Source organism: Macrosteles quadrilineatus, unplaced genomic scaffold, assembly GCF_028750875.1.
Source record: "Macrosteles quadrilineatus isolate MER2022 unplaced genomic scaffold, UCM_ALF_1.0 Scaffold_4__1_contigs__length_99947679, whole genome shotgun sequence".
In the NCBI taxonomy this organism is placed as follows: Eukaryota; Metazoa; Arthropoda; class Insecta; order Hemiptera; family Cicadellidae; genus Macrosteles; species Macrosteles quadrilineatus.
Genome location: NW_026542597.1, coordinates 15,076,974 through 15,149,062, shown reverse-complemented (window position 1 = coordinate 15,149,062; position 72,089 = coordinate 15,076,974). Strand labels below are relative to the sequence as shown.

The 72,089-nt window shown below is 33.4% G+C and overlaps 2 protein-coding genes and 1 non-coding gene across 3 annotated transcripts; 1 reads left to right on the top strand and 2 right to left on the bottom strand.

Moving 5' to 3' along the window:
* Nucleotides 1–4,086: 4,086 nt before the first annotated feature.
* Trnar-ucg (transfer RNA arginine (anticodon UCG)) lies at nt 4,087–4,159 on the bottom strand. The gene has a single exon. It is a non-coding gene; the product is annotated as a tRNA-Arg (tRNA).
* A 32,040-nt stretch (nt 4,160–36,199) lies between these two features.
* LOC128992766 (uncharacterized) lies at nt 36,200–41,419 on the top strand. Its single transcript, XM_054416506.1, has 4 exons — nt 36,200–36,586; nt 37,046–37,160; nt 37,482–40,293; nt 40,444–41,419. Exons 1-4 carry the CDS (start codon nt 36,200–36,202, stop codon nt 41,417–41,419), a joined length of 4,290 nt encoding a protein of 1,429 aa, XP_054272481.1.
* A 17,762-nt stretch (nt 41,420–59,181) lies between these two features.
* Nucleotides 59,182–60,457, bottom strand: LOC128992765 (nuclear envelope integral membrane protein-like). Its single transcript, XM_054416505.1, has one exon. It carries the CDS (start codon nt 60,455–60,457, stop codon nt 59,324–59,326), a length of 1,134 nt encoding a protein of 377 aa, XP_054272480.1. The 3' UTR covers nt 59,182–59,323.
* Nucleotides 60,458–72,089: the final 11,632 nt, after the last annotated feature.

The window sequence follows — 72,089 nt, the reverse complement described above, 5'->3', positions numbered from 1 at the left end:
TGCGCGATTCCAACTCCACTCCAAACAGAACTCTTTATTCATGTTCAGATGCATCGGGCGCAAAGAATCTCCTACAGCTTTGTTCGGATGTTTCAGGGGTTTGTATAATTCATCCCCTTTTCATAATTTCTCATGGACGTAGCCCACCGCTTCCTCAAAGCGGGGAATCTTTGCAGTGAAACTTATTAATTAAGCTTTTACCTTAATGATTTAACTGAAATGTTTTTACCTTAATTTTTGTAAATATATACAATATACAATTTCATTATGTGTAACATTTAGATCCAAATTGAATAGATGTTTATTTTATAAAATGTTACTTATTTTAAAATTTAATTTCTCAAAGCCTGTATTTAAAATTATCTTCGTCAATGTAAAGCGTTATGTAATCAATTATAATATTAACAAGAAGTATACAGAAACATTTGTATACTTAACACAATAAAGGTTTTCTGTGTAAAATCCCTTTTTCAGCTGTCCTACTTATAACTTTTACGATTGAGGTGTCATTTCAAAGCTTATGATCCAGTGCAGTGACGAGTGGTAACTTAAAAGGTAATTTACTTTAGGGCTTCGCTCACCTAGAGTTTGATTAATTCGTAAAGTTTATTTTAAAATAACCAATGATGCTGGTAAACTTTCTTTATACCGCTTTAAAGTAACACAACAGTCAAATATGGGATAAAAAAATAGTATTTAGTTTTGTAGAACAGATTTTTCTGAACACATAGATACTAAATATAAAGGAAGAAAAATTTATTTATTACTAATCGTGAGGCTATCGCACGCCGTCAAATATTAAAATCTTTGTAAACATTTTTTATCATTTAGTTTTGTAAAACAGACTTTTCTGAACACGTAGATACCAAATAGTATGGGAAAATATTTTTTTAGTTTTACAGCGACTTTTATAAACTCTTACTTTAGGTACCCAAGGTCTTACCAGTGACAGGGGTCACTTTTGTCGTTTTCCGAAAGTCAAGCTGATTTTAGTCAGGTACACTTATTCTTCCTCGATTATAATCCGATTTCAATACATATTGGTGTGTGTGTTTCTCATAATTATAAGGAACAAAAATAGGAATTAGTTACCATGACAACCAAAAACCTTAAAAAAATATTTCATTTTTATATAAATTATAAAATATTTTATACATTTTTAAAATTATACAAAAAATATTTTTGCTCAAAAACTTTTTTTACTTATTATATTTGGCTAATGTAATAAAACTTATTAAAAAAATGCAAGTTCATAGGATGTAATTGTAAAAGCTATGTTTACCTAAAAACTGCCATTTTAACATAGGCGAGATAAGGACTGCTGTGTTACCTTTTATGGGAATTGTAATTCAACAGCTGACTGCTGAATTGAACGTTTAAAACACGATCGGAATTATGCAAATGTAAAGAAGAAACAAAACATGTGGAAATGGAATTTTCCTACAGTTACCTAACAATGTACATGTTCTCTCACTGATTTGAGAAAGCAAAGTGGCCAATTCGCTCATCAGTGAGACAATGTTTACATTGTCTCACTCTAATTACTTTGTCTCACTCCAGATTTTCAACGTGAAGGCACGAAATAGTGAGCGCGTAACATGCAGGGATGCAGGAAACGTCGTATGCGCGCGAAATACGTTGGCAGCACTGGCTGTAAATCAGCTGGTCAGCTGTTGTACTGTTGCATTTGCCACTTCACATTAAATGTTATATTAAAAGTTCACTTCTGTGTAAAAATAGGTTATGTTTCTTCACCAATTTATTTATTTTATGGTAACTGTTGGAAAAGTATAATGTGCAACTCGAGTTCAAAGTACAATTGCCTCACTCGAGAAACCATTCCTCACTCGCCTACGGCTCGTGAGTAAGGATTTCTCTCGAGTGAGTCAATTGCTCACTTTTCTCACTAGTTGCACAAATAACTATTATATGAACTAATTTTTAATAGTTGTGTTCTAAATTGAGGTAGGAAAATAACTCTTTTTGGTGTAGGTACCTATATTATTGGGTTCACTTAATAACTGTCTAAGGCAAATATGGTCTTTGAAAAGTAAAAGAGTAAACGAGTTTTGCATTATTCATTTTGCCTGGGAAAAAAGTTTTCAACCCTTTTAAAATGCGCAATTTGTATCCCTCATCTCTTATTAAATCGTTTAGGTTTGGGTTATCTTATTTTAATATTTAACAGTTCTAAAAATTACTAAGTTACCTAATATAATTTTCATCATGAGAGGAGAAAACACTACAGCTTCGGAATTCAAAGTAATTCACATAAATTAGTTCAACAAAGCGTGGAAATGCAATTAAACTGTATCACAGCTATCAACAAGAACGTTGACTTGTTTTTCTATTGCATTGGTTCTATCAATTACGTCACAGGAGTTAGATAACAGCAAATGAAAGAGTAAAACTTAATATTCAAACTAATTTCCGAAGCAAACCAACAATATTTTTGATAAAACTAACGTTTTTTTTACCTAAAAAGTATTATGTATTATATTGTGTTTAAGTTCACCAGTTTGTGGTAAAACTCATGTCCTCTCAACAATATTAATTTATGATCATGTCAAGTCTGTGTTTTGCGTTTTAACTATGGAAAAACATCACCTGTGTCATTCCATTGTGTACTTGCGTTTAGTATGCAGGGTGTCCCGTAAGTAAGTACAAACAATTTAGGAATAGTTGTACTGGGTCAAAATATAAGGAAAATTAGAAATGACATGTATTCCAAAAATACCTCGTTAGGGAGTTCCGCATTTTTTGCTTTAATCTTATCTCGAATATATATTTTTTATAAATTTAAAACATATATTTCAAATTCCAGCCTAAAGTGTTCCATAGCTAAGTTTTTATTTTATGTCTGACAGTAAAGTGCTTACTCCAACTACTTTATTTTTTATGCAGATTTTATGAATTTCTTTCAATTTTCAAAATTTTTCCAATATGTGCGACAACTTTGATTTTCTTATGGAAGACTCTGTATTTTATGAATTTCCTAGAAAGTAAATGCAATTTAAAAACGTTTTTATTCTTGGAGTTTTATTTGGAGTTTGAAGCTACTCGTTTAGGAGTTAGAGCGTGTTCACAACTAAGAAAAAATTACTAACTGTGTACATTCTGCGTCATGTAGCTCCTAAACGAGTAAGTTTAGGGCGAAAATGCAAAAAGTAAATAAGTCTTAAAATTCTATTAAAATTCTTATAAGACCATGAAATACATAAAAAACATTTATTCAACTGTTCAAAAATGGCTGCCATTTCCCAGAAGATAGATGCAATTAGTTGTAACACCCTGTAACTCTATAGTGAGTAGCTGAAAAGAAAAATGTCAAAATTAAAAACGTTTTTTTAATTGCATTTTACTTTCTAAAAAAATCATAAAATACAAGGTCTTCAGAAAAATTAAAGTTGGTGAACAAACTGAAAAAATGGCGGGAAATTTTGAAAATTGACATAACTAAATAATAGCAACATAAAAATTGAGGGGGTCCCCCGAGCATAGTTTACTGTCAGGCGTAAAATAAAAAAGTATGCTATTAGAAACTTTAGAATGGACAACCCTGTATATTTTTTTATCTCAAAAGCTATCTAAGAATTATTTATAAACTTTGGTATAAAACTTCATCGGGCCATAATCTATTTCTGGAAAATTAATCATTAAACATGTTAGGCCTATTTAGTTTCAATATGGCAGCCATTTTAATTTTATAACCTAACTTACTAATAAACAGCTGATTTAATATTTTTTTCTCGCTCGAGTTTTTGCATGCTTGATATCTTATTACACTGATTTTTAACACATCATCGATATATTTTAAAACTGTATTCATGTAGTTTTAATACAGACGTGTGTTTTCATTTTCAAGAAATTATTACTAACAAATAAAATGTTGTTTTAATTTAATACTCTCGTTAGATCTAATGGACTGTCTGCCCAACCAAATGGGCTATTTTAATGTATAATGAATAGTAGGAAAACAAACCTTTTCTTCACCAGTTTATACCTTTCTTACTTTCACGTGTTAACCTCTAAAATAAGTAATATTTTGTTTACTATCAGAAAGAATATTGTAAAATAAAAGTTATCCGACCGTGACAGGATTCGAACCTGCAATCTTCGGATCCGAAGTCCGACGCCTTATCCGTTAGGCCACACGGTCGTTGTGATAAACCAGAGTTCCTTAACACCAGGATTCAGAATAAAAATTACTTCCATATAATCACGAAAATACTATGGTTTTCACCTGTCATACAGTTTATGCGAATTTCGTTATATATTGTTACACAAATCACTGATCTAATAATTTTATTGTGCTACAATATTATCAATAATATAAAATACATATTTCAAAACAAATCTCAATATATATCTCAGGAATAAATACACCGTGTCTTTATTGTATACATAGTTAACAATAAAAACATGGAACGATTGATTAACTATTTTTACTATAGTAAACATTTCAATAAGTATAAGAAACTTAAGCTAAAGACTAGTAGGAGAGACATTTTGATTAAGTGATGTAATTCTGTTGTATGTTATTTTAATTTTAACGGGTATCCATACAAAATATCCTATTGAGATATACATATCGAAAATTTACTTTAAATGTATAAATAAAATAATTTAAATTATATAATGTTTTTTTTACAAAAATCCAATAAATACTTTTAGTTTAGTTTATTTTATGTCATAGTATATTATTTAAAGATTGTTATATATATTCCCACGAGATAGAAAATGTATACATCTATCTTTTGATATTTCATTTATTGATATATCTATAATGATCCTTCAAATAACATAAAATATGGTTTTGTTTTCCATAAACACAATTCATGCCCTCTTCTAAATTTACATAAAATTTACCTTTCAAACCTTTTGTAGATTCTACTATGGAACTTTATAAACAGTTTTATACCGATGATTACCAACGGAACGAGAACTTAAATTAGTTCCAGTTAACTTATTAGAATTTAATTTTTAGATACAGTAATATTGATATAAGTTATCTTTTTAATGAAACATTCCATTAACTTGTACGTGCACAATATTATAATCCCACAAATATTATGATACCACTCCAGCATTTAGAGAGGATTCAATAAAAAAAAATGGATTAATGTCCTTATTCATAATTCCATTTACTTTATGAACACAAACGCACCAAGTTGCGGGTCAAATGAGTTTATGATGTTTAAGTACGATTACTTCAAACAAGTACCTACTAACATTTTTTTGTTTAGCTATCTTATCAGGCTACTTAAAGTATAATACTGTAGCGAGAATAAAACCCTTTATTTATTTCGTTCTGAATGTTACTCCCATAAAATATTATTTCTGCGAGCAATTTAATTTTTGTTCTACTCTAACATCTACCTAGATAAAAAGAACAGTTTATATTCAGAGAACTGCTTTAATACTTTCATTATTTAAATCCTAGGAACCATGAGTAAATTGGAATATCGTTTTGAACAAAGAGAACTTGTATTTTATGCGCAGACATTTTGCAGATTGTCAGTCAAGTCTACGACCAGCTCATTAGGCTCTTACGGTGACACACTATCGATCTTTTCCCCGAACAAGACCCCGAACCGAGCAGGGAGAAGGGAGAAGGGAGGTCGAAGGGAGGATGTTCGATAGTGTGTCACGGGTCCGTACACCGATCAAGACGCCGAACAAGACATCAGGCCGAGCAGGGAGACGAGCGCTCTGGAGGCGGTTTTTTGGCGAAAGATCAAAGAAAAGATCGGTCCGATGTACGGTCCGATGTACGATAGTGTGTCACGGTACATTTTTGCCCCGTACATCGTCGCGAGCGCCGCACCGAGCGGCCGCCTGCGCTAGCATTGATAGTTCTGATTTAATATGGCAATTAAACTCTTTAATTGGTAAAATAAATAAATGTTGGGTAATATGTTGCCGTTAGATATTATAATCATTTTATATGTAATGTTTGTGGTTTGTTTGGTCAAAGTTGAAAGTGTAGAAACCGTTAAATCAATTATATCAATAATATTAAGGTTGAATTAAATAATTGATGTTGACTTAAATTCTTTCAAAAATAATATAAACATTAATATTATTAAAGGCAATTAAAATGATCATTCTGTAACGTTATTTCAATGAATAAAACCAATAGAAATCAATAGATATAACTAAGCATCCTTTCTAGAATATTTTATTTTTGCGACAAGTTTTCAAAATGCGACTTTTAACAATAATTTTTACGTTATAGAAACTTTTTGGCTTTGGTCTGATGTGCATTTTTTAGACTGGGACCAGTCGGGTAGTTTCGGGGTAATTTTGAACCAGTTGAAGGGTAAAAAGTCTGGTCTGAAGGGTAAAACCAATGATGTTTAACTTGAATTTAGTAATTGATGTTATACTTTAATTCTTTCAAAATTAATATAAACATAAATATTATTAAAGGCAATCAAAATTATTATTCTGTAACATGTTATTTCATGTTTTATTACTGTTTTAGTATTACTGCCTCTGCGCTCTCACTCGCACACACTCTCTATCTCTCTCCAAACTTCCTTTTGCCGCGCTCGGTAGAATTCGTCTGGTCTTGGTCATGTTCGGGGAAATGTTCGGAGTAAAATTTTGCTGATATTTATCTCCCTTCTCCCTTCTCCCTGCTCGGTTCGGGGTCTTGATCGGGGAAAAGATCGATAGTGTGTCACCGCCTTATTTCAACTTTCCAAAGACCGCGAAATTACAAGTAATTACCACCATTGTGCTTCCCGCCAATTCCGAGCAATCATCGTCCACGGACCTTTTTAGGTCTTTGTTTTCAATTTAAAAAAAGGCTCGAATCACCACTTATTGTTGCTGATGGTAAGTGAGAAGTAAATTACTTTGTTTTAATGAAATCTGTGTGAAAGAAAATATTTAAATAAAACTTAAATGTATAGCATTATAGTAGTATTTTCACAACTCAAGCTACTCAATAGAAGAAGAAGAAGAAGAAGAAAAAGTGTTTATTGAAATAAAATATCAATACAGTGTTTTTACATAAACACAAAGAGCAATGGTCAAAGACCGTCTGTTTTGTGGTTGACATACTGATTTTACAATATTTTAAAACACTTTAAAAGAGTCCATAAATCACAAACTATAATTCATTAAATAAACTGATTTCTAGTAAAAAATACACAAATAGCACTACATAGTAAAAAGGGATCAATTAACAAAGTAATCAAAAATACAATTGAAATATAGCTTACTGAGAACCTGAATTTATTCTACAAACAGCAATGAAATATAAGTAACAATAAAAAAAACAAGCCTTTTTTTGATAAATACTTAACAAACAATATTTTATACATTTTTTAAATTAAATTAAATTTCAAGCTACTCAATAATAACTGGGCTAACAAAATAGAACCAATATTTAATGCAAAAGTGCCTAAAAAAAATAGCAAACAAAATAAAAGCTCTCTCTTTGAGTCAGCAACTTCCAGCTGACTATAAATGCAGTGTCAGTGTAAAACTGAGTATGGAAATGTCATGTTTTTTAACGGACATCAGCTGTTTTCTAAGCCAGGGCCACCAAGGACAGCTGATTCCAGTTCCGGAATCGTGTAATCATTCAATGTTTGTAATATACAATAACAACAACTCGTTGGATTTTCACTAAAATATTCACCTAAAAATTGTCAGATTTATTTTCTAATTAAATAACATTAATTTTTATTAGAAACTAGGTTTGCTGTTACAGGTAAGGTTATTTTTTGTTTGTTTTAGAACAGTTTATTTAATCCCCTAAAGAATAATATGTATATAATAGTGTTTTTTGTCTATGGGGTCATCAAAACGAAATAGTAAATCTGTCCTGGGATTAAGTCTTAACATGACACATACGTAAACAGTTTATTTGGGAAATTCAGTATAGCTTTTTCGTCATACTGCAGCAAAAACGGCCGTTTTTAATGCATGTGTTGCTGGTCTAAAGTAGCATTTTTACTCTCTAGGGAGTAAAAATAATTTTTAGTCCCTAGGGGTAAAAATCAGCTGTTGTAAACAGTTGTAAATTTCGATTGTGGCAATCATATCGATTGATTTATTAGGTAAGGCGTTAGCCTATTGTTGTCGATCGCTCGAGATATCGATGGTAAAATGTACTTTAACACAATCGTAATAGACGAAATGACTAAATCACCTACTAAACAGTTGCTTAATTGTACCAGCAGAATTGAATACAAGCTAGAAGTTGTTTTGAGAGGTTATCTTTACATACAATTATTTAGTGTTCTAGCTTAATGTTAATTAATGATGCAATATGACGAAAATTATAGTTTACCACACGGGCAAAAATTGTGTTTTTAGTGAGAGTCACTTTAGGCCCTAGCGATTAAATATACTATTATGAGTGTCGGGGTCTAGAATCCCGTACTTAGAAAAATACCACATCAATATAACCGAAACATTGTCTAAACCTTCGTTATGGAAGTGTCCGCAACAATCATTCAAACAAAATAAAATCCAAAAATTAATTCCAAACCAGTTAAATTAAAACCGAGCATGCAAACGCACACAATGCCGCCAGAGATCGTTACAAACCGTGACGACAATGTCCTACAGATGCAGTGCTGCACCCATCACCCCCTCCCAGCTGACACCCCGATGACGTCATACCCTCCCCTACACAACAGGTGACAGTGTACCGATCACCTGTCATTCGGTTGTGTCCTATTGTCGTGTTCTGTTGCATTATTTGTTTCTGCTTCTTTTAGCAAGGTAAATGTACCAAGTTATTAGGTGATTTGTATTTTATAAGGATATGTGTACAGAGTGACAAGTGTAGTGATTCATAGAAGTACTTTTAGAGGTTAACTGTAAGAAATGAGCATGTGATCCTTAGTTCACATCAATAAAGAAGGATTTTCATTTTCAGTAGTAATAATTGTTAGTAATATTTATTTAACGGTAGCTGAGTAGGTATGCTCGTTTCGTGATCAAAATATTGTCGGTTCAACCATGCAAAAGTCTGCGTTTATTTATTTGGTCGGAAACTTAATACATTTAATTGTAAATCACATCTAGCAAATGGAAATTCGCTTAGTCTGCAGGTTTGCTGCTGCGGGGGTATATTCAAGTTTTCTTCGCTTAGATTCGCGCTAAAATTCGCACCACGGAGTAACGGCGTCGTTTTTTTTTATTAGTTATGGTTTAATGTTATTTTATCACATATTGGAATAGTCCAAAAGTCGTTACAATCAAGTCAATTGTGTTCCTCTGATCTAAAACGTGCAAAAATAAGAGCATCGAAATTGCAATTGATACCAACCTCTGTCGAAGTGGATTTTGCCCACGAATTGTGACAAATTAAAGCGTCAATTGAATTTGGAAAGTTACTTATTTCAGCTCTTTTAGAGTCACTGTAGTAAAATCTTTACCGTCTGTTTCAGATTGGAGAAATAGAGCTGGACTCGTAAGTAAGAATTTAGTGAATGTTTCAAGGGACCATAAAATAAACAGGACTGGAAGTAAAGAAAATAATTGTTAGTACTGTAACTAATGGTAGGGTAGATGAGTGGTTATAGTTCTCGCCTGGCAATCAAAAAGTTGCCAGTTTAAGGCTGAGGGAAGTCAGTACCTTTTTGATAAAACTGGACTCAGCTGTTCCTGATCATTGGTCTTTATGATCCTAACTGAAGGACCAGCTGATCATAGTCAGCAAAGCTACAAAGATCATCTCACACCATTCTACACTAATCCTTCACTCTTATTTGGGTTGAAATTCGCACCTAGGTGGCGTCCCCATTCCAATTAGTAGAAATTTTTTGTGTAAATCGACAAAAATACAAATAACCTTTATTCGAAACATCTATAACAACAATAATGAAAAATGAATTTTTATAAGTCTGAACTTTAGGTGCTCTTGTCTGCAGAAAATCCTAGTTTTTGTAATAAACCACTAACTTACTAAATTCATTATCATACATAAATGCAAATATTAGGATATTAGGGGATTACATAGTTCCTTGTTCATTACAGTAATTTAATAACATTGAATAATTCTAAATATAACGCGTAAGATGGTGTCTGAAGTGATTTCACTGGAATTGTTGTCATAATAATCCCTTACATGCAAAAACTCCTATGATACAAGGGATAAAAGAGTGAAGTATAAACATTTCTTCATAAATAAAATTAAAACACTATGATATTTATGTAACATTAACAAAACAACCAACTATTAATTGTACACAGCTTTCAGGCTTGTTCTGCATAACACTGGGAAGATTAAGCACGCTACCTAAGCAAAGTTCTTGTCTAAGTAATGTGAAGTGCAGACATTCCAAGAAGTAGCTTTAGTAATAAATGGACTGCACTACTTCTAAAACTAAATATATTACAGGGGGTTACTTTATTGGACTGAACTGTATAAGATGTAATGTTCTGTGTAAAGTTATTTATTATCATTACCTTGAATTAGAAATAGTTTGTTAAAAATGTTGTCACGGCTCTGCCATTAGAATGGTTAAATACGTAACAATTTGAATATAGGAAAATATGTAAAATAATGTAAAAAATGTAAAATTTTACAAAAATAAATTATTTCATGATTTTTAGTGACTGTATAATTTTTTATATATTAATTACTTGAGGTTTTTTGATAAGCAAAACTGTTTGGAACAATCAAAAGTTCCACAGAACAATCATTATTTTAAAACTGCTTGAGTCACCTGTTCAGGTTACATAATCAATCGGTATGAAAATAAACATTTTTAGATAATCCTTAAGAAAGAAAGAGTTGTCCATTAAATTAGACCTAATGAAAAACTAATTGTATTTTCTTGATACATTGAAATGTCAGACATCATCGTTTCCTGCAATCGGTGTACTTCTACATTACTACATTATAAATACCCCCTCGCAGCAATCCTGCAGACTAAGCGAATTTCCATTAACCTGATTGGATTTACACTAAAATGCCTTCATAAAAATAGCACATTTGTTTCCTATTTAAATAGAATTAGTTTAACGAGTACTTAGGTTTGCTGCAAAAGGGAGGGTAAAAAAGATTTTTTTTTTTTTATAAAATGATAATAGTTTAGTAAGAAATAAAAGTATTTTCCAAAATCAATCAAAAAATGTTCATAAACAAGCAAACTACAACAGTTGACTTATTCTCCATAAGAATAACATGGGAATTTTAAAATTACAATTTTTTTGAATTTTCTCTGTAACAATTAGGCGCACAATAACGCTTCAATATACTAAATTATTTGTTTTTTTAAGCTCTACAAAATGGTTTAAAAAGAAATTGTGAAATTTTGTGTTTTTAGGGTCAAAAATGGGAAAACCCTATTTTTACCCCATAAAACCCCCCATAAACCCCCGTTCCCATAGTCTGACCATGCTGGTTCGCGAACTCATTCAAGTTTATCCCGCCTTACACCTTCAAACAAAATTTTATCAAAATCGGACAAAAATTACTCAAGTTATCGTGCGGATGGACACACACACATATATATATATATATATAGATATATAAAAATTTGAACGAATGGTGTTTTTGGCCTCTGGTGACATCAAAATGAAAAAGTAAATCGGTCCTGGGCTTAGGTCTTACCATGAGACCTACGGCAATAGCTACTTCCCTATAGGGAAATTCGCTAAAAGAAATACAGTAACGTCTCAAGCCTGTTGGAACAATATATTTGTTATTCCTCAGCTACCAGCACTAAAAAATCTCTCAAAAGTGGAAAATTGGTCGATAACACGTATAGTACCTTTGGAAAATATTATATGAAAGATTGGTTCAGCTAAAAGTGGTGTAAGTCATGTAGGGGGTTTTGTTTGCTCAAGATATAGCCTAGTCGAAATTGCAAATCATCTTCCTCTAGGACTTTCCGAAGCAGGCATAATAGTATTGATATTTTATAGTAACTGGGTAGAGAATATTAATAAGCATTCCACATCTGCAAATGAAATATGTATATGAAAGATTGGTTCAGCTAAAAGTGGTGCAAGCCATGTAGGTGGTTTTGTTTTCAAACAAAATCTTGATCAAGATCAAGATATAGCCTAGTCGAAATTGCAAATCATCTTCCTCTAGGACTTTCCGAAGCAGGCATAATAGTATTGATGTGATATAGTAACTGGGTAGAGAATATCAATAAACATTCCACATCTGCAAATGCATGTTTAGTAATTAAAATATTTAACACTTTTAAGACAATTGACGATTATGCACTGTCACACTTCTTAGGTCGTGTAAGGAATAATTGCATTTAATTTATATTTAGACCTATTTTACGAATGCTTTGGTTTTCACAATACACCTTTATTTGTCAATATCATACAGCTATTCACTGAAACATATATGTTTTTTAAGTCAGAATATTCAATACTAAAAACAGAATTACTGAATACACAAATCAGATCAAACTTTAAAATAAATTTTTTATAGTAACCAAAACAAAATGCATGGCAAGAAATAGTTTATTGATCAATATGAAGCAACTGTTTCATGAAGAATTGTCTCTAGCTTCATTTAAATGGTTTCAACTAACAGCTGTAGGAATGTTATCATTATTTATTGCCTTCTCTGCACAAATGTAAACAATCTGCACAAATGTAAACAAAATAAATGTTGAATATTTAAGGTTTTCAGAATTTTTCACCGAAACAAATATTATACTTAAACATAATATATAAGGTACCTAATAGAAACTCTCCTGGTTATTTTGGTGGTGGAACCATACTGATCGGTAAAAGAATCACAGAGAAATTGGTGAACATACATAGAAAAAAAAAAACATCGCCACAAACAAATTGAGAACCTCCTCCTTTTGTTGGTAGTGGGGAAGTCGGTTAAAAATATGTAAAATACATATGAATATTCATCCAAACCAATGTTAAGTTAGAAAATAGGCTCATGTGGCAAGTCCAAGGTCGTTCATGTCGAGGGTTCGCTTCCCGTGAGTCGGACATAAATTTATTAGATCAATTAATTTGCGTAATGATCGGTTCATCCCTTATTTTGCCTTACACGTTCCACGTATAGGTTTTAAGGCGATGACCTGAAAATCCGTACATTATGATGTACGGGGAAAACAAGGTTAGGTGCAACCCATACATGATGTTGTACGGTCAAAAACAAGTATACGTACAACCCGTACCTGATGATAAACGGGCAAAAACAAAATTGAGTACATGATGATGTACAGGCAAAACAGGAATAGATGTATCCCATTCATGATGATGCACGGGCAAAAACAAGTTTACGTACAACCCGTACCTGAAGATAAACGGGCAAAAACAAAATTAAGTACATGATGATGTACAGGCAAAACAGGAATAGGTGTATCCCATTCATGATTATGTACGGGCAAAAACAAGGTTACATGCAACATATGATGATGTACAGTAAAAACAAGGTTAGGTCCATCACGGGCAAAACAAGTTTACGTACAACCCGTACATCATAATGTACGGTAAAAAACAAGGTTACGTACAACCCATACATGATGATGTACAGTAAAAAACAAGGTTAGGTCCATCCCGTACATGATGATGTACGAAAAAAACAAGGTTACACGCAACCTGTACATGATGATGTAGGTAAAAAAAACAAGGTTACATGCAACCCGTACATGATGATGTACAGTAAAAAATAAGGTTAGGTCCATCCCGTACATGATGATATACAGACAAAAACAAGGTTACATGCAACCCGTACATGATGATGTACAGTAAAAAAAGGTTAGGTCCATCCCGTACATGATGATGTACGGGCAAAAACAAGGTTACGTGCAACCCGTACATGATGATGTAAGGGCAAAAAACAAGGTTACGTGAAATCGTAAACGAGACCAACCTTTAACATAAAAAAATGCGGTCTAGTGTATAGTTTAAGGGTTTAAAACTAACTCAGATATTATGGTCACCAAAGCGAGAACTGTCCAAACAACGTTTAAACTGTGCAGTTGACATTCCAAACCACAGTTTAAGGTTGCTAAACTATTGTAGCCAAACAATTCCAAGTCTGGAGACTGGAGGTAATGGGGTTGACAGTATTCTCCCTGAGTTAAACTTTGTGATGTGTTTATTTTTTATTTATCTTTTATTGATACTGCTGGAATGTGCGATGCTGTAGCTTTTGAAAGTTATAATCTGCTAACTTCCTTCATGAGGCTTAAGTACAGTAGTTTACTGCTTTGATCGAAATATAATTGAATTAGTTTTGGAACTTTGAAAAGTTAATTCGTAAATTATAGTGGCCATTTCAGTTTCGTGTGTAAAGATATGTGTGTAAAAATTGACCACGTTGCTTTAGTATTTGTAAATAAAAGTGTAGTAGGGTGTTTAAGGCTAGACTGGCTAGACTATTAACGACAACAACCAATGTGCTAATTGCAAACATCATCGTAATGAATTTTAAACTATTCCTATCTGGGATCTTATCATATACAAATGTCGCTACAATAATAATTACAAAGAGAAAATGGTATATACTGTAATGTCTGATTTGTAGGTTAGAAAAGCTAGACAACGCCGTTCTGTTGTTTATGTACTACTCAATACAGAGGTATGAGCCTTGTAGATGTGTATTGTTATAGACTTTTTCCTGGCGTTGCAGCTTATACAGTACTGAATCTAATAGTATATCCCACAACCTCCCAAAAATATTATAACATTTTTCAACCTAAAAATATTTTAAATAATAAAAAAACGTCCCACAAACTAGAGGAACGTGTGTGAGTAGACAAGAAAAAAATATTTCACATTCCAGAACATCACGCCACTTATAAACCATACCAAAGGGTTTTCGTAAAAGTTTACGTCTTGTCTTATTTTTGTTATAAAAATCTAATTTACTATTTTTCCTCCATGGAGCAGTAGCAAACGAAAGTCTAATCATTATTCATAAGTATATCAAATTCTGCACCACAAGCCGTGGATAAAGTTCACTTGACCCATATGAAGAAGCTCAAGCTCAAAACGTGAGGTGAGCTTCAAACTGGTTATGAGACGCTCCTTAGGTAAAACGACAGTTTGGGGAAAGGACTGATCTCAAAAATGGCTCGTCGTGACTGGAATCAATATTGACAACTCGAGAGAAGTCATGTCTACTTACCGGGTCTTACATATTACGTGATCGAAGTATCTATTGGATATGTTATTTAGGAGTTTCATGTGTATTGCACAACCTTCGATTAAAAAGCAAAAATTGTCGATCGTATTTACGTAATTTTAAACATCAAAAATAATTTTCGATGCACCGAATCTTATAAGTTTAAGGTTGGTGAGGATTTAAAAAACTTTCAATCGATGATAAAATTGATCTTATAGTTTGTAAGAAGAGGTTAGTATGTCAAATAGTTGACTAGCATAAGGAACAAAGATCCTATATATTAATAGGCAAGCGTGTTTCTTTATACTTTTTTCTCACATCGTGTGCATCACAGGGAAAATTGACGCATCCTGTTAGAAATATATTTTCCTGTAGATGTGCAGAATGCCTTTATAAATTAAAATAGGCAAAAAATAAGCAATGAAAATTAATTAAAAATTAAAAAAAATTACATGGGCCTTATGGTCTTCCTGGTGACGAAATAACAAAAAAATATAAACAGAAAATCAAAAGAAAATTGAATAAATTCCAATCACATTTTTTACTTACAGCGAGGAGTGAACATAGAGACGCCTGCACATTACTTATTTTTGGCCGAGTTTTTGACCACTGGACGACATCTAAATAAATACTCGAATAAAAACAATTTGTGTAGGAGAAATGTTGTAAAAGAAACGTTATTTGGGAAGGAATCTGTTCTGTTTTAGTAGTAGACTACCAACAAATCTAGAAGTTTCGTGTTCATTGCTATTGAGTAGATATGATTCATTAATCCATGAAATGGAAACCAAGGATGTTAATTTTAACAAAAAAACTAAACTAACAAGAAGTTTTAATTTAGCTTAGAGAAGAAAATTACCAAGTGGTTTAATGGTTAAGATATATAATTATTAGTTTGTTAGATTGTGAATACATCTGATAGTTTGTATAATATAAAGACAAGAGGGGGTGATTATGGAGGCACATGTTCAAATTCCGCCAATCATAAAACATGAGAAATTGCCATAAAATAAATCCAGAGGTTTCAATCATATTTTAATCTGTTGGTTTTTTTTCAGTATCTATATAGACTGTAATTTTCCTATATAATAAATTTTTCAATATTTATATTTTTTTTAATATAAAAAAAATTGTAAAAGCAGTATTAACTTTCACGAGTACATAATGGGGTTGGATTAGTTTAAAACGAACAATAAAATATGATTAAATAATACAGATTTATGATTAAATAACAATTAATTACCTCATTAGTGAGTATTTCAATAGTGTAATAACTTAAATTCTGTTTCAATCTGTTTACAATGAGACGTAAATTAATTTGATAAAATCAGCAAAACCAATTTATACTAACATACAATACAGGGAATGTGAATTAGAGTGCAATCGATAGTGTAAACAATCTTCCACCCTTAGTCTGAGCTTTTACTGTTATTGATTTTACACCTAAACCATTTTATTGACTCCTTAAACTCTCTGAAACAATTTGAAATATTTTAATTTTTGCAAAATTAATTCGCTCAAAGAGCAAATGAAGTTCGAAAGCACAGTATTATCTTGATAACGAACATTATAGTTGAAACATTTTAAATGCAAGAAAATATTCTTTTCTGCATAGTATTGTATAAAAGACATCCAACTTATTATTTGTATTATTTGTTAAAAAATGCATGTAAACAACAAAACAGTTCCATTAAATTAGTTCTAATGACCATTGCAATGAACATCCATTGGATATATAATTTAATTTTTCAACACTTATTCGGAATTTGTGTTGTAGTTAATAAAAAAATATTTGTAACAGGACTCGAGAATATACAGTAGCAAAAATAGATTGACAATGTGCTATGATAACTGCATTATAATAATTGTGTATGTGTGAGTATTCTATATTTTCAACTTAACCATGGTGATACAGAAATAATATTTTTCCTACAGTCACCCGACAAAGTGGGCTTCCTTGCACAGATTATACAACGGAAAGCCTTACTTTGGCGCACACCAATATTCAAACCAAACAACACATAACAGTGTGCTTTTATTATGCACGTAATCCGTGTACGCTTGAAAATAAGTTGGCAACACTGAAATATATTACGACTACGATCAGCTGGTTTAGCGTTTGGCATTTCGTTAAACGTTTGGATTTAACCTAACCTAAAAACGTTTTGTTGTGTTTGAAAGACTAATTATTTATACTAGTGTAACACGAGTGCAACCTGCCTTTGCCCAATAGTTACACAAATAACTATAGACGAATTTTGCAGCCTGGATATACTATGTCGCAGACATTTAACAATAACAATAACTATTTTCATCGCTAGTAATGCGTACATCGGACATAGCTGGAAATAAGTGTGTGCTTCAACTATCTGTAAATTGAACTTGCATGAAAATATGTTATTACCCTAGTTTGTTATCTCGAGTAATGTTACTATTGCTAAGTACAATTGAGATATTCTAGAAGCGGATTAACTCAAACTCCTATGAGATGAAGAGACACTCTGAAGTCTAAGAACGCCCTCAGGCAGATGGGGAATGTAGGAGAGCGAAGGAATTAATTTACCGAACACAACAATCCTTTCGCCGCAAGATAATGTTGAAGCGCAATTGATGGGGAAATCGCTTAAACTATTATTTACGAACAAAATTATAATATTGTCGATGACTATAATTGTTAAAGGATTAGTAACTTACCTAAGTGAAAATTAGTAAAACATGGTGTGGGTTTCTATTGGACAGAGTAGTTTTTTACTAGAATACACAGAAAGTGTCTATCTTCTGAGAGATAATTTTTCTCTAAACTTATGAAATTATGGTTTATGGGTTTTGAAAAGATAAAAACGACATGGCAGGATCTTACGTGGGTGTATGATGGGAAAAATGTCTTTATGGAATTTCAGTTTGTAGCTCATAAAATGTTTATCACGCATATTTTAATATTCTACTATAATATTCTACCTGAAAATAAAATTAATTAAAATACTAACATACCTAATTCGTTATACTGTAATACGTTATTCTGGAATTACGGCCATACGAATATAGGTATTTTAAGCCAATACAATACTAAAGCCTCTATTACTTTCGTATCGCGTTGATTTATTAGTAATGTTTATTACTACATCAAACTAATACCAAATTCAAATTACTTACAATGCATCAGTTTAATGATGTACAATTAAGTTACTATGAAACTGTAAAGACAGTTTTCTGATTAATTTAAAAAAAGTTAATCTTTGGAAGAGTTATACTTGTATACTGTAGTTTCCACTAGGGCAAAGTATTAGATTAAGAAAGTCTGTCAGGAACGATACTGTAGTAATCTGTTGGAAGTACCGTTATTTTATCAACTTTCTTACAAGTCTCAACTTTCTCCCTTTTACAGTATACTAAATTCTTTTACGTAAATATAAAGCGAACTTACAACAGTGCTCAGCTTATTCTTTTAAATGCACAGTGGAGTCTTTGTACCATAACCTAATAATTTAAATGTTTCTGCAGATTTTCTTTTTTCTAAGCGCCACTCATCCTTTACTCATATTTAGGTTAAAATACGCACATAGTGGCGTCCGCATCTTAAATAATTAATATAATTAATTGATTGATTGAGTCCATCAAGTTTAAAGCGTAGTAGTATTTGGTGAATATGTTTTGAATACAAATTTATGCATCTCTCTAAGCTAACTAGGGCAGTAGACCATACATAAAAGGTTAATGATAAAGGTCATACACCACACGTTGCCTATACACTTATAAGAGCAATCGATATGCAACGAAAATATCCTTCAAAACTTTTATAGAATAATGTTTTCGATCCTTTGTATGAGGTTGTTTACAGATCCTTAGATCTCTTATCTGAAAACAATTCCATCTATCTATACTATTCTCCACGTACAGTTCATAGTTTGGAAGGATAGGTATATAGTTAAATAGTTAGTTAAATTAGTGTAAATCAAAGCTGGCTAGGCAGGTGTTCTGATCTGGGTAAAGATCTCCGTCCCTCTGGTCCCCAGAAATCTTCCTAATTTTATTGGTAGCAGATTCAGCACGCTTAAACTAAGCTTGGTCCAGACACAGCTATTCCAACCCTATTAGCATTACCCTGTTTATTCCCTCCTGATTTCCCGAATTCCCACCAATATCCCACGCTCCCATCATCATCATTAACCTAATCCCCCCTCACTCCATCTTCAATGCCCCCCGGCTACATGTGCTTTCAATTTATTAATGTTTAACATTATTTGAAACCTTTATAAAAATGCCTACCCCACCCTTAACTTTATTTTTCGATTGTATTTGGTACTGACTATTCAACGATCGAGTGCATATGCAGCTAACCCGTAAGACTCGAAATAAAAACTATGGATATTAAGACTATTAGATGTTTTCTTACTGCTTGTATTTTTCTCATCAAACAAATCTGGTACTGAGGGATGTTATATTAAATGCATTCCTGCATAGACTACGTTTGTAAAATTAGTAAATCTTAAAACAAATTGAGTAAATGTGCTCGATTTCGAGCATCAGCTTCATACTAAAGCGCGGATTGACGCACAATCAGATATAGTCGTCTTTACATAACCTGTATCTGAGAATACCAATATTTGTGAGGCTTCTGCGGAATTGTGTCTATCAAGGTTTTATCGACTGAGTAAAGAAAGTTATTTTAAGGTAAATGATGTTTACCCATGACCCTTTTTTAAACTAGCCGTTTCAGTTCAGTTCTTAGAATTGAAAAGTAGGCTATCCCATAACAGTATTGTTTACTTTCATAACAGCATAGTTTCACTCATAACAACACGAGTAACGGACCAATGAGGTTCAAGGATTGAGAGAGAGGAAGTAAAATTGTAATGATTCGAACTTCAACTAATCAGCAGTTCAGGCCAATATAATTGTTGCGTGGTTCAATTAGTGTATGGTACTGTGTTTCGTTGCATCACTGTCAGTGGCAAATGAGAGGTTATAAACGAAAACACAACCTCTCTTAAAAGTTATGAGTAGTGATTTTTAGTAATTAAAACACTGTCGTAGGTAAATAAGTGAACACAACTCGCGTAAATAGTGTAAACGACACGAGTAGAAAATTTAAGGTACAAGCTTTGGCGAGTGCCTTAAAAACTTCTACAATCGTTGCGTAAACTTCTATTTCAGGAAATGGATCAATTTTCTATGATTGTTTTTTGCGTGTTGTTTCATACGATGCAAAAGGTGTTACTCCGAAACAATTATGCTGCAAAAAGAATTAGTCATCATGGGACTTCTCTAACAAATTTTACCACTCAAGCTCTCCTCCGAAAGAAAGTGCACGGCCATATTCCAAAAAATACTGTAGCCCAGGCACTGCTCCGAAAACGTGTGAACGTCCGGCGGTCCGGCCGCTGCTCCGAAATTCACTGCTTCAAAAGGTATTGTTTTTAAAGACCTCGAAGGTTTCAACATTTTGTTCCATAGAGACGTCTTTTAGAGTTACGCTTGTAGATTACTGGATATCGTTTTAAAATGGTAGATTTACAGTACAATATACAATATTGACTGTAATAAAATATAAGTTTTATATTAAAGGTATAATACATAACAAAATTTAGGTATATAGATGTTGCATTGGTACGCTTTAGCATTTTAAAAACTACTAAAGCGTTACAAACTATGTTTAACACTACACTTTTGTGATCCTTAATTCTTTTAAACTCCGAAAAGCATACAAACAAAAGCGAAAACATAATACTGCGATGCAAACACAAAATGTATTTCACTAAGGGAATGTTGACGCGCTAGAACATCAGAGAGGACGTTTTTAATTTTCTCGTCCTACGTCATCATAATCGAGCAAACAAATGTGTACTGTAACACAGCCAGAATTACGCAATTTGCAAATTTAATACTTTTTTGTGTGAAACTCATTTGCAAACTAAATGAGTTGCTCATTACATTGGTTTGACACCTGTAGTTTTCACGTAGAATTAATTATATCTGTAAAAATAGACGTAATTTTTATAAATAACATACCTTTTGCAGCTACAATAATTTAAAACAATTAAATAATAATGGCATAAACCATTGTGGGTCGAGGCATATATTATAAAATACCCCCTACCCAGCAAGCCTGCAGACTAAGAAAATTCCGTTCAACTGATTGGATTTTCAATTATATATCTATTTAAAAAATATTAAGTTTAACAAGTATCTAGGTTTGCTGCTATATACAACTACTGCTATATATAGGTAATTAAAGTGTTTTTAGTAAACAAATTTACATGGAAGTGTTATCCAAATATATCCATAAACAAGCAAACTACAACAGTTCCCTTATCTTTTCAATTTTCTCCGTAACCAATGACCGTAAAAACACTTCAATATACTAAACTATTTGTTTTTAAGCTCTTCAACATAGTTTGGAGAAAAAAGGGGATATTTTATGTTTGATGGTAGCAAAATTAGAAAACCAAATTTTACCCTATAAATACCCCCATAAAACCCGTTCCCATGGTCTGTTAATGCTGGTTCGTGAACTCATACAAGTTTATCCCGCCCTACACCTTTAAGCCAAATTTCATCAAAATAGGGGAAAAAATATTCAAGTAATTGCGTTTATGGACGTATGATATATATACATGTATAACAATTTGAAAGAATTGTGTGTTTGCACTCAAGGGTCATAAAATGAAAAAGCTTATTGGTGGTCTAGGTCTAACAATGCCATTCGTTAAAATCACACTGTGTTATATAATTGGCAAAAACTGAACACTCTAATGGAATTGTACACGTCAGCATGCTAACATAAACACGCTACCTTGTGAATTATTTATGTGCAAATGCATTGGTCAACTCAGTTTAAATGAGAGCACTGTAGCAAATGTAAAACTACACAAATTAACTTGCCTTTCGTCTCGTTCACATAATACTTTTTTATATACTTTTCGATGAAATGGTGACTATACAAAGTAGGTATTTTAAGCCAAGTATGAATGGAGATGAGTGTAGGATGAGTGGCGCGATCTTGTAGTCTTGTTTTGTTAGTGGCTAAGGCCGACATATTCCTAAGACACAACTGTTAATTAATAGCCCATACAGCTAATGGCAACTAAGGGACCTACCTATAGTGGAATCCGAACTACGTTTTTGCCTTGGTATATACGAATTGGTCTAATTATCAGGATAGTACTGCGGATAGTCGTAGTACTCACTCGTGCGGACGTTAATCCACACCAGAGAGTATCGCATCCACAGTGCATGCCTATAAATATCCACAATTCGTGACCTAGTAGCTGGACTACACAAATTAACTTGCCTTTCGTCTTGTTCACATACTACTTTTTTTATATAGGTACTTTTCGATGAAATGGTGACTATACAAAGTAGGTATTTTTGAGCCAAGTACGAATGGAAATGAGTGTAGGATGAGTGGCGCGATCTTGTAGTCTTGTTAGTGACTAAGGCCGACATATTCCTAAGACACAACTGTTAATTCATAGCCCATACAGCTAAAAGCAACTAAGGGTACAGTTTATGGAATCTGAACTACATTTTTGCCTTGGTATATACGAATTGGTCTAATTATCAGGATAGTACTGCGGATAGTCGTAGTACTCACTCGTGCGGACGTTAATCCACACCAGAGAGTATCGCATCCACAGTGCAAGCCTATAAATATCCACAATTCGTGACCTAGTAGCTGGATTACAGGACGACGCCATCCGCCCCAGTGTTTTGGATATTTCAACAAACAACAGAATAATATGTGTAAGTAATTACTGCTTGGTGATTCACTAAAAACCCGCCTCAGCCAACTGTGTGTATGAAAAAGTAAATAGCTTAAAAAAATGAATCCTAACTTAATTGCATGAGACCAATCGGGAGAATTCTAAATAATTAATTTATTGTAACACCCAGCCGTGGAATGCAAAAAATAAGTTTTCCTTAAAAATTGAATATTCACAATAATAATTTGTATTCTAACATGAGATAGCAATTTTTTTTAAACGTCTAATCTCATCAAATTGCATCTGATCAGATGTATAAACATCCAATCCCAGCTGTTGCAATGCTTTTACCGTGATTGAAGTCTTTAAGAGCTTTCAGTCTAGAGAAATCGTGCTTTGTTCTTATCATCTGGTGTATATTTCAGACCTTCAACAGAAATTCATAAAACCAGAGACCAAAAACGTTTGGATTAAAATGCATATACAGAACTGATTGTTCTCTTTTTAAAACCAGCCTTTTCTACAGATGTCTTTTTCACTTTCCCAAAAATCTAACTTACCGGACAAACAATTAAACTATACAAACAGCTGATACACTACGGATACAGCCATATTGTTCATAGACATAACCTACGTTTATTATTAAAATAGATTACCTACGAGAGTTTCACCAAAAAGATACATTATACTGTATACAGGGTGATCAACTCAAGGAGGCCACCATTGGGATATCGGAAACGGTAAGAATTAGAGAAAACTTTAAATGGGGAACATTCCTTTATTTTTTGTAGCAGTTAAAAATATGATTTTATTTTTTCGAAATTCAGCCGCTATTTTCCAAAATGGCGGCCAACTTTGAAATTTCTTATAGAACACCCTATATTTTATCATGTTTTCGAGTAGAACAGGCAATTTAAAAACTTTTTTATTCTTGACATTTTTTCGATAAACCCACTCATTTAGGAGTTACAGCCTATGGAAAAATGACTTCCGGTGTACATTTTACATCATGTAGCTCTAAACAAGTAGGTTTATAGCGAAAATGCGAAAAGTAAATGATTCAAATAAGTCTTAAAATTGCATCCACATTCCAAAGAGACCAAAAAATTCGTTCAAAACTATTAATTTTATTATTTAAAAAATGGCGGCCATTTTCCAAAATGGCGGCAAATTTGAAAAGTGGAAAACTGTGTATTTTTTGGTCTTTTGGAATGTGGATGTAATTTTAAGAGTTATTTTACTCATTTACTTTTCGCATTTTCGCTATAAACTATAAACCTACTTGTTTAGGAGCTACATGATGTAAAATGTACACCGGAAGTCATTTTTCCATAGGCTGTAACTCCTAAACGAGTGGGTTTATCGAAAAAATTTTAAAAATAAAAAAGTTTTTAAATTGCCTGTTCTATCCGAAAACATGATAAAATATAGGGTGTTCCATAAAAAATTTCAAAGTTGGCCGCCATTTTGGAAAATGGCGGCTGAATTTCGAAAAAATAAAATCATAATTTTAACTGCCACAAAAAATAAAGGAATGTTCCCCATTTAAAGTTTTCTCTAATTCTTACCGTTTCCGATATCCCAATGGTGGCCTCCTTGAGTTGATCACCCTGTATAGTAATGAAGTAAACAATTAGATCACGGCTAAACTTTCTTTTGAAATTAGTAAATTGTTTAAAGAGTAACCTCATAAAAATTAATATAAAAATAATTAGTCGTTAAAGTATGAATACAATGAATTGAAGTGCACTGAGTTTACATTAGTTTGGTAACATTGGGTAATTTTTCAACGAATTCTATTGTAATTAATAAAGCAATTACTTTTAAAGATTTTGAAAACATGCAATCAAGACATTTTTAAGAAAGGTAAACTGAAAATTTCATGTATTCTCAAGTTTACATATGTATAGTCTTTCAAAACACTACTGTGAAATAATAATAAGTTTATATAATTTTTAATGACGTACGTAATAAGTTTTGCATAGTTTTGACGTTATATGTATGACTCCAATCTACTAACAAAAAGTAGACTAAGAGTACAAAAAGTTGTTGTTCCTCCAATCCAACTTCATTTCTATCTCTTGAAATCTTGTAAAAAGGAACTACAGTAATGTGTTAATTGTTCAATTATGAGCATTCACAGATAGGAAAATTGACAATACTGAATTTTGAACGGGTCCTCAACACTATAAGTGGTATCATTGGCGCGCTGTCAGCGTGTAAGTGTTCTTCATACACTTGGACCTGTCAGTTGTGCTGTGAACTGTCTATAGATAAGGTCACCAGGTTATGTGGTTCGTGGACTTTTAAAATGAAAACCATTTTATTAATTTTATTTCATTTTAGCAAATTTCCCTATAGGGAAGTAGCTATTACAGTAGGTGGCACGGTAAGACCTAGGCCCGGGACCGATTTACTTTTTCATTTTTATGTCCCTATAGGCCAAACATGCTATTCGTTCAAACGAGTTCGATCAACTGAGTTCGCGAACTAGCATGATCGGACCATGGGAACGGGGTTCTACGGGGGGTTTTATTGGGTTTCTCATTTTTGACCCTCAAAACACAAAATTTTCCAATTTCTCTCTAGACCTTTTTAAAGATCTTTAAAAAAAAATAAAAATAATTTAGTATCAAAGTGTTTTTGTACATTTATTAGTAAAGGAGAAAATTCAAAAAATTTAAATTTAAAATTCCCACGTTATTCTTATGGAGAATATTGTAAAATGTTGTAGTTTGCTTGTTTATTGATATCTTTTGATCAAACTTGGCAAATTTATTTATTTTATACTAAGCTATTGACCTTTTACTAAAAACCCCACTTTATTAGTTTCCTTGTGGCAACAAACCTAGGTTGTTAAGACTAATGTTATATTTAAATAGATTTAATTGAAAATCAATTCAGACAAATGGAAATTCGCTTAGTCGGCAGGTTTGCTGCGGCGGGGGTGTTTTAAGATTATACAATCACTAGAAAATCAGTGTGAACCTGGCCTTGGTGTGTAGAACCATTGTCGACTGAAAATGTGTAAGTTATCTTCTAATACGGATAAGGAGGTCAAGTTAGTTCATTTGTGTACTGGATCTTTACGTTTACATGTGAAAGTCAATTTAAAACAAACCTAATGCTTTTTTCGTTCACTTTAGACACTGAAGCTCTCTATGTATATATATTTTGGTTAGTATGTAATTATCAACGCTCTAGAATAAAAAAAATGGTTTTACTGTTTTATAACGTCAAGCTCCCTTTCAGATAGCAATAAACTATTAATAGACCTTATACATTTCTAAATTGGCTAAAAATAAAGTATATTTTGTTAGTAAATAACACAGAATCGTAAAAAAATCATACAAACAACGATATTCTTCTTTTACGAAGAATTTAAAGTGGATGTTTTACTTTTGAGCAAAAGCGTTGCTCTTGGCAACTGTATAATTAACATTATCCGTGTAACATGTTAATATAAATTTCAAAGCAGCTAACTTGTTTTTGCCGAGCAATGGCGTTTTTAAACTTCTGACCTGCAAACAAGTTTAAAGCAAAAAAAGTTCTTCAATGCATATATTGACAAGTTTATAGAATGTTTTGACATCGATGATGGAGCACCTACTCGTTGAAACTTATTGATAGGAATTGTTTTGGTTATTGTTCAATTTATGGTTTTATTTAAAGTTTTAAAGTTAATTTTGTTAAGGTTAGAGTTGATTACAAACTAAATTATTATAAACTATTAATTTTCCTATAATGTTCACATATAAAGGAAATTCGCTGATATTTTACTGGAAATACCCTTTTGAATCCGTAAAAGGTTTACATATTTTAAATTTAGACTTATAGCTGTAATATTTAAAACTTTTATTTAATAGTGGTACTTTGTTTGAAATTATTGTTGGTTATGGTGAGTTAATGTTGTTCAAATGTTTATTGCGGTACTTTCCATCACGTTGGTAAAGAAAATTACCATCATGATGGAAAATGTCCGTAATAGTGGTTGTTTTTCCAACCTTTTTTTTATCTGTTTAGGTTACGAATGTGACTTTTTTCTTTAGCTATTTTGTAGTTTTAGGCACTATTACACCTTTTATATTAGAGTTTAACAATGTTAAAATTGTTTGATCAAATTCAACTAGTCATAATTTTAATGTTACGCTACTCAAAACTTAAACGGGTGAAATTCCTGGCTGTGAAGATTGTTTCGATACCTGTAACTTCAATGTTGCATTTTAATGTTTATTGCCTTCCATACATTCTATGTTAAAGCAATTATTATCCGTTTTAGCAATCATTGGCCAATCTTGTCCTGTGTATACACAACAGTTTCACTCCTGGGAAGGACCCTAATGACCGAGTGAGACAAGATTAATCAATCCTGAGCGATACAACAACTCGCACTCTTGGGACCAGTAGACAGAAACTTTGGTCTACAGAATTCTTTTAATTTCTCCCCCTATCATATTTTATGGAGAAAGTATTGATTTCGTCAAAATTTCCTCCTGAACAGAAAACGTGGTTTTCAAAGATCATACAACATATGATCTATAGTGGGACACTTGGGGTTTGTAGTTGTAGTGCGGGCTTTTTATAATAGTGGATTTGATATTTTTTATGTCATAACAATATTTGAAGTTCTCCATTTACTGTTTCCCCAAAATATAATAGTTTCTGAGATACCAATGGCGGAATAGTTCAGTTGTCGACCTTGTATGTCGATCTTACAAGACGATTAAAAAAGACTTGTTAGATACATCAATTTTGACCAGTCAAAACAGTAATTATCAGATGTAATCAGAGAATACAATCAAAATGGCGTTTGTTCATGAATATAGTCTGTATAATAGAACAAGTCTCCTGAACCTCTATCATTGGTTAGTCCCAAGGTAGACGGAGGGTCAGTAAAGAAGATCCATCATACAGACTACAGTCAAATTCGATACTTCAGAACGAATTGAAGTTTGTCTCAGGAATACATACTCTAATATTGTTCGAGGAACTCCATTCCAATTTCTCATGTTTCGTTGAGCCTGCAAATGACAATGGTGAGACTGGTCAAAATCGGAAGATAATGCAACTCTGTTTATAAATGCATCCTTGTAAAGAGTTAAAGTACAAGTGCATATAGCAGTGCTTGGACTGTAAGGTTTTATTTTATCCTTTTACAGATGTATGGTTTTATCTTGTTTACAGATGACTAACTATTTCATGGCTGCTGAAATTCTTAGCAATAATTTTTTTCTAGGGCACTAGGCTCAAGCCCGGGGTAGTTTTTCACCCCGTTCTAAGTCGCGACCTAGGGGTTATTTGGACGGATTTTAACCCGGAACCTCAGGGTCCGATGTCCCACGCTCTACCAATAGTCCAACTCACACCCCTAACAATACTAATTTTACACTAGGTGATATATTTTAACATGTCATATCAGTAGACCTTTAGGAAGAAGACAAAGGTTTGAGCTCAACGTTGTTCCTTATTTGAATAATATAGCAATTTATTGCGAGCGCTTGTGTTTCATATGCAGTACACGTGATGGGCTCCATTAAGTCATCAACTGGTTCTCTCTTTGTAAAACCCCAAAACTGAACTGGGATGTTTCACGGATAAAATAGCATACTTCGGTGCGGAGCTAAATTGTTCTCTTTGCTTATCAGGTACGAAAATATAGTATTTTGTCCCTATTACCTGTTCTGTGTTAATATATGTTCATCACTTATTTTTATTCAATACCTCCAAGACCTTATGTTAATATTATAACCGCAGATTTATTATATTGAATCTGGTCGTCCAGTGGTCGAAAACTCGACCAAAAATATGCAACGTACTATATAGACTTCTCCATTTTCACCCACGCTGTAAATTAAACATGTGATTGGAATTTCTTCTATTTGTTTTGATTTTCTCTTTATATTCGTCCCCAGCATAGCAACCCCTAAGGACCATGTATTTTTTTATTTTAATTTTTGTGTGTGCTTTTTTTAGCATATTTTAATTTATAAAGGGATTCTGCACATCTACAAGAAATTATCTTACAATATGCGTAGATTTTCTCTGCAACGCACACGAGCTGAGAAAAAAAAGTTTTCAAGAACCATGCTTTCCTAATATAGTATATGAGAACCTGAATATAATAAGTCGTATTGCCATAATTGAAATAGCAAGACACTGTATGAGGTCTTGTGTATTTATGTTTTGCTAGTTTCTATACAATTGGTTCGTTTTATTGCAATGCGATACAATATAAGTAGTTACAAGCCACTGGGACATTGGTTTGTAACTAATTGTAACATTGCGAACAATACTGTTGAACTATTCCCATCTGGGACCAAACAGTGCTATAGTACAGTATTGCCAATCATCACAAAGCAAGCAGTAGTGAATGTAAACTACCACTTCACTGTTGTAGGTTAAACCGCGTAGTTCCGATAGCCTCGTCTACAAAGTTCGGTGGTTCAAGTCATATTAATAAGGAACCAAGCAAGACAGATCTCAATCCATTTTATTTTATACACCCTTTACAAATGTTAATCTATATTTGACTGGATGTACCTTAAAGTAAAATTAGATTTTGTCACATGGAACACAACTTGCAACAATTAATTACAGTACTAGGTTAGACTCCGTCATGAAACGCTGCACTCGTAGGAGGGTAGAGAAACAGTGAAATTGTACTCACAAACTCAAAGTCGTTAATATTTAAAAAAAAGTTGCTTAGAAAAATAGTAATAATCTTTACACGTGATGAATACTATTGACATTTTTCAACAATCACTTAGTTTCTTTTGCAAGCATTGTTGGCAGAAGTTTTACAAAAATTAGGGATATATCCTGCACATTGACGATTGTAGGCGGTTTTACATGACAAGAGTGTAATACCTTAAATAGAATTGATACCCATAAAATATATACATTTATGGAAATACAAAAATACTTAGATTACGTACCCTAACATGTAACATCCGGTAAGTTGACATGACTTCTCTAGTTGTCAATGTGGATTCTCGTCACTGCGAATCAATTTGAGCCGCCCTCCTCCCTTCCCAGAACTGTCGTTTTACCTAAGAGCGTCTCAAAACCTCATTGCAATAGTTTGTAGCTCACCTCACATACTGAGCTTGAGCTTTATTTATACAACTGGGTCAAGTGAGCTTAGTTCAGCGTGTGATACAGGGTTGGTAATCCCTTCTGAAGAAGTTATCTCTTGCCACCATCATTGCGTTTAGGAATTATAATTAACGATGTTTATGAAAGTGTTTGATGAATGCAAAAATGCAAAAGTTCAAAAACTAATGTCGTGGGCGTGATGGTAGTTCTAAAACTAGCCCTTATACAACTAATATCGATAATTGAAAATTTTGAACTTTTTCAGGATAAAAGAAAATTATGAAGTGATTATTTCATCTAACAACTCAGGAATAGCTAATGATAAGAATCTTACCTCTTAATACATAATACCTTTCTACTCGAAACATAACAATTAAAATGGTAGTCGTCCCCGTTTTGAAATGTGGCCCAAAGCTGTTAACCCACATATTATTATCAAAACACAAAAATTCTTTCCTTGAATTTTCAGTACATTGGACATTTTACAAAAATATCCATGCATTTTAAACATAAGAACACGGTTTTTATCTCCAGATTCATTTTTCTAATTTATTATTTATGAGATTCAAATCATCAGAAAATTGTGCACTAATTCAAAGGAGCAATTAATTGTAAATTAGTTCAATTAGTTCATTGTATTTCAGTCTGTACCATTCAGTATATATTATATTTGAATAAGAAAAACTATTGTTAAAAAAAACTAGCAAAAATTCTTTTTACACACTACTACACGGTTGAAATTATGAGTTTGCAGTTCAATCGATATTGTAAACAATTCTCCACTCTTTTATTAGCTTTCGCCGCTACTGCTATTGATTTTACACCTTACAAACTCGATATAATCTGTGGAACATTCCAATTCAGATATTTCTTATGCCTTATATATCTTTCGGTGTGTGTTGTCTCACGGAGTGACAACGGATTCGATTCCCGGCATACACAAACATTAAGCGTTGTTGGAAAACGTTTTCTCAAAATCGATTGAGTTTACACAAGAAATGCCAATACAAATATCAGTAAACCATTAGTAACAATCAGTAAAGTAACATAAGATATATGACTGTTTGATCACTAAATAACCAGTAGATATGACAACCTAAACGTGGATAAAATCTGGGAAGCAAATCCGCGTTTTTTTGTGGTTTACCAGTGAGGGAGCGAGCCGGTAAAGGTAGAGCGCAGGACTTCGGCCACAGTCCGGGTTTAAAATCCCGCCAAATCACCAATGGATTTTATCTAAGTGATAATGCCGCCAACCTAGATCTAGTCTGAATGAGAAAAACAATCCCAGGCAATCCCTATCGTCATATGGAAAAAACCACAAAATCTGCAAATATCGTACTTTCATGCAAGTTTAGTTTTATTCTTTTAAATCACGCAATAATTGTAAATGAATCAATTAAATACCTGCCTAAGTAGTTTTATATTTCTGCAGGGAGCGTAATTTAATTTTTACCAACACAAAATGGTATAAAAATAAATCAAACAATAACCAAAGCAATTCCTATCAATAACTTTCAACGAGTAGGTGCTCCATCATCGATGTCAAAACATTCTATAAACTTGTCAATATATGCATTGAAGAACTTTTTGTGCTTTAAACTTGTTCGCGGGTCAAAAACTTACAAACTTTATCGCTCAGCAAACAAAAGCTAGCAGCTTTGATATTTATATTAATATGTTGAGCGTAACTTTAACTATACAGCAACTAAGATCTACTCTGTTACTTAGAGTAGAACGTCCTTAGTCTATTTTTAGGCGGAATTACTAATTTAAGAGATTTACAATTTTCATGTATATTTTAGAAAAAAATGTTCTTTATAACTTTTAATTATGGTAGTGATTCGACTCAATAAGCAATACAGGTCTTCTCGGTCTTCTCCAAATGAAGACTTATCGAGCTATTGCATCATGTATTCGTAGTGCTTGTTATTTTTGAGAGAACTATTTTTCCATTCCAAATTCATGTTTGTTTGTATAACTTCTGTAGAAACAAATGATGCAATCAGTATACGCTTTCTTTTTGCTGTTTTCCAGTCTTCTATTGGAAACTAGCATTTATATCCATCTCATAAGTTTTTGACAAAACAATTACTTAAATGATAATTTAAATACCTTTTATGATACTCATCATATTTGATAATTATTTTTATTAGAGGTCTATGCATACAATTGTGAATGGTAACAAAATAATAATCTCATTACGTTTGTTTTTGTTTGTGTTTCTTCTCCATCGTTAAATTTTGAGCACATAATTCATTCTTGTTAATATTTTACAAACCCATGATACTATTCTTATTAAAACTGCACTTATATGTGACAAGTCAAGGGTTCGACAGGAATTCCTATTGACTGATTTAAGTATTTAAGTGTTTCCCAGTTATTTGTACACCAGGCCTTATTGTTATGTACAGATGTATGTAAATAAAGAATAATTACGACTTTTCAAGCCGTTTCAAACATATCTAAGCTGTCAGTTTAGTCATGTATATGTTGTGTGTGTACCCATAGTGAATATTGGACTTCATAGTGCACGAGCCTCACCTGGTGACCTTATCTATAAACAGTCCAAAACACAACTGACAGGTCCAATTGTGTATAAACAACACTTACACGGTGACAGCGAGCGTCACTGACACAACTCGTGGTGGTGTGAAATAAATATCATGTTGTTAGATAATAATGTATGTCAATAAACGTACTCTGAACTTTACATATTTCATTGTAATGAGCTCCACAGACTATGAAAAGGTAAAAATATAATTAAATTAATTTAATGTAACCATTACTTAAGTTATCATTAAAACATTTATTTAAGGTACCTAGTTATACGACATGATGAACCAGATAATTTGGATTCATATTTTTCTCACTTAATTAACTAAAGCAAACCACTATATTCACCCTTCCATCTGATTTTTCCGTTAGCGAACTATTTTAACCCCAATTTTATGAAAAGGATCGTCTGAAATATACACCAGATGACAAGAACAAAGCACGATTTCTCTGGACTGAAAGCTCTTAAAGACTTCAATCACGGTAAAAGCATATAAACAGCTGGGATTGGACGTTTATACATCTGATCAGTTGTACGTTAAGTGCTGATTTAATAAGATTTCACGTGTTTTAAAAGAACAAAATTTGTCTAAATTTCAGAGTAGGTTATTATACTGAACTCAGACCTTTCGGACCGTTTATACTTTTCCAAAGTCCATAATCTTGCGTGTCTTTAAACGAATGAATCTTCCTAGAATGTGATCTTCAGTACGAAAATGTTTTTCTCTGCATTCATGAATTTTCTTTTAATTTACGTACAAACTACATTTTAAGTCATTCCACTGAATCTATATAATTAATACGCTACATGAAACTTTGTCGGTTGAACTCCTCCGCCATTTCTTAACCGATTTTATCCGTTGACGTCTCATTGGAAAGAGCGTGTCGCGTAGATTTGCAAACTGGCCTTACATTTTTGAAAAAGTCCCTTGGGCTCTGCCCAAGTGACTTTGAAAGGTCCCATGTTATCCTTATGAAGAACATATTGTTTACATTTTGATCAGCTGTATAAATTGCTATTATTTATTATTCAATCCAATGAAACACATTGAGTACATTTATTTACTATTTGATTTTGTGTTAGCATAACCCCCAAGACGGATCGTGTTAGTATGGTTTTATCTCAAATTTGTGTATTTATCGTTGTTTTGTGTAGCTATGACGGATAGTGTTAGCATGATTGTAACTTAAATTTGTGCATTTATCGTTGTTTTGTGTAGCTATAATTTGTTTATTTCCAAAACGACTTTTCGTTCTCAATTGGCCCTCTATCAATGACCTGTGTTGCCTGTACAGCGAGGCATTGTGGGAAGGAGAAAACCGGCCGGAACGCTTTAGGTTTATCAATGACGAAGATAAACATACCAGTAATCTTTGAGTTGACTCTTTTAAACTCATTGTAAATATGACTGTTATTTGTTTTGAAATAACTCCTGTAACACTTCGCAATTGCTCGAATTCGAGCAACATGTACACTTGTAGTTTATTATTAATCGATGTCAGTGCTTTTAACTGCCCTTACAGCAATATTGTAAATACAAAATAAATAACAATTCAGTATTATCATCAAATGTTTTTTAAAATTTTCCGTAGTTACTCAACCAATGTAAAAATTCAACGTTTCTTGTAAAGTAAGAATATAATAGAAACGCATTCGGTGTTTCAAAAATCCAATAATAATTTCCAAACCAAAAAACTCTGAATTGATAAGCTGTGTAAATATACGTTTAGCAGCTCTGTTATTTCAATGTGTGCGTCCAATGCATTAGGACATAAATAATTCACACGAAGATAGCGTGTTTATGTTAGCATGCTGACATGTCAAATACCCATTAGTTTATTTCATTTATTCCATACTACAAAGCAGTAGGATTTTTAACGATTCATCTTTCAATTATAGTATGATTCAACATATACATCTTTAATACTTTCCAAATAGTGCTTCCTAACGTTGTTGTGACAATATGACACTTGGTAACTATTTTGGCTACAGAGCAAATTTTATCGGTATAGGAGTAGGCTCGTCTGCCAACGTTAAAAAAAATTAACCGCTACCATAATAGATATATAATCATGATTATTTTTTTGTTTTTATTTTCATAATTTTGTTATTTGAAATATTTTGCAATTGGGGATGAACATTGTTGAACTGGTTACTATTTTAGTAAACCACTTTTGGTGTATTCTCTATGATGCAATTTGAAATGCTGTAAACAATATTAACAGTTATTTAGTGTTAAATATTTAGTAATTCAACTAAGGACATTTAATAAAATATTTATTTAATAACATATGAACTATATACAGTCAAATATAAACAATTAATCAAGTAGTATTAACATTCAAGTCAAGTTTTTAGTTCAGTTATTGAAAGGATACAACAGCTGATATGATGACATCACTGTCCAAAGTTCACTACAGCACTTCGTACTAGTCAGTTCAGTTTAGACTCACCTCTCTCACAGTACACAGTGCTTACCTTTTGGTTTAGTCCATATTAAATATTTTAATCTCTCTTTCTCTCTTACCGCTCCAAGTGCATTATTTCATCATTTCTCATTTAAATATGGATTCCAAATTTATAGTACCAAGTGTCAAGCTAGGATCCAAGAAGATATTTTTATTTAAAGTAGATGTGTTGTAAATTTTCGTGTACAGTCCAGAATATTCATGAGTAGTGAATTGCTTTCTTTTTATTAATGAAGAAGAGTTTTAATTTAAATCAGTGAAGAATTACATACTACACAACAATAGTCATTTCTCAACATCATCTTTCATCTGTGGTCCTTCGATTCTCGTCACTCTGGCCAGAGCCATCGCTTCTCTGCTCATCTTGTTCCTGTTCTACCAAAACCCTAATGGATCTTCAGTTTTAGGATCTAAAGGTATTTCTCACAATTTTAGCTCTTAATACCATATTTAACATGGTCCTTCGAGCCGGAAGTTTCCCAGCCTATGGAAAATAATCTACTGTGACTATTAAGTTTTGTATTTATTTGAACTGAATAAATTAATTGAATAAATCTGTCATCAACATTAAGTATCATTAACAAGAGGATTAAATATTTTTGATCACATTATTATCAATTTATTAAATTGTTGCAGTAATTTGTGAAATAACACATAAAGTTTTGTTGTCCCAGACAGAAAATTTTGTTCTCAGACTGTACTGTCTACAACTCCTGTATTTTCATGCATAGTTTGTCTATTCTCTATTGTGCATTATCGGGCTGCATCCTGTCTGCCCCCCTCTCTCCCCCCTGTAATGTGAAACAAGTTTCTCTCTTGTTGCTGAATATTCAGAAAATCATGGAAGTCATACCAACTTCACAGCTGATCAACACTAGCGCTGCTGATGGATAGAAATGAAAACTTAAATGTCATTATGCAAGACTTTGTTTATGTTTTCATAACCTCAATTGTTTGCTTACACTTTTAAATTAAAGTGACAGAAGAATGTTTATTAATACGGATTGAACATTTAATTACAGTTTGTGTTTGAAATAACATGTTTTATTGAATTTCAAATTTATTATCTGGAAATAATTGCAGGTAGATATTTTCTGGGACTTAAACTTTTTATAGGCCTATACTATGGCTGAATATTTCTCTCTGATTTCAAGTTGACTAATATTAATATTTAATACAATGAATCCTGGCTGTCTTTAAATAAGTTTTGCTCATTATAAACTTATTTTAATCTGCATTTATTTTTATTTTGGAATTTTATTGAATTTAAGACTTATTCAAAATGAGGTTCTCAACTTTTGTGAAGCAATCTGAGCTTGTGCTAGCCAGGCTTAAGTCAATTGAAGCAAAAGTGCTTGCTATCGAAAAGGAACCTATCACTCCTCAACTTATAACAAAGCTCACTCTTTTGGATTCCACCGCTACAGCCAAAAATAATGATTTTGACAAATTAGTGAATAAGTTGTTCGGCACTGTGCCTTTACCTGAGGAATTAGATGAAAGTGAAAATATCACTACAATTTCAACATTACAAGATGAAATAAGTGATCTCTATGTGTCTATTCACTCTTTGTGTGTGAACTTGATACCTTCCCCAAGCTCTAACCAGTCGAGCCAGCCAAACCTGGATGATTCCAATGCAGCTATCAGCCAAGTAGCTACAACTAAGGTTAGTGTACAGCTTCCTAAACTTCAACTTGGTACCTTCTCAGGTCAACATGAAAAGTGGATGGCGTTCAAAAATTTGTTTGAAAATACTATTCATAAAAATGATAGTATTTCTGGTGTTGAAAAAATGAGTTATTTGTTAAGCTGTCTTGAGGGAGAGGCACTTTCAGTTGTTAAAAACATCCCTATGACTAATGCTAATTATTTTATTGCATGGGAATCTCTACTTAAAAGGTATCAGAATACAAGATTACTAATCTCTCTTCATGTCAACAATGTGTTAGACTTACCAGTTCTTCACAATCCCTCAGTGAAGCAACTTAGAAGGTTTTTGTCTGTTTTAAATGAAAACATTGAAGCACTTAAAGCTCTAGATGAAGAAATTTCTCAGGAAAATTTAATTTTGACCTCTCACTTGTTAAGAAAATTTGATTCTGATTTTCGCCATCATTTTGAACAGAGTCGAAGTGATAACTCTGTAACTCCTAAGTTAGATGAGTTAACCAAGTACATTGAGTCTCACTGTGTAAATCTTGAAGCAGCTAATCTTACTAATGTGGGATCATCTCTTAAGGGTACCTTAGGCCACCACACTCAAGTAAAACCCCCTCAGCGCTCAAATAAATCGGCGCTTATTGCAACTCCTCGCACTGTTTGTACATTTTGCGCAGGTGCAGATCACAAAATCTATCAATGCAAAGGTTTTCTTAAATTGACTTCACAAGAAATGTATAATTTTGTTAAAGGCAAAAATTTGTGCACCAACTGTCTTGGCGATAAGCATAAGGTAAAGGAATGCAATTCATGGCGTACATGTTCTACGTGTAAAAGAAAACATCACTCTCTTTTGCATTTTATGGATTCTGAAAATAATCCCTCTCCTAATGTGTCTAAAGGTAACACAGACAAACGAGCTCCAAGTTCTGACTCAAATAAAAATGAATCTGGTTTTGTTGGTTTGACAAATACAGAGAACACAGTTCTTCTTGCCACTGCTTTAATTGTGGTAAAATCAAGCGAAGGTAAGACCCTAGTTTGTAGGGGAGTTTTAGATTCTGCTGCTCAGTCTACCTTCATTACTCAAAGATGTGCTCAGTCTTTAGGGATTAAGCGCTCTCATGCTAATAAAACGCTTATTAATGGCATCTCGTCTGCTCAGGTGAAAACAAAAGGGTTAACTCATGTCACTCTCCAGTCCCTTAGTGGATATGTATTGGCAAGCTCTCACCCTGTCTTCATTTTGGATAATATCACTCCAGATTTACCTCGAGCTAAGATCACTCCTGAAGTTCGCTCACAGATGCAACATTTAATGTTAGCCGATCCTACTTTTGATAAACCCGCTCCTATTGATGTTCTAATTGGAGCTGACCTTTTTGCCTCCTCTGTGAAAGGCCAGTTTTTGTCACTTGGTGAGAATATGCCTGTAGCAATTGACACCATTTTTGGATATGCGCTCTTAGGATCGACCCCTGTCGCCTCAACTTGCAAAAATTCATTTCATGGATTAGTCACACTCTTAACCACCAATAGTTTGGATCTTCACACCTCTATCCAACAGTTTTGGGCTGTAGAGGAACCCCCTCTTACAAGCAAGCAATCCTTAGCCGAAGAAAAATGTGAAAAACATTTTGTATCTACGCACTCTCGCACTCGTGAAGGAAGATATATTGTCTCTTTGCCTTTCTCAGACGATCCGTCAACATTAGGCAACTCGAGCAAAATGGCAAAATCCCTATTCTGGTCTCTGGAGAATAAATTTCGTTCTAATCCTGATTTCAAGGAAACTTATGTTGATTTTATGAGAGATTACTTGTCTTCGGGACATATGACACTCTGTCAGTCACCACGTCTTAAAAATAATCCTCATTACTACCTTCCACATCATGGAATTTTTAAAGATGGAAAATTAAGGGTAGTATTCAACGCATCAGCACCTACATCAACATCTCTGTCTCTCAACAGTATTCTTCATCAAGGACCAAAACTCCACAACAACATATGTGACATCATTCTCAACTTTCGCCGACATGCGGTTGTTTTTTCATGCGACATCAAGCAGATGTTTCGACAAGTCCTTGTAAAGGAATCTGATCAGATATTTCAACTTATTTTCTGGAGAGAGAATGATAAAATGCCTCTTCAAATCTATCAGCTAGCGACTGTCACTTATGGGCTCACATCATCGCCCTACTTGGCAAATCGTGTCATTCAACAACTCATTATTGATGAAGGAAAAAATCATCCTCTAGCCGCAACTGCTCTAAAGGATCAGATTTATGTCGATGACGCCCTATTGGGTAGTAATTGCGTAGAAAACGCTCTTTTGTTGAAAAATGATGTGGTTCAGTTACTCAAAAAAGAAGGTTTCGAGTTAAGAAAATGGTCTTCGAATAATCCATTACTCTTACAGTCGATCCCTGAAGATCACAAAGAAAAACCTATTGGTTTTCGAGCTCCCGAACAACCAGTTCATAGTGTTTTAGGACTTAAATGGATTCCTAATGAAGATGTTTTTTCTTATTCTGTAGGAACTCAAAATATTAAGGAAACTCCTACAAAAAGAATTGTTTTAAGTGTGATATCACAGATCTATGACCCGTCAGGATGGTTAACTCCTGTAACCTTCTGGTCCAAATCCTTCATGCAATACTTATGGACACTTGGTCTCGATTGGGATGAACCCCTAGACGACAGCGTTATATCAGTTTGGAACAAGTTCGCCAATGAACTTCCATATATTGAAATGCTCAAGATACCTCGCTACGTGGGACTTTCTTCAGCTAAAGATATTCAGCTACATGCTTTTTCTGATGCAAGTGAAGCAGGATATTGTAGTTGTGTTTACCTGAGAGTTGTAAATTCACAAGGAATTATATCGACTTATCTTCTGATAGCGAAGTCAAGAGTCGCACCTCTGAAGCGTATTTCCATACCTCGCTTGGAGCTCTGCGGAGCACACCTGATGTCTAAGCTCCTAAATTACTGTATACAACTTCTCTCACCTCACTGCAAGATTAGTTCATACACAGCTTGGTGCGATTCCACAATCGTGCTTTCATGGATTGGCATGCCCTCTTATCGACTCAAGGTTTATGTGTCAAATCGAGTTGCAGAAATACAGGAAAATATCCCACCTTCATTTTGGCAACATATTTCATCACTAGAAAATCCAGCGGATGTTGGGTCAAGGGGTACCGCCCCACAAGATTTGATTAACCACACACTTTGGTGGAATGGACCTGTCTGGTTGTGTAAATCTGAAGAAAATTGGCCAAAGTCTGTCTGTAAATCTTTACCTGAAGAGTCTATCCCTGAAACTAAGATTCTCACAGTTAACACTCTCTCTGCTGTTCCGGATGAACCATTTTCTCTCCTCACTCGCTTCTCATCTTGGACAACACTACTTCATGTTTCCGCATACCTGCTGCGCTTCATTCATAACACCAGAAATAAAGTTAAACAAATTGGGAATTTAACTTCTCAGGAGATAAAAGAGGCTCATAACCTGATTTGTAAATTGGTTCAACGAGAATATTTTTCTGAAGAAATCTCATGTTTGAAATCCAATAAACCTTGCTCTGTACGCATTAGACGCCTAGCTCCTTATCTGGATAAAGATGGCCTCATTCGAGTAGGGGGAAGAATAAACAAGGCTGATATCTCTGAAGATCACAAACACCCCGTCTTGCTACCTAAAGGTCATAGGTTAGTTGATATTTTGATTGACCACCATCATGTCTTATATTTGCACTCTGGTCCAACTCTAACTCAGGCTATGCTGGCAAACAAGTACTGGATTCTCAGTGCTAGAAGCTTAATAAGATCTAGGATCTTTAAATGCATAAAATGTTTCAGATGTAAACCTCCTCATTCTTCTCCACTCATGGGGGAATTACCTATGAATCGAGTTACACCTTCAAGGCCATTTTCCATATCTGGTGTAGATTATGCAGGACACTTCTTTGTGAAGCAACATCTACTAAGACGAGTTCAACCTATCAAGGTTTATATTTGTATATTTATTTGCTTCTCTACTAAGGCGGTACACATAGAAGTAGTAACCGACCTAACAGCGGATGCCTATTTAGCCGCTCTTACCAGATTTGTCTCCAGACGAGGAATCGTTTCAGATATTCACTGTGACAATGCTACAAATTTCACAGGTGCATCCGAAAAACTCAGACGCAACTTTGAAAATTTAATCAAGGATTCCACAGTACAATGCTACGCTGAGAATTTCAATATTAAATTTCACTTCTTACCTCCACATGCACCTCATCAGGGAGGCCTTTGGGAGAGGGCCGTCAAAAGTGTGAAATTTCACCTAATAAGAGTCATTGGACAACAGACCCTGTCACTGGAAGAGTTTTCGACTTTAATCACCCGTATTGAAGGAATGATGAACTCTAGGCCTATAACTCCTCTTTCTTCTGATCCCTCGGACCTAGAAGCTTTGACGCCAGGTCATTTTTCAGTAGGTGGTCCTCTTATGACACCTCTTGAACCTGACTTGCGTAGCATTCCTATCAACCGATTAAAACGCTGGCAGGTAGTCCAACAGTTCAGTCAACATATCTGGGCTCGCTGGCAGAAAGAGTATCTGTACACTCTTCAAGAGAGAAATAAATGGGTCAACCCCAAGAAGAATATTGAAGTCAATGACTTGGTTGTCATTCATGAAGACAACTTGCCTCCACTCTCCTGGAAGCTTGGACGAGTTCTCTCCGTTTCACCTGGTACTGATGGAATAGTACGGGTCGTGCACCTGAAGACCGCAAGTGGACACCTCTCTCGTCCTGTGACAAAGGTGTCTGTCCTTCCTATGGAATAGTGAAGAGGAGTTACCACCCCCCTTTTTATTGATTTTCTCATTTTTTGTGTTGTTTTCAGAACCCAGGGGTTCAGGGGGGGCCGGTATGTTAAATATTTAGTAATTCAACTAAGGACATTTAATAAAATATTTATTTAATAACATATGAACTATATACAGTCAAATATAAACAATTAATCAAGTAGTATTAACATTCAAGTCAAGTTTTTAGTTCAGTTATTGAAAGGATACAACAGCTGATATGATGACATCCCTGTCCAAAGTTCACTACAGCACTTCGTACTAGTCAGTTCAGTTTAGACTCACCTCTCTCACAGTACACAGTGCTTACCTTTTGGTTTAGTCCATATTAAATATTTTAATCTCTCTTTCTCTCTTACCGCTCCAAGTGCATTATTTCATCATTTCTCATTTAAATATGGATTCCAAATTTATAGTACCAAGTGTCAAGCTAGGATCCAAGAAGATATTTTTATTTAAAGTAGATGTGTTGTAAATTTTCGTGTACAGTCCAGAATATTCATGAGTAGTGAATTGCTTTCTTTTTATTAATGAAGAAGAGTTTTAATTTAAATCAGTGAAGAATTACATACTACACAACAATAGTCATTTCTCAACATCATCTTTCATCTGTGGTCCTTCGATTCTCGTCACTCTGGCCAGAGCCATCGCTTCTCTGCTCATCTTGTTCCTGTTCTACCAAAACCCTAATGGATCTTCAGTTTTAGGATCTAAAGGTATTTCTCACAATTTTACCTCTTAATACCATATTTAACATGGTCCTTCGAGCCGGAAGTTTCCCAGCCTATGGAAAATAATCTACTGTGACTATTAAGTTTTGTATTTATTTGAACTGAATAAATTAATTGAATAAATCTGTCATCAACATTAAGTATCATTAACAAGAGGATTAAATATTTTTGATCACATTATTATCAATTTATTAAATTGTTGCAGTAATTTGTGAAATAACACATAAAGTTTTGTTGTCCCAGACAGAAAATTTTGTTCTCAGACTGTACTGTCTACAACTCCTGTATTTTCATGCATAGTTTGTCTATTCTCTATTGTGCATTATCGGGCTGCATCCTGTCTGCCCCCCTCTCTCCCCCCTGTAATGTGAAACAAGTTTCTCTCTTGTTGCTGAATATTCAGAAAATCATGGAAGTCATACCAACTTCACAGCTGATCAACACTAGCGCTGCTGATGGATAGAAATGAAAACTTAAATGTCATTATGCAAGACTTTGTTTATGTTTTCATAACCTCAATTGTTTGCTTACACTTTTAAATTAAAGTGACAGAAGAATGTTTATTAATACGGATTGAACATTTAATTACAGTTTGTGTTTGAAATAACATGTTTTATTGAATTTCAAATTTATTATCTGGAAATAATTGCAGGTAGATATTTTCTGGGACTTAAACTTTTTATAGGCCTATACTATGGCTGAATATTTCTCTCTGATTTCAAGTTGACTAATATTAATATTTAATACAATGAATCCTGGCTGTCTTTAAATAAGTTTTGCTCATTATAAACTTATTTTAATCTGCATTTATTTTTATTTTGGAATTTTATTGAATTTAAGACTTATTCAAAATGAGGTTCTCAACTTTTGTGAAGCAATCTGAGCTTGTGCTAGCCAGGCTTAAGTCAATTGAAGCAAAAGTGCTTGCTATCGAAAAGGAACCTATCACTCCTCAACTTATAACAAAGCTCACTCTTTTGGATTCCACCGCTACAGCCAAAAATAATGATTTTGACAAATTAGTGAATAAGTTGTTCGGCACTGTGCCTTTACCTGAGGAATTAGATGAAAGTGAAAATATCACTACAATTTCAACATTACAAGATGAAATAAGTGATCTCTATGTGTCTATTCACTCTTTGTGTGTGAACTTGATACCTTCCCCAAGCTCTAACCAGTCGAGCCAGCCAAACCTGGATGATTCCAATGCAGCTATCAGCCAAGTAGCTACAACTAAGGTTAGTGTACAGCTTCCTAAACTTCAACTTGGTACCTTCTCAGGTCAACATGAAAAGTGGATGGCGTTCAAAAATTTGTTTGAAAATACTATTCATAAAAATGATAGTATTTCTGGTGTTGAAAAAATGAGTTATTTGTTAAGCTGTCTTGAGGGAGAGGCACTTTCAGTTGTTAAAAACATCCCTATGACTAATGCTAATTATTTTATTGCATGGGAATCTCTACTTAAAAGGTATCAGAATACAAGATTACTAATCTCTCTTCATGTCAACAATGTGTTAGACTTACCAGTTCTTCACAATCCCTCAGTGAAGCAACTTAGAAGGTTTTTGTCTGTTTTAAATGAAAACATTGAAGCACTTAAAGCTCTAGATGAAGAAATTTCTCAGGAAAATTTAATTTTGACCTCTCACTTGTTAAGAAAATTTGATTCTGATTTTCGCCATCATTTTGAACAGAGTCGAAGTGATAACTCTGTAACTCCTAAGTTAGATGAGTTAACCAAGTACATTGAGTCTCACTGTGTAAATCTTGAAGCAGCTAATCTTACTAATGTGGGATCATCTCTTAAGGGTACCTTAGGCCACCACACTCAAGTAAAACCCCCTCAGCGCTCAAATAAATCGGCGCTTATTGCAACTCCTCGCACTGTTTGTACATTTTGCGCAGGTGCAGATCACAAAATCTATCAATGCAAAGGTTTTCTTAAATTGACTTCACAAGAAATGTATAATTTTGTTAAAGGCAAAAATTTGTGCACCAACTGTCTTGGCGATAAGCATAAGGTAAAGGAATGCAATTCATGGCGTACATGTTCTACGTGTAAAAGAAAACATCACTCTCTTTTGCATTTTATGGATTCTGAAAATAATCCCTCTCCTAATGTGTCTAAAGGTAACACAGACAAACGAGCTCCAAGTTCTGACTCAAATAAAAATGAATCTGGTTTTGTTGGTTTGACAAATACAGAGAACACAGTTCTTCTTGCCACTGCTTTAATTGTGGTAAAATCAAGCGAAGGTAAGACCCTAGTTTGTAGGGGAGTTTTAGATTCTGCTGCTCAGTCTACCTTCATTACTCAAAGATGTGCTCAGTCTTTAGGGATTAAGCGCTCTCATGCTAATAAAACGCTTATTAATGGCATCTCGTCTGCTCAGGTGAAAACAAAAGGGTTAACTCATGTCACTCTCCAGTCCCTTAGTGGATATGTATTGGCAAGCTCTCACCCTGTCTTCATTTTGGATAATATCACTCCAGATTTACCTCGAGCTAAGATCACTCCTGAAGTTCGCTCACAGATGCAACATTTAATGTTAGCCGATCCTACTTTTGATAAACCCGCTCCTATTGATGTTCTAATTGGAGCTGACCTTTTTGCCTCCTCTGTGAAAGGCCAGTTTTTGTCACTTGGTGAGAATATGCCTGTAGCAATTGACACCATTTTTGGATATGCGCTCTTAGGATCGACCCCTGTCGCCTCAACTTGCAAAAATTCATTTCATGGATTAGTCACACTCTTAACCACCAATAGTTTGGATCTTCACACCTCTATCCAACAGTTTTGGGCTGTAGAGGAACCCCCTCTTACAAGCAAGCAATCCTTAGCCGAAGAAAAATGTGAAAAACATTTTGTATCTACGCACTCTCGCACTCCTGAAGGAAGATATATTGTCTCTTTGCCTTTCTCAGACGATCCGTCAACATTAGGCAACTCGAGCAAAATGGCAAAATCCCTATTCTGGTCTCTGGAGAATAAATTTCGTTCTAATCCTGATTTCAAGGAAACTTATGTTGATTTTATGAGAGATTACTTGTCTTCGGGACATATGACACTCTGTCAGTCACCACGTCTTAAAAATAATCCTCATTACTACCTTCCACATCATGGAATTTTTAAAGATGGAAAATTAAGGGTAGTATTCAACGCATCAGCACCTACATCAACATCTCTGTCTCTCAACAGTATTCTTCATCAAGGACCAAAACTCCACAACAACATATGTGACATCATTCTCAACTTTCGCCGACATGCGGTTGTTTTTTCATGCGACATCAAGCAGATGTTTCGACAAGTCCTTGTAAAGGAATCTGATCAGATATTTCAACTTATTTTCTGGAGAGAGAATGATAAAATGCCTCTTCAAATCTATCAGCTAGCGACTGTCACTTATGGGCTCACATCATCGCCCTACTTGGCAAATCGTGTCATTCAACAACTCATTATTGATGAAGGAAAAAATCATTTATTTACAGATTTACTTTATGCTTTGGGTTCTTAATGCGCATTAAACCATAAAGCACGATTAGTTTTTTAAACATGTTAAAAATATGAGGTAATTCTAGCAGTTAGCGAGTGTTTTCATATATCCATCATGTCCGTTCGCTTAGTTTGTAAATTTGATTAACGATTATGTGACAAATCCGAGTAAATCTGAATCTGCAATTCTGTTACAATTTGCATCACATAATACATAGTTTGGAATTGTTTCACCAACCATTCGTGGGGAACTAATTTTACATTTCGAGCCAAATTTGCATTAGTATTTCACCAAAATTAACAAATTGTGTGTGGATAAATTAACAGCTGTGGATAACATCGGGTATTTTAATATTCATTTTTTATGACATATTAAAAACTTTGTTAAAAGTTAGGTTTAAAACTAACTACTAATTTGGTATGGATTTTGTCAGAGAAAAGTACAAAGTATGATTTTTTTAATACGTTAAATAACCAAGCAAGTTTATTTTACCAAACGATAAATCATCTATCAATGAACAAAACAATAATGGAATTATACAGAATTATGTTTACAGACAACTAATTGAGTGAATTATTAAAGCAATTCCCTGGAGTTCCGAAATACTCAAACGTTTTATAAGTTTTTGTTGTATTTAAATATAGGTTTTGTATAAAAAATGTTACAAATACAAATGTTGTTTTAAAAACAAATACGGTGTTTTAAATGTGTTACTCATTCTAAATGAAAACACCCTGTGTCTGCAGAAACAGATAAAGTCATAATTAGCAACGCGTTTCATTTTTAATTAGTTTTGCAGAAAAATAGCAAAAAAGAACGGCATAATACAGAGGGTGTTATAATGTAAAACATTTGTTTAACTATGATGGTGAGAAAATTACAAACGTCCTTTGGCTCGCTTTAGAGAGAAAATATTACCTTGGTAAACACATTCGTTGTTAACATCACAACACTGTAATTATGTTTATGCTTTTTCGTCATACTGCAGTAAAAACCGTTTTTAATGCATGCATTGTGGGTCTAAAGTAACATTTTTACTCTCTATGGGGTAAAAATCGTTTTTAGCTCTAGGGAGTTAAAATCAACTGTTGTCAACTCAGTTGTAAATTTCTTTTGTAAACAATTGCATGTTCGGAAGTATGTATCGACTGTTTAATCGATTGTAATTAATTGTTGCCTTATTGTAAATTGTTTGACATATCGATAGTATAATGTACACTATTGTCGGGACCACGTAAGTTTGCAGTTGGTGGCAGCCAATCACAAGACAAGGCTAGTGCGACGTTGCCACATCGCCCGTTGACGACACTAATTAAAATATACTAAGCAGTATTTTCAAATCAGCTGGTATTATTCGATGTCGGTTCTCATTGGTTCATTCAAAACCATATGGTAAATAGGCTCCTCCCTCAACTGCAAACTTACGTGGTCCCGACAATAGTCACTAACACAATCGTAAGAGACGAACCGATTGAATCACTTAATAAACAGCTGCTTATTTGCATTAGCAGAATTGAAAACAAGCTGGAATTTGTTTTAAGAGGTTATCTTTACTTACAAATTATTTCGTATTCTAGGTTAGTGTGTTAATTAATGATGCAATATGAGGAAAAATATAGTTCACCACAGGGGCAAAAAGTGTCTTTTTCACCCTAGCTCAGTTTTCCTCGAGGTAAAATTTGACCTCGGGTCAAAAAGAGCACTTTAGGCCCTAGTGATTAAATGTACTATTTTATTACTCTTTCGGATATTTAAAAGCTTAACTTAGGTTGTTTTGTTGTTCAGATGAATTGTTCGGATTAAACAAAGATTTTGAACGGTATTATAATTTATTTAATAAATCAACACCTCAACACTCATATATTTGCACACTTTGCGCTATATGTACATTGTTATACTTAATATTGTATATTCTACTTTATCACTTATTCCACCTTTGAGAGTGTTTTCCCCGTAAAAACCCCCTTAACGAAAATCCGTTAAGATTGCATGAACTCCCAATGTACATTGTCCTACATTGACGATCTTTACTCAGTCGATAAAACCTTGATAGACACAATTCCGCAGAAGCCACACAAATATTGATATTCTCAAATACAGGTTATGTAAAGACGACTGTTGACAGGTGATATCTGATTGTGCGTCAATCCGCGCTTTAGTATGAAGCTGCTGCTCGAAATCGAGCAAATAGCCTTAGTTCAGTGTTTAGATTCACTAGTTTACAAATTTAGCTAACGAAACCTCCACAAAATAATGCGCAAAATATTTGACTAATACAAATAAACATATTAATATTCATTTGATACGATAACCGATGCTTACAAAATGTTGGCGTTGGACAGTTACAGTTAATTTTTCGACCGTTTCCTTTCAATATGCGTAAAAACGCAATCGGAGAAGAACTACTATGTAGAAAATATCTTACTAATATTATAAATGTGAAAGTTTGTGTGTTTGTTTATTTGAAGTTCAATCACGCATTAACTACTAGACGGATTGGGCTTAAAGTTGGCATTATAATAGCTGACATTCCCGATTAACATAATATATTCTTATCTCAAAAGTCCTTTCGGGCTCCGCCCCAGTGGCTCTGTAGTTGCCCATGTTAACCTTATGAGTATTCATATTTAAAGGGAATTAAAGAATTTTGTCAGCTGTTTCAACTATACAAGTTGGTTCTATGATATGCAAAAGTATTAAAAAGTTATACTATTTACCAACAGGCTTCAGCACTATTATATTTTTGCATTTATGAAAACAGCTAATTTGAACTACGCAGCAACAAAAAACTGTGATAGGCAAAGAGAACTGCCAAAGTAGGATTGTTTACACTTATGTTTATGTTTTAATTTCATGAATAATTTGTGATATTTATTTGTGAATTGAATTTAAAATAATTTATTTTTCTCTATTGTTTTGAGTAGTTGAAGAGATCCACCGACAAATTGCGCTGATGTTAATTACATACGCTTTGATTAAATGATCCACAGATCAAACGAGCAAAGATTAAATTTGGAACTAAATTACTTTATGCTCTTTCATTCAATTGCACAAAAATATACTTTATTTGCTACCAAACAAGAATAATCTGTATAATGCACAACCTAACAAATTTCTAATTGGTGAATGCATTGAACAAATCAATGGTCTTGAGTCGAAATATTGTATGTAATTAGTGTTTCCTTAGTAAAGTCGTATTATACAGGGTGGGGCAATGAGAACGCCACAATTTATTTTAGCTGTCACATGTTAATTGTTGCAACAACGAATGATCAGCTGTGCTTAAAACATCAATTAAACTATGCTATTTTAGTAAATATTATGAACGAGGCTATTAACACTGAGATTTTGATGTGCAAACCTATTTTAAAAATAGTGGTTCTTGTGCAAAAACCCAGATATTGTTTGGGCCACATTCCATCCTCGGCCAACATGGCACTGTTTCAGATTGGAAAACAATGGTGAACTGGGTAAAATTATTTAGGATAAACGCTTAAACCTTAAAAATAATCGGTGGGTGCCGCAAAACTCTTTGTACACCAGCAAATGTTGAAAGAGTGCGAGTCGCAGTAACTCAAAGTCCAAAGAGATTTGCCAGGAAGCTGTTGTTGTTGAAAGCTTTACGTTGGCTCCTTTTTTTGGAAGGGGGGGGGTTTCTAATAAGCTACTTGAAGTTCGAGGTTTTTCAAATTCACCCCACAGATTTGCTTGAACCGAAGCTAAGAATTGTCCAAAAACTAAAGTGATTCCTGAAGAAATGCTGGAGATTTGATGGAGTTTTCAAGTGCCTACTGTCAAAGTAGGACATGGACGTCACTTGCAGGATTTCGTTCTCCAAAAATGGAAAAATGGCTTTGTTAAGTTAAAATGGCAAAAGATAAGCTGTGTTTTGATGTGCTATTTATATCCATAGGGTGAATATTATTGAGTTTGTACTGCTTATAAATTGGGGCGCTTTCATTGCCCCACCCTGTATATTTTATTTGACATATGTCTCTTTAGATCTTATTGCTTGGCTTGTGTTTGATTGTTTACCTTTACTTTGATCATGATATAATAGTGAAGATAGTCGATGTTTCATAGTGCCAACCTTCATTTCTACTGGTCGATTTCGAGCAGTATCGATTGTGAACCTAGATGCATTCGTTCATTGTGCTATCGCTGTCACTATTTAATAATGCTTCACGAATGCTTTTTACCAGGTTTTGTCGTAAAAATAACGATGCTGTAGAAAAACAAAACTCAAATTTAATTATTTTGTTGTTGTTTTCAGATCAAGAAGATTTACGAGCTGGACTCGTAAGTATTTTTTGTTTTAATTGTCAACTTACTGTGTATCCTAACATTAACGATTAGTAATGATTTATAAAACTTATTTACTGTAATTTCCTACTCTTAACTGGCATTTTATACTTCCCATTCAAGACCAAATTAACTACCCCATTAACGAAATAATGAGATTTGGGGACTATTAGAGTTGAGTGTACACATCGAACCACCTCTATGTCTTTGTCCGTTTCGAAACAGCTGTCTAGAGAAATCTCTATTTTATAAAAATGTAGTTATTCTCCCTATACAGTATCTCTAGCAAGGTAGCAGGGTGGTTAGAGTGCTCACCTAACAGCCAAAAGGTCGCCGGTTCGATCCTGGGAAAAGCAAGTAACATTTTGATAGTTCAAAACTCCTGATCATTGGGCTTTAAATAAAATGATACTGGCTAGTAAAACAGCTGATCTCAGTAAATAACAAAGCTACACAGATCATCTCACTCCATTATACACCAATCCTTCACTCATAATTGAAGTGCAATAAATTTACGTCCCCAGATGAAAATGATGAACACCGCGTGATAAAAAGTAATTTGTCTATATGTAGGCAAAAATTCCCATTCCCGAACCCAATTCAATGGTTAAATTCTTACCAGCCTTAAAATCTTTAACATACACTCGTACTTCTCACTTAAAACTAAATCTGTGACGTCATATTGGGTTTCTGACGTCTTTATGACTGTTAATACTGTTAATACTGTTCTAGGAAATGGCGACCATACAAAGTAGGTATTTTAAGCCAAGTATGAATGGAGATGAGTGTAGGATGAGTGGCGCGATCTTGTAGTCTTGTTAGTGACTAAGGCCGATATTCCTTAGACAGGACTGTTGATTAATAGGCCATACAGCTAATGGCAACTAAGGGACCTACAGTTTATAGTGAAATTTGAACCACATTTTTTCCTTGGTAATTACGAATTGGTCTAATTATCAGGATAGTACTGCGGATAGTCGTAGTACTCGCCCGTGCGGACGTTAATCCACACTGGGGAGTATCACGTCTACAGATCTACAGTGCATGCCTATAAATATCCACTGCGCAAGCCTTCCACCGAATTCTATATGTCCAGTAATATTTTTATAAAAAAATTAATGACGACATAATACAACCTGCATATCATATTAATGTGAAGTATGAGTCATGAAGCGTCTGAATTACAATGTTTGCACTGCAGCACTCAAGTGTCCACTTGTATTACAAGTGTTTCCTAATCTCTCCATAACAGCTGATGTTTCCCAGCGGGTCTGTAATTTCCTCTAAGCTATTTGGTTCTTGTAATCCGAGTGGTGTGTAAACGCTTTCCATTATGAATATGTTTCGTAAAATATTAAAATTATATATTATCGAAATACCTTGTAAAGTGTTATTCACTATGAAAATAGTGTGTAAATTTCAATAGACAATGTTTCTGGATGATGTTCGAGTTGGTAAATTATTGTGTGATATTATTAAAAATATGCTATATGAATGTATATGATAGGTATATGGTATAGGAGAAATACGAAAACTAATGGTATCACAATACTGTGGTTATATTTTTACCATTATACTTCTCAAAATTGGTTACTTTGAATATTATAGGGCAGAAACTTTCGATGCCATAACGAGCGTCGTTTTATTCTAATAGGAAAACTATGCTCATTCAAAATTCTACCAATAGTTTTTTTTTTCAAATTATTTTGTGGGTCTCATACATCCGAACATATGCCTACTCGCTAGCAAAAAAACACATTATTCAAAAGCAGGAAATCATTAATTTCTTTTAATTGGAGAAGATGGTTTTAAAATAAAAAGCTGTACCAGTTCTTCACCTAACCTTTCGTAACTGGGAGGTTGATTTCTAACAGTGCTTGTCAGATATTCAAAAAGGTTGCTGAATCGATTTCCAAAATACTTTTGGTGCTGCTAAACTATGCCCACCCAATTGATAGCTGAGCTTTTAGAAAAATTAATAGTCATGGCTAAATACAAAGATGGTCTTATTAGTCAAATCCACGAATATTACAACAGTAACGGTATAGATCATAAACATAAAAAAAATACTTCACTGTCCTAAATGTCTATTCTAATAGCCGTAACAGCTGATTAAGAATATTTTGACAGTTCCATTCAAATATTATTAACATGTTTACTTTCCGAGCAGTAACAACATGTGTTTACGTTAGTCCACACTTAACTGTTTCTGTAACAATATTTTCACCACACTATGATGTTTTTGGCTGTATTACATACGTTAATTGGTGGCTGAAAGTTACGTTTTGCTGTCATCGTAATTTGGGGACCGAGCAGGTTTTTACAGGCCGGGGCCGCAAAATCAGCTGTCCGCTTACTTACTTAAAACATGAATGTATTTTAAATACACAATCAAAATCCATAGCATTGCAATAGAATTGTGTTATTGTTCCCGTTGCCTAGCAACTATTTATTCTCTTATTTTTGCTGATTCCTCAAATTATTTCTTCACATAACCTTAAAGTTGTAGTTGTGTTTACTATCAGTGTGCATTATTATGGTGGTGAATATAATAGTGGTAATAGAGTATAGTGTGGTGAAAAATAGCGTTCGTACCACGGACCGAAATGGTTTTGCAGCTCTCGATCGATTTTAGTTCTCGACTTCGTCTCGAACTTAAAAACTATCTCGAGCCGGCAAAACCTCATTTTCGGCCCTAGGTACGAAATATACTATTGTGTGCCTTGATAATCAGTTTAAAATACGTACATAGAAAGTCTAACCGTCGGAAAAGTAACTGAAAAGTCAATGATAAGTTTGCATGATGACAACTACGGTGATATTTTACTTAACAGGAAACTTCACTGTAACCTGTTTAGATAGATTAAGAAATATCTGTTTTCACAAACAAATCAGAATACGAATACATATATACATTCTGTCAAAGGGTGAACCACTCAAAGAGTTTAATATAGCTCAACATCTTAGACGGGAAAAGGAAAAAGAGAAATACTTGAAACAAACGTTCACTTTGAAATAAACGCATTCTTTCCACCCCTTGCTTCCTGTATTTCAGCGGTGTTACTTTACGTGGAAAATACAATGCTTTCGTCTCTCTTTATTTGTATTGTTGTTATTTTCCACTTTAAGAATTCAAGCTCTATACTAAAATCCACGTTCGATAGCTTGGATCCCTGTATTGCTACGGGTGATTTCTTTTTTGGTTAGATATATTGGGATTATATTTACACAAAATCGGAAAATTGTACCCATTACCAAAACTATTAACAGTATTCTGTAGCATTAGGTTTACTGTGTAAGAAGAGTCAAAGCATAAACAAACTATATTTCCAAAGTCAATGGAGGCGCAACATTTTTCAAGTGTATTCTTTTTGTTTTTGAATTGTAAACAAAATTGTCTACACAAACCTTCGACTGGTAATAGAAGTATAAAGTATAAAACAATACAATAATACGAAAAACCTGTAAGGCAGAACCCTAATAAAGTTCCTCAAAACTATCCCCCCCCCCCCTAAATTAATTAAAGACAACGGTAGTTGAGATGGCAAGATTGAGTGGCAGTAGGTAGTTGAGTCGTGTTCGTCGTGCGTGTAATGGCCGGCCGCGCGTCTTCCTGTATCTTAATGTATTTGTGCGTGTTAAATGTTATATTTGTGTACTTTGACGACGACATTATGTTCAAGAAATTTTATTTTTGACAAGGCTTGAAAATGAAACGTCAGTTTCGAAACTAGTCGCTAAAAAGACTAACCTAGGATTGACGACGTAAAGGTACGTAACCTATTTTATATTGTCTTTAATCAATCCTGGAGGCAATGCTGAATAAATTAAAGACAACCTGCATGTTCTTCGAGAATGTTCAAATCATCGCTTCAATACGGTAGTACCGGTACCATTATCATTTTTGCAAAAAATAAGCACAAATCCTTATGCTAATGTATATTTCTTACGCGTTTCCTCAAAAATTTTTAACTAGAGGGTTTTTTATTTTGGTAAGTTAACCCAAGAAACGATACGAAAAAGAATTAGGGAATAAAAAATATATCTGGCGAACGACACTGGAAAAGAAAACATTGAAAATTAATCGATTGTCACCCCAAGCCATCCGTCTTCCTGCCACATCTATTTCGTAGATTGTTTTCTTAACTTCAACTTGGTGATTTCATTATTAGCCGAGATCCTCTTAGTTTCAGTATCCAGTTTGGTTTTATTTATGGATTTACGAACAATTCCTCCGCCGTTACCACTACTTATAGACCATTTTGAAAATCATCGTTTACATCGACTTATCTGATATTAAACCTTAACTACGTTTTAATGCATCGCTCAAAATACCGTTGCAGCAAACATCTAAGCGAATTTTCATTTGTTTAAAGGGATTTTCACTAAAATGCTTCCTTGAAATGTCAGATTTGAAGACAGGCACTATTCAGATTTCTTTTTGACAACAGTTTAAATTCATTACTAATCCAACTCAAATTTGGTTAATATTTTTCTTTAAGTGTTATAACTTCCATAACTTCCTAGCCGTCCGGATATAAAAAACCTACCTTGTAAAAAGTGTTGGTATAAAAGTAAAGCATTGGATCAATTTTTTGAGAAGGGGGGACTAAATTAGTTATTTAAATGTAGTCTGATGCACTCTCTTGTATTTTCAGTACCAATAATGTTTAAGGTATAATAGAAAATATGTACTTTCTAGAGAGTGTAAAATTGTAAAATACTCCACTCGTTTTCCAGCAATCAAAGCATACATTAAAGAACAATAAATAAATTATATCGTATAAGGTGGTAAGTAAGAGGTGGGTTTTTAGCGAATTTCCCTATAGGAAAGTAGCTATTACCGTAGGTAGCACGGTAAGAACTAGACCTGGGACCTATTTCATTTTTCTTGTTTATGTCTTCAGAGGCCAAAAACACCATTCGTACAATTGTTTATATCTATTCAGTATATACGTCCGTGAACGTGGGGATATCCCGGATAATTTTGGTCCGATTTTCATGAAATTTTGCTTAAATGTTAAGAAATAGAAATAAGAAATAAGAAATAAGATATTTATTTTCCCATTTTTTTTACATTAAATTGTTTACAACATCACTATTACACTACTAGCCATGGCATGACCTATAATATACTAAGGATGAGAAACATACTTAAAAAAGAATAACTGATAGCTATATAAAACAAAATTTGATTTTCAAGTTAATTACAGTAGCCATATATCTACATGTTCAAACTAAAATATATTACTTTTGGGAAAATTTAGGACCTCCAAGGCCTAGCCTGAATGGAGGCTCCATTTATACATACATTTTAAAACTAAAACAGCTCTTAGACGCTAACTTAAATTAAATGATAACTTAAAATATATACTCCTGCCTCAAAAATAAATATATGCACTTTCTAAAACATATACTTCTTGCTGTACTACTTTTAATTGATGAAGTATACAAATTTAAAAAAATATTATATTGAAATGTGTTAAACCTGTATAGTAGTAAGAAAATTGATGTTTGTTTGCGTAAAAAGCCATTTCTGTAATCGTTTTGAAAAAACTGTAGAATTAAAGGAACTTTTTATATAATCTGGTATCAAATTATACATCCTTGGTGCCATAAAAATAAAACTTTTAGTAAAGAAAGTGTTCACTGGTTTTGGGACAGGAAAATTGTTTCCAGTTCTTAGTTTTGTTCGGTATGAAGTTCCAAAAAAGTTACGATTGCCACTTTTACTATAAAAATATTTTAAAACCTTATATACATATAGATACTCTAGCGGAAAAATCTTTAAAGAGAAAAACAATGGTTTTGAAGTTTCAGTTTTTACTTTTCTTAAAATTAATCTGACAAAATGTTTTTGTTGTAACAAAAGAGAATTTATATTTGATTTGTACGTTCCACCCCAACAAGTCAAACCATATTCTAAACGACTTTGGACTAAAGAAAAATAAAGTGTTTTCAAGATGTCCTCATTACACAATTCCCTTAAAAAGTAAAAAATTCTTAACACATTATTTAATTTGTTTTTTAGATTAAAAACATGCTTTCTCCAATTTAATTCACTATCTAATGTTAGGCCAAGATATTTTATTTCTACAGCTTCTCCTACTAGAGCACAAAAATCATTACACTTGGTTTGCTGACATAGACATTTAATACATTTGTAAATAACAAGATCTTCATCTTTTAAAGACTTTCTTAAACTGAAATTGATATACTTAGTTTTTTCCGTACTGAGAACCATATGATTTTGGGTGAACCACCATTTTAGAGACATTAAATCAGTATCCATTGCCATTTTAACTTCTTCCCATGATTCTCCGGCATAGCACAGAGCTGTGTCGTCAGCAAATGAAGTTAGTTTTCCATGGAAAGATGCATCACAAAGGTCATTAATATAAATTAGGAAGAGGATTGCCCCTAAAACCGAACCTTGTGGAACACCATATAAAATTTCTCCCAGAGCGCTAAATTTACCATTTACTTTGACACATTGTTTTCGTCCAATTAAGTAGCTCTCAAACCAATTATAAGCATTTAAGCATTTGTTAATGGCTTATAGGTTCGTTAACCAGCAAGATTTGGTCATGGGAACGGGCTATTATGTGGTTATGAAATGTTCTAAAATTGTTTTATTTTATTTTACCCTTAAAAATTGAAAATGCCTATTTTTCAGTCGTCTTAGAGCGTAAAAAATAATCGTGTATATGCAATCATTGTTGTAACATTAAATGTTACTGATAATATACCCAAAACTGTACATTTAAGATAACTACGTTATTCTTAATGATAAGAAGAGAAACTTTGTAGTTTGCTGAAAAATATAGTGTGTTGATCAAATTTTCAAATTTATCTACACTATTAACATTTTGTGAAACCCCCTCTTTTATCCTCCCCGTAGCAGCAAATCTATTATAGGTACTCCAGTGTTTTAAATGGGAGGGGGGGGGTATGTCTTGTATCGGAATAATTTATTATCGCTCCAATAAAACAAATTGAAATTCGCTTAGTCTGCAAGTTTTCCATGGCAAGAGTATTTTGATGAAACATGGAGAAATTCCCATACGACGGTCAATATTCGTGTCAAGCCCCAAGTTACATTTTCAGCGCCATTGTTCATTGTTCTGCAATACTTCACCACTGAATCCTTATTTTTCCCCTCCCCCGTCAACTATTGTTTCAACGCCCCAGGCACTTTCGACGATTTGCGTTTTTCACTGCGACAAATCTTCAGATTCACGGAGAAATCTTGATTAAGTTTTTTTTTTGCAATCGCATATAGGGCTTAGTATATATTTCTAGTAATAATTAAAAACTATTAGTTTCGGTAACTATTAGAAACGTTTGTAAATTTTATGATTTTTTAAATCTGTTATCATTAGAACAACTTCAAAGTACATTGTGCAAAAAAGAGAAGAGACGTTTGACTTACATGATATTTTACAATAAATGAATACAAAATCCTTAAACAATAAGCACAGCTGCATTCACGGATAGTTTAACGAACTTTGGTTCTTATAGGCTCTTCGTGACTTAAGTAATATCTAGTAATATTTGAATAGGTGGCGGTTTATAAACGGAATATCGAAAAATTAATTAATAAGAATGTCATGAGATCCACCAAATATGACCTAAACAACAGAATTCACCATCTATTATCATTCGAAGAGAAAAGAAGGATAAGCTACAATGATTGAAAAACGTACAACTTTATTATGATGTGACGTGAGAACAAAAGCTGAAGGTAAAAATACGGACGAAGATGGTATGATAAACATAATGTCCGGCGGAAGTGAGGAAGTATTTACGAAGATGTTTGATAGTGAAAATGGCAGTCTATGTATACTAACGTTTCGTGGTCCTGGTCAAAAACCGATGAGAATCTCTTCTGCGGAGGAGTGGGGGGTGTGACGTCACTCTCTCCTTTTGAGGGAACACCATTACCGCAACGATACGAAGTGCAGCCATCGGTGTTCGTGGTGTAGCGGATAGAGTACTCGGCTGATACCCATGAGGTAACCAGATCGAATCCCACCGGTGACACTACCTTGTGAAAGATTTTGCTTATAATGCGATTACTTCTTAACTGTACATCTTTTGTTAGAATTTGAGGATTTTATTATTATATTTTATAAACAGAACTACTTAGGTTAGTAAACCTTCATTCGATTTTATCTTATATCTTTTTCATATCATCAGCAAGTTTGGTTAGTTAGGTTAAGTTATGATAGTTAAATTTTATAATAAAATATAATGAATTTTATAATTTTTCTTAAATCGACGTGTGGCTCTCTAGTACAATCCCCCACTCCTTCGCAGAAGAGGTTCTCGTCGGTTTTTTACCAGCCCCCTGAAACGCTAGTGTCTATGAGTATGTGAGTTGTACATGAATGACCGAAGCCAAGCAACAAGAATACATCAGCAATCTAGGGTTTGCCAACATAGGGGGTGAAGTGTATTTTTGTGTAAAATACTTTAAGCCTAATAAATGTTTCAAATTTAATCAAGATATATCTTCAAAGAAGCAAACTACAACAGTTGACTTATAATCAAAAGAATGCCATGGGAATTTGGTATTTCTTCAAAGTTTTATGATTTCTACTTGAGTCATAGTGTTAACGGACATCAAAATTAAAAATAAAGTGGTCCCAGGTCCAGTTCTTAGACCTACGTTAAATAGCGTATTCCCTATATGGGAAATTCGCTCAAACGAGCGCCGAAGCAGAAGACTTGTATCGGGTAGATAAAGGAAGATAGATTTAGGTAATGGCCATTAGGGGATTTGGTAGACCGTGAGTTCAGAGAAAACGTGTAACGTGTATAGTAGAGTAGGTCACTCTTTAATGGCAAAGTGAAACAGCACCATAAACCCACACTTTGTAAAACCAATAGCTTTATGACTACTCGTATCTGTTTTTTTGTTTTGAGCTATCTACAGTATAACTAAATACTACAGGAAAACCTACATAGTTCATTTGCAAGTGCTTAAACAATAGCTAACGACTAACTTTTGGGGTGATTAAAAAAAACCGTACCATCTAGTTTGATGCCACTTTAAGGAGAAATTGTTTAAGGTTTACAGAAAGTTTATTTAAGGGTAAAAATTCTACTTAGTCACTGTGTGTGTTCTGAAGTTACTAAGATTAAAAGGGAAAATAAACCTCAAAGACTTTAAAAACACATGACACAGTCTTCGGAGAAAAAACTCGTTTATTAAAGTTATTAACATATAATTCAATTCTAAAATTAAATACCATACGTAATAAGCAAACTCATTTATAAATACTAAGTAATTTACAAAAACATTCGGATTCAACACTCAACAGGTTTCACATAGTGGAATCTCTACTCTTTTAATCATCATCCTCTGATATCTCCTCGATTTCCATTCGAACATAGTTGCTGGGATCGTGTTTTCCACTAACCACAAATTGGGTGAAATTCTTCAAGTTGCTACGGTTTAAATGTTTGACATCTTTTGGGTTGCGCAGACAATATTGTCGCAGATCTTGTAAAGCCATGTTCGTTTCTTTGATTCCTTGTTGCTTGAACTCTTCCTTTGTCAGAAAGCGAGGTTTCTTGGAAAAGCTTTTGGGAGGAGTTGTTTTCTTGAAACTATCAAGATAAGATAGGCGCAGCTCCTCTAAATTCCTCGATTCTATAATTCCGTGTTGCACAAATTCATCTTTTGACACAAAGTAAACTTTCTTAGTAGAAACGATTTTGGAAGGAGTTTGTGTCGCTACGGCATTGTTATGGTTCGTTGTTATAGGTTTTGGGAACTTAAACAGAGCCCATTTAAACATCGGAATCTTATAAAATAGCATAGTTGAAAGGCATGACAAAAAAGTTAGTTTTTGATTATGGCTGCTGTAGAAAACTAGTAGAATCGAGAAGGCCTGAAGGGACCATTGTAAAATGTTTTTGCTCCGTTGATTTGTTATAGGTCCAAATCGATAACAGACTGTCAGGCTGATCAAACCGACTACGATCAAGTAACCGTACACAATCTTTCTGTGTGTTTGTGCTAGAAGATAAATATTGTTCACGAATGCTTGGAAACAATATATAATCACCGTCGACCCACCAGCTAGAAGTCCAATGGTCGCGGATTTCTTCAAGGGTAGAAGATTTAAAATAAAGTACAATACAATCAACAAAGATGCTAAAATGCCGAAGATGACTCCAAATATGTAGAAACATAGCGGTTCATGAACCAAAAGAGGAGCTAATAGGAAGAGTAAAGTCCCCACGATGAACATTCCTAGAAACACTTTGTTTACTCGAGTCACTGACACTTTGAGAGTATAGTCGTTCCCAGTATCTATTCCAAGACATGTTGTATTGAAAGGATCCAATGAAATATATTTGCGCCTTCGACTAAGCACGTTGAATCCCCAAGATGTTTTACTGTCTTCAAAATAAAGCGTCCAGACTTCTTGTTCGTCAGCTCCTATGTATAAATCATATTTAGATTGGCCTTCCATATCCAATGACACTTCCACCGTTTGCCAAATGTTTTCCAACGACTTTTCAGTCCCATAATAGCAGTATATATTGAGAGTATTGAATCCTGTTTTAGAACAACAGTGCAACTCAGAATTTGGTAACAGGGTTACCGAGGGAATTGTAACTCCATAAATTGACCGAGCGAAGCACACAAATAAAAAAAGAATTAGGTGAAACATTGTGAAACACGAAACAAACTTGAGTAAATTTGATCATAAACCAAACTTATTGTGCAATGTTTTGTTTTATATGAAACACGTATTCAAAACAAAACAAAATATTTGAAATGTTAATCAGCTGATAGTCAAAATCACAATATTATTGAAATTAAATAAACTACTAATCTATTAATACCATGTGATCTATCAAGTATGGAAATAAAACTACGTTCTAGACTTGGGTAAATATTGAATGTTAATTTGAATAAATGATTTTCACAGATTACATTTCACCAGCCATATCAATATTTTAGATTTCTTTATAACCACCATCGTATTGTTACATTTTAAAGGGTCAATCATTTGTTCAGAGATGGTAGTCTTTTCAAATTAACCAGTGGCGGGTGGTTCCAAGTGAGGGATATAGGGGCTAAAGCCCCCCCCCCACAATCAGACCTTGGAAATATAAATGTAATCATGTATTTCGTCGTAAGAATGCACCGGGTTTAGACAAAACCCTAGACGATGGAAATGGCTTTAAAAGTCACCAAACGGCTATAAAAATGAAAAAAACTTACGGGTGATGACCACTATGAATGAACGTCATTAAAATTAACGGTGTAAACTGAAAGATTAATGACGATTTATTTTTTTTTAATGGCTAACGCGTGTAATCTATTTTGACAAAACACCTAACAAGAAAAATTGCAGTTGGTGTTGAAACATCATCCAAACGATGTGAAGATCTGCAGTGTAGACACATAGACAGATTGGCAAATCATCTCCAGCCTTTACACTAAAAATATCTCTCGATGCTGTTATTATTTTTCTCGCGTTTATTTATATTTATGTACATTTTTAGGTGCTATATATTTAGAGAGTAGCAGCGTTTTGGTTGGTACAACCAATATTAAAAGATCATTTGTCCATATTGATCATTGACCATATTAAACATAATCCATTATTGATATAGGCACGAGTCATGAATCAACTGAAGAAAATATTGATGTTTGTTCTGTCCGGGTTTTGCGGAAGGCATTTTCTTTAAATATTGGTTTCATAATATATTCAAACGCCATAAACATGAAATACATCAGTGCATGCTTCGGACTTTACTATAGAATAACTTTATTTGCACAGTCAATTCTGATTCAAACTCGTTCTAAATATAATTTCTAAAGTCTAGAACGCCTAAATAATTTTTAACATTTTTTAGTTCTGAACATTTCTGGAGCCTCGATTGGAGTCGAACTTAAAGCTTACATATATAAGGATGTGACTATTAAAGTGTGTGCCAGAGGGGTTGCCCTTAAACTTTCACATCTACATCAAATTTATGTCAGAAAGGTCACTGATCTTAAATGTGTTGTAAAGTCTCTTAAAATGATTCTGTAAAAGTGTTTGTTCAGTTGTCGTTATTTCAGACTTTAGGAGTAGACTACTGATACAGCCCCTGATCTAGTCATTTTATTTTTTTCCGTTTTACTGATGCATATATTCTAATAGGTGTGTATTGTGACTAACATGTCTTAAAACATTCGATTCAAGTGATTTTAGAGAGTAGAGTGGAATAAAATATAACTTAAACCCGGTTAGGGGGGTTGAATTAAGTTTAACGCTAAAATTTGTTTTTGTTTCTACCGATTTTTTCTAAACTTTCCTCAAGTGGAAGGACACAGTCTTACATTAATAGTAGGAGATTTTAAAACTTTTTTAGGATTTCACTTATTTTTGGACAAGAAGTGTATATTATTTATCATGTTGTATATATTGCCTGAAGGCTAAATCAAAAGTAGTAATGTAACCAAATGATGATTCAATCCTTAGTAATTTGTATTATAACCTGAATTCTTGTTTTCTCCTAATTAAAGTCAGGGAACATATGCATTATTGAAAAAATTCCAAAAAGTAGAATAACTATTTGTGTTTTCATTTTTATAGATATTTTTGGTAGGTAGCCAAATACTTCTTCAAAATCTCCAAAATCGGATTAGAGGTTTCTGGTTCGAACCAAGCGAAGTCAATCTGGGGCCCAAATGCAATGTGTCGAACAAAATGTCGACTTCTTGTTACTAACAGACAAGTAGCAAGAATAGGGATAGACCTTTTCCTTAAAAATAACCATTGGAGTAAATAAAAAGTAGTTTATTTAAAAGGATTTCTCATACCTAGTCAAGTCATCAGCAAAGATACAAATAAAATCTCTATTGTTTCTTATTGATCGTAACACGTTCAACTTATCATGTACCGACTGCATTCCTGTCTTAAGTCTTAGCTAAAAAAGCTAAGCGATGAATTAAAGCGAATCATTTTCCTGAGCCCAGCTTTGTGCCTCATTTACAAAGCTTTTATTGGTCGTTTGTAGCTGGGAACGTACTAAATGACGTTACACCCTTTAACTTCATGATTACTCCAGGAAGCAATCCAATTAATGTAATTAGATTTGCTGAATACATTTCATCCCCAAGGGGAGGGAATGTTCTTTGACTTAGTTAGGTTTGATTTGAATGTTTCTGACAATTTCGCAAATACGTATGGAAAGCATGACGTGTGGTGTGTAAAGGGAACGTATATATTTCTCGGAAAGCCTATTACAAATGCGTATCGTGGTTCTAACAGGCTGATTTCAATTTCGAAATAGTAATGGATTTGTAAACACCCCCTTTACTGCAAACCTGCACACTCAGCCAATTCCTTGCCTGACATGATTTTTACTCAAATATCTCCTTAGACTTGTCATGTTTATTTCGTTACATTAGGTGTAACGATTACCTAGGTTTCTTGCTACTAGGGGTGTAATAAGTGTGCAAAGTATTTTAGTCAAATATTAGTAGCTTGGCATAAAATAAATCAATTTGCCAAATCTGATCTATAAACAAGCAAACATAGGTCACATATTCCCCATAACAGTAACATGGGGATTTTAAATCTAGAAGTGTTATACATCCGTAACCATTTGACGTACAATGACGCTTCAATATACAAAACTATTTCTTAAGCTCTAAAAAAAAGGTTACCAATGTTACAAAATGTGTCAGGTACAAAAATCTCCATATGTTATGTTATGAGGGTGAAATTGGGGAAAGATAATGTTCACCCCGAATAGCCTGTTTCCATTTTCCGATCATGCATGGTTTGCGATAACTTTCGAAAAAACCGTAGCTTTGCACGTTCATACAGAATTTCGTCAAAATTATACCACTTTGGTCCGGTCCATTGATTATCATGAGACCTGTAGGTAGACGTAGACGTCAAAAAGCTATTCCCTCTTTGGGATATTTGGTTAAAAAACAGTCATCAAAAATACAATGTTATGTGTATGCTCTATTTTACACCCTTAGAAGACTAAAAAAATTTACAGTGCTTTTTCAGACCAAAAGTTAAATCCGTTACTTTTTGAGTAAACCTATTTACGTCGTTTCTTTACAAACACGTCACACACCCACACAAAAAAAAGATAATTAAGTACCCTATACAAAACCCCACTGAATAACCCCTTGAAAACCGTTATTTCGAAAGAGTTTCGATTACATCGTAATAAGTTCTCCGTCTTCATCAGTAAAGTAGAAAGTAAAACATTAATAAACCCTCTTTCTTCTACCCACGACTCGGCTAAGTTTTTAATGAGTGGCAATAAAGTTCTCAGGCAGGATTAGTGCGGTAATATTAAAAATTAAAGACATCAAGTTGTATTAGTGTTTTAAAATTTTTAATATCTTTATAAACATTTTAAAAGTATATACAGTAGAACCTTGATAACAAGACTCTCATGGGGATTGTAAAATAAGACTTGTTATCAAGGTTGACTTCTTATCGAGGTTCGTAATAACATGTGATTAGGGGTAAAATAATTTTAAGGGAATTTGAAAATGACACTTGTTATCAAGGGTGACTTGTTATCGAGGGTCTTCTTATCAAGGTTCCACTGTATTCATGCTAAGGATGGACATTTGTTATTGTCGTTTTATTGACATTTTATAGTTGTTCAGTGGTAAGAAATTTCTTTGGAAAAATAGTGGATCGACATTGACTGTAAGGTTGACACTTGGTTCAAGACTATCTTTCTTTTGGGACAGTTCGTCTGTTCCTGAGTTTTTTTGTAAGACGACTTATTTTTGTCCTACTTTTGTTAGTATAATATTTTAGATTGTCCATATTAACTAGGTACTACTTTTTTATGTCAATGATTTTTTAAATTTTTTTAAACCATTTATTGTGATTTTTTGTTTGTAAATCGTCCTTAATTGAGAAATTTATGTACCTACTTCCATGTTTTTCTATCAATACGTGTACCCAAGAATTATATGATTAGAGCTAAATTGACGAATTACATTTTTTACTCCTTACTGAAAGGAGCATGTATATATTACTTAGATTAATTATAAATTATAAGTTTCAGATATTTTAAAATATTAAAACTGTTTACCCCTCACACTAGTTATTTGTTGTATACGCCGGTCAACAAATATGTCCGTAGCAGTAGAAACAATTAACATGGACGCACGTCAAATTCATTCAACCAAATTCTCAATGAGTAATTAACTAAACACATCTGGTCATCATTATTCAAACTGAGTGGTTTTATTTGTCCAAACTAACACATGGAGATCACACAAACGTTGTTCCGCATGAGAAAATCAGCTTCGTTACCCAGTCCAGTGAGTTTGTACCCACTTTTACAGAATTCATCAAACACAGTTCGACCGTATCGACAACAATGATACCGTCCTGGCGAACGCAGCCCAGCGGGAAATTAAAATCTGGTTTGCCAATTGGACTGTGTTTTCCAATCGGTGGAAATGTTTACTATGAAGAAATATGGAGTAATTGGCTTTCGTTCCTTTGTTTAGGTGCAACAACAAAGTTATCTAATTTAAGAGAATATTTTGAGTAGAGTAGATGAGGAGTTGTAGTACTTACGTTAAAACAAGAGGGCCACCGGTCCGATCCTTAGAGAAAACTGTAGGTTTTATCATGGATACTGGAACAGAAATGGTATGAATCATAAATACAAACAAATGACGTTAAAGGGATTCTGCAAATTTACAGGAAAATATCTTTACAACAGAGAATGCGTAGATTTTCCCTGCGATGCACACGAGCCGAGAAAAAATGTTTTAAAGAAACATGCTTGCCTATTAATATATAGTTTTAATTGTAACTGTCAAAAACGTCCAATCCATCGTTTTTACATATATTAAGAAGAAATACCCCCGCCACAGAAAACCTGCAGACTAAGCGAATTTCCACTTGTCTGATTACATTTTTACTAAAATATTTCCATAAATAAGACATATTTATTCCCAATTTAAATAGTATTAGATTTAACGAGTGCTTAGGTTAGCTGCTACGGAGAAGGTAAAAGTGTTTTGACCAAACGTCAATAGTATAGTATGAAATAAATAGATTTGATAAATTTTATCAACAAGTAAACTAAAACAGTTTTAATTTTCTCCATAAGAATAACATAGGAATTGAAAATTTACACTTTTTTGAATTTTCTCTGTAATCATTAGACATACAACAATGCTTCAATATACAAAATTATTTCTTTTAGCTCTTCAAATTGTTTGGAAAGAAATTGTGAAATTTTGTGTTTTTATTGTCAAAAATTTGAAAACCGAATTATACCCCATAAAACCCCCCATACCCCCTTCCCATAGTCCGATCATGCTGGTTCGTGAACTCGTTCGAATAAACTTAGGTTTACATGTTTGTACCAAATTTCATCAAAATCTGATTATTTTTGCTCGAGTTATCGCGCTAACGGACATTTACCCGGGACCGATTTACTTTTTTAATTTGATTTCCCCAGAGGCCAAAAACACCATCCGTTCAAATTCTTATATATATATATATATATATATATATATATATATATATATATATATATATGAATTTGAACGGATGGCGTTTTTGGCCTCTGGGGAAATCAAATTAAAAAAGTAAATCGGTCCCGGGTCTAGGTCTTACCCTGAGACCTACAGTAGCTTATTCCCTAGATAGGAAATTCGCTAAAAGGTCAAGAATGTGTTCATTATCTATACTGCAACTCAGAATAGTAAGATTGAAGCAGTTAATAATTGATGGAGTTAATTACAATGACGCAATCATCTATCCAACATTTGTTGGTCAACGATGAAGAGATCAAGTATCAAGTAAGTAAGTACAAAACTCATAATTAATTGATTTATAAGATTTATACAACCCAAATACTTTTTCACAAAAGTTTTAAATCCAAACAATAAGTTTAACGAACGATAGAAGAGAATTTACCAACCAATGAGCTGTCGAGGTCTGCAGCGGACGTTTTCAACAGCCTCCGGTAAAGTTTCGTTTTATATAATAAGCTTGACGCATTCAATTCTTTCTGATAATCAAAACGTGGCATTATTCTTTACTAAGACGTAATTTTCTAAATTTCACGTTTCAAAGGAACCCACAGTTTTCTGAAAACCTGACGTTTATGTATACGCTGACCTTTTAAACTTTTGGAAGAAAGCAAAAGCTATTGATTATTCAAATTAATAACAGTTTTTTACAATATTTTATCAACTTATGTATGTTAACCTAATTATACAGTAGTTTATATAGTAGTTTTATTTATGATCCGCAAAGTATTCAGTCTAAACAAATACCCAGAAAACGTGTAATTCAATATCACCATTGCATCGATTTTCTACTCAATTTCAGTTTTATAAATTAAACAATCATATTGTGTTACGCAGTTTTTACACACTTACTAAAAACATTATTTCATTTCAAACAGCTGTGAGTCAGTCTGGAATGAAATCATTTGCAGTATGAAGAGTATTTTTTTTTTTTTTTCATGAAGAATAATAAATAAACACATTATCATGCTATGCACCAACAAGGTGAATTAAATTGAATTTTACCAACTTTAATATTTTACTGTATTAATTTAAGGAATTGTTCTTTTACATAATACCATAAATTAAAAGAAGTAGACACTCCTCTTATCTATGATAATACTAGTACTAGAACATAAACTCAATGGACCATAAACATAAAAAAACGATACCGGAAGTAAACATGTTTGTATCATTATTTAAAACTAGTTGTTCTGCCCGTACATACCTCACCATGGAAAGAGAACGCAGAGAAGATGGTGGTTCTTCACCAACTCGTCCAATGCAAAATGCTGGATTATTAAGCTCTTGTTCTTGACGTAAATTGTCACGAGGAAATACACTCTACAAACGTGTGTTTTTCCCCAGTTGGGACACATATGCTCCAACATAAGCTTCCAAACTCTATGGTTCTTGTGTCACTTAATTATATCCACAACATTTGTCTGCAACATAAATTGCAGTGTTTTAAAAATATGTAATACTGAACTAGTAAGTAAACAATTGAATCATAATTCAAAGGTTTGAACACCATCCCACATTATAAGAATAACTTCTTGATGCAATTTACAAATCTGTGTAAGAATCAAAAGGTTAAGTCAAGGAAAAGTAAACAAACAAACTAAAACTAAAACAAATCCAACAGCTGATGTATCTTCAATATTTTAAATGTGATAAAAATATATCTCTTTTAATGGGGTCCCTTTCCTTAGGAGAGGGTTTATCGAAAACTGATATTTTTCGGAGAAGTTTCACATCAAGACCTTTCATTCGAGTAAGCGGGTGATAGGTTTACGGCTTACATTTTTCTCAAAATTTTAAATCCGTCCTAGCTTTGATACAACTGTCAAAAAAAAGGCCGAACCATGTGTGAATGTTATTAGTGTAAGATTTGGGCCCAAAATCTACATGGTCAAAAAATAATAGGTATTTATTTATACATTTTTGTGAATGGTTTTTAGGGGAGATAAAATAACAATACTGTTAAAATAATTTTGATTATCATCTCTAGTTGACAAGAGAGTATTTTTTATAGCGTAGAAGATTACAAGTTCCAGAAAATTTATTGTGTTGTACATCATAAATTTAATCATAATTTCTCACATTCATTAGTTCATATTAATTACCTATCATAATGTGGGTTGCAGACATTAGTATACATTCCAATTATACACTGTTGTTACTAACATTTGGTTCAAGATTCCATGCATTAATATTGTTCCTAGGGTTACAGTTTTACATACAAATTGGTATGCAACATATCATTTACTCGACAAAGGCTGTGTATAAACCATGAAACAGCCTGTGGATATGCATTAACTCAATTGGATCTGAACTTTCCACCAGTAAGTTGTTTCTTGCGCATTAAAACTTTGTTCTGCTAAGATGTTTTACTAACCTCTTAAATTTGAAATAAGAAATATTTCTCTTCGAATAAACTATACACGAAATACAATTAATTGGCTAAAGTTACTCCATGGTTTATATTCGATATAAGAATATATTTTATAGACATAAGATAAATGTCTACTTCTCGTAAAAACACGTTTGTGCGGTTTTAAACTGATAAAAAAATATTGTTAATACATTTTTAAGTTGCATGAACAAATGTTAGAAGAGGTATGATTTGTAATGCTAGTAATAACTTCAGGAAACTCTGTAAGTTTTCGATTTTACAATATATGTGTCAACAAGACAATGACGAAATCAAACTTGGTTAAGAATTGATTTGAAACACACAAATATTATAATAATTAAATAATTGAAAACCTTAGATATGGAAAATGTCAAACAAATTACACGTCATAGAGGATTTACAAACACCACAAGAACAACCTTAAAACTTAAGCAAACCTTATGACAATAAAGTTGAATTAAAAAATCATATAGAGTATACTCACAGTTGTAGCGAGAGGAGGAAAACAAATTAAATAAGTATCTAAGATTGATTAAATCATATTTTTAAGGAAGACGTCACTAATGTTTAAAACTAGTTGCAATATAAATTATCCTCAGTTATGTAAGAGATGAAATTGGTCTTCAACAGAAAAATTAAAATAATGTGTTCAAAATTGGTTCGATTAATATATTTATAAATGTATGTTTGTTAACAGTAAATCGCCAAAGTAAAGTCAACCTCGACTGAAACAAAGTTGTACCCAGTCTCTGTTGTCACTGAAACAGAAACACAGGAAATGAATCTTGTAACATCATTCGCTCCAACATTGTCGTTATAATCACGTGTTCTGCCTCTAGCAAATGTTTCTCCAAAATGTTGCCTGAATTAAAATACAATTGACTTTCACTAATCTGTACACATGCTGTAAAGGAAATGTGTTTTTGAATAATACAATTTCAGTGAAATGTTTTGTCAATGGACTAATGAATTAGGAAAATAGTTTTTCGTTCTGCTAAATGATTGAATGGAATATGTTAACCTATAAATTATATTAGTGAAATAGTAATCAATACATTTGATTAAATTCAGGTAATTGTCTTAGTTATTTTAGTTGAATGACCATTTTGGACTTTGACGTAGACATTCCAAATATTCGGTGCGTTATGTTTTTTTGTTACAGAAAATACATTTGAGTGGACCTTAGTATATGCAGATAATGTACTAAAGTTATATTCCATCCCCGCTTGGACTTACTTTTTTTCCCTATAGCATTTTAGTATGTGAAGAAAGTATTGTCTATAGTATTGGTTTCGTAAAACTTTTAAAGTTTCAGTTTTGCTCGGAAGTAATAATTTTGGGCCATGGAAATTTTACGTATACTTAACGGTAGAATCTAAAGATGTCAACAAATAGATTTTTGTTAGTACTGTAAATAGGTTTCAACCTCTAAAACCACTAAAACTTCACACAATACAAACTAGTTCATTAGTTTTAATTTGTAACGAAATCGGCAATCCAACATTATAACGTATACACAAAGGAGTAAATATATAAATTTCAGCAAATAGTTATTAAGTTTGTAGATTGTTTCGCCGATTTAATTTATACTCAGTGTAAAATTCTCTGTTGAAAAGTAAAGAATGAGCTCTTGAACATTCCCCTCACCCTGTGTTACATTATGTAGTCCGTCTTGCAGTAAACTGGTCGCTTGTGATGGGAAATTAATTCACTGAAACACTCAACTTACTCAGAACTGTGCGTGTGGCGAATAAATAATACTGCCGGAATTCTGAGAAGACTACGAAATTACTGTAATATACATTTCGTAGTTATACCTTCCAGGCATGTTCCTGCTGTGTTTATCTACATATGTACATATCTACATATCTACCTGTACATCTATATGTACATGTACATCTATGTACATATCTACATCTGTAGAATGCGAGCTAGGGGTTGACACGGTAATCAAAAATCGTCGTACTTAACAAAAATTGTACTTAACAAAACTTTTAAAAATTGTATCTTCTATCAATGCTCATGGACATTGCGAACACACTTTTCACTGAATGTAAAATAATGTGAAGCTAGTTTGAAGCTTATTTAATCGATTTGTTGCTGAATTTCGAATCACTTGCTACGAATCCTTCAACATCCATCTTTTAATCCACACTCAGATAAGGTTAAAATGTGCTCTGCTATTCCAATCCGAACTTTTTTGGTAAAATATGCCTTAATTGCTTCCCTGTTTAAGTTGTAGTATAACTTACACAGTACACAATACAATACAATACAATACAATACAATACAATACAATACAATAAATCCTGAGTTCATTTATACAATGTACACGAAAAAACTCCTAAGTATTTTAACAAGCTCAGTTGTGGGATTAAATCCAAGCCAAAAATGTGAGCTATTTAATAAGCTTTTGAAAAAAACGGTGAGATAAAGCTTTGGATCCACCAAACGACTCCCAGGTTGGTGATAACACTGGCCGTCACAACCCACACTGACCGACTGCTGTGGAGTAAAAGTGGTGTTAAAAGTGATGTAAAATGTAATTTAGACGTTTTAGGCTTTTACAATACTTAAAATACACATGAGTATGAAATTGTTCTGGCAGTAACACAATAATTTACAATAATAACATGTACAATAATTTCGTACGCATCATTTACGAAAATTGATGTCATACCGAGGAGGTTGTGGCGTAGCGACGAAAAGGCACTTTAGAAATAATATAATATGTTTGACGTGTTTAGAGCAGTAAGCTGTTGAAAGTATTATATTTGTTTGACATAAACGTAATATCTTCCATATTCCACTGAAACTCATAATATTTACGTAATTGGCTTTATTAACTTATATTAAGGCAAACTGTTTTTTTTAAACAGCCAATTGTTGTTTTGAATTCATATAATAGAATCTATTTCATTCCTTTCTATGAGTCATTCAATATTTACTTGTATACACACTTATTGCCTTACGTAGGGTAGATTGAAATTATGTGGTTTAAATAGCATCAAACATGTCATATGTTTTACTACTCATTTTGTAATACAGGAATCTTGCCTCTGTTTCAGATTTGAAAAATCGCCGAACTGGACATGTAAGTAATTTTAGGCAATAATTTTATAATAGTAAAACCAAATCCAAAACAAGAATAAAAATGCGAAAATAA

Bases quoted from the DNA above. Each gene is read 5' to 3' on its own strand.
- LOC128992765 (XM_054416505.1), bottom strand. From the start codon at position 60,457: ATGGAAGGCCAATCTAAATATGATTTATACATAGGAGCTGACGAACAA.
- LOC128992766 (XM_054416506.1), top strand. From the start codon at position 36,200: ATGAGGTTCTCAACTTTTGTGAAGCAATCTGAGCTTGTGCTAGCCAGG. The intron at 36,587-37,045 runs GTTAGTGTACAG...CATTTTGAACAG, and splicing joins GCCAAGTAGCTACAACTAAG to AGTCGAAGTGATAACTCTGT. The intron at 37,161-37,481 runs GTACCTTAGGCC...ATGTGTCTAAAG, and splicing joins TGTGGGATCATCTCTTAAGG to GTAACACAGACAAACGAGCT.